We start from the raw sequence: 52,087 nt of genomic DNA on the forward strand, positions 1-52,087 counted from the left end.
TCCACTACTGAAGCCCGAGCTCCTAGAGCCTCTGCTCCATGACAGGAGAAACCGCCGCAGTGAGAAGCCCGCACACTACAAATAGAGAGTGGCCCCTGCTCGCTGTAACTAGAGAAAGTCACGTGCAGCAATTAAGACCCAGCACAGCCAACAATTAACTAAGTATTTTTTAAAAGGGTGAGCTCTGTGTGACCGAAGTGGCACACAGAGGTGTCAATACACTCTACAGATACACTAACATGCCCCTGTCCACCCCCACGGCCCTCTCTTGACCTCATGCAATAAACATCTTTCATTCTTGCCTGCCTAGCATCCATTTCTAACCTGGTCGTTGCACCCTTTGTTGGGCATTAGGAAGCCAAGCTTCCCTCACTTTCAGTCCCTGTAGTTGGGTGAGACTGACTTCCCCTCCCTCCCCATGCCCTCAACTCCAAGGGTTGGCCAAGTCCCAGATTCAGCTAATCAGCTAATCTGTTCCCCCGCCCACTAGAATGACCGGTTCTGGAAGGTTCCCCGGATCCAATTGGTACAAGATCTTCATTTCTTCATTTGGATATCTCCACAGCCATATATTAATATTAGGAAAGGTGATTCCATTCCAAGTTTCCAGCATGGGACGTGATGAGCTTATACCAACCAGCACACACAGTCTACTGAATGTAGATGCTAATTTCAGAGTATGCTTGTGACCTAAGTGGCCCAGCCAGGGTGGATTTCAGGACTCTGGCTTGGAATACAGAAACAGTTATGTCCTTTCAGATGGGAAGTGTATAAGAAGGCCTGGGACTTCCCTGGCAATCCAGTGTTTGGGACTCTGTGCTTCCACTGTGGGGGTCACAGGTTTGATCCTTAGGAGCAGAACTAAGATCCCACAAGCCACGTGGTTTTGCTGATTAAAAAAAAAAGGACCATGATGCTGATGACTGCTGAAGGTCTTCCTAGGGTGCAAAGGTGAACCCATATCAGAAGAAGTCCTCACAGTACACGGCAGAGCAAAAAGACAGATGAAACTAGTCCCTGAGAATGAGGATGTGGGTGAGTTGTGGAATCAACCGAACCTGAAAATCAGCCTCCTTCTGGGATTCCAGTTATAGGAACCAGTCCCTCCCCTTCACTGTTCAAGTCTGGTGAAGGTGGATGTTCTGCTACCTGCAGCTGAACACAATCCTGAGACCCAGTGGTGGTGGTGGTTTAGTCACTTCAGTCGTGTCTGACTCCTTGTGACCCCCTGGACTGTAGCCCACCAGGCTCTTCTGTCTGTGAGATTGCCCAGGCAAAAACACTGGAGTGAGTTGCCATTTCTGTCTCCAGGGGATCTTCCCAACCCAGGGATCAAACCTGCGTCTCCTACATTGCAGGCAGATTCTTTACTGACTGAGCCAGCTGGAAATCACTCAACCGAGACCTGGACTCAGGCATGAAAGAGAACTGTTCGTTCTTGAAACAGTAAAGTCCCAGGGTGGAGACACCCTGAACAAGTGGAGACTTCACACCTGTCATCTCGTTTGACCATCATATTTCATCCTGGTAACTATTACCAGGATCCCCACTGAATACATTAAAAAAAAAAAGACTCAAGTAAAAGCACTAACTTAAAGCAGTGGCTTTTTAGTGGGAGCAGCTTTGCCCCCGAGGGAACATTTAATGACTCGAGACTTTTCAGTTGCCACAACTGGGGGCAGGGGGAGGTATGCACTGGCATCTAGTGGGCAGAGGCCAGGAATGCCACGCCACGGCCTACAACGCACACAAGAGTCCGCAACAAAGAGGTCTCTGGGCCAAAATGTCAGTAGGGCTGAGGCTGAGAAATCCTGCTTGATTGACCGAGGGCCACCTAGGTGCTAGACTCAGAATCAAATCTCAGGGGCTGCACCAAAGGCAGCCCGGCCAGCTGCGGGCACGCAGGGCAGCCCAGCCCCGGAGCCTGTCAGGTTCGCCACAGGGAAGACCCGGGAGGTCGAGGGGCCTGAAAGCCAGAGGCGAGTGGAGCCCAGCCACTTCCGAGGGCGCCGTGAGCTTGTTCCGGCGTCAGCCTCGGTCAGATGTGTTCCGAGGCGAGCCCCTTACAGATTCATGCATAATTTCTTGGCCCTGGTGCCTGTGCTTCAGGGAACCTGGGGAGGTCTGTGGCTCCATGCCCAGGGTCCCAACTCCATTTCTACCTGTTTGTCTGGCATTTGCTGTACAAAATTGGAAATTAATAATTCATTTCACAGGATGAATAATTCAACAGAGGGGACAAAGGGTTGCTGGCCAGGGTTGGCATCATAGAAACAGACTGTATTGCCTTCAAAAGAGAGCAGAAAAAGGAGATTCTACAGCCAAGCTGGTGTCTGGACCCAAGTGACTCTGAGGCTAGACAACTGAAATGAGCTCTCCTTGGGGGTGTGTAGAAGTGATGAGGACAATGGGGCTCCCAGAAGGGAATTTGGAATCCTACTCTTCTCCCACCATCACTTCCAGCCTCTTAAACCTTTATGGTTCATTACAGCCCAGCTTCATTGGCACCTATTCCAGGAAGCCTTCCATGATTCCCTCAACCAACTGAAGCAAAATTGCATTTCTCTCTGATCCCATGTGTTAGTTACTTACCCCTCTACTAACCTCTACTAACCTCTACTAACTTCACAGCCTCACACTAAGCCGTCTTTCTGCTGCCAGAGATTCTAGAGCTGTGGAATGGGTTTTCTAGTGTGAAGGGAAAAAGAGGTTCAACAGAGAGCTAGTGTGACTGACTCTTAGCATTTCAGGATTATGTTCATTTGAGGTTCAGATAAAACCTGGCAGCCCTTCTACTGAAAAGAAAAACTCCCCAATATATCCACAGACATTTCAGGGGATGCAGAGGTCCTCGAGCCACTTTACTGACTCAGGTTTAGAATTCCTGCCTCACGAGGAGCCTTCCCTGAAGGAGGGGCTACAATTGTCCAGAGTGTGGAACATAACGGAGTCCCCGAGGCTTGCAGTGTCTTGAAATGGCCATTTCCCATGTGCCAAGGTATTTGAAGAGAGTGAATAATCAACAAGCTATTAAATGCTTGCGTGTGACACTGGGCAAGTCATTGCCCATCTCTGGGCCACAGTTTGTTTACTTGGAATTAGAAGAGTCGGTCTAGAGTATCTTGACGCTTTGATTCAATCATTTATCAAACAAATATTTATTACATGCTGTTAGGTGCCAGGTACCTAGCTGAGAACTGGGAATAAGGTTAGCGAACAAACAGATGAGGTTCCTATCTTGTCAAGACACATAGTCTAATGAGGAGACAGCCACTGATTAAATGATCACACACAAAAATAAAAGGTGATGAGTTGTGATCAGTGCTACACAGGGGAAGTGCAGGGAGCTAGGTAGGAGTGTGTATGTCGGGGGAATGATTAGAACTTGGAGAAAGAAGAGATAAAGACTTCCTCTTGATGAGGAGAGCATCGGGGGTAGTTCAGGCTGAGGAAGCAGATGGCCCTGAAGTGTGGGTGGCCGGGGCACTTAAGGAGTTAGATGGTCAGGTGCTCACTTTGGCAGCACACATACTAGAATTGAAACCACACAGAGAAAGTTAGCCTGGCCCCTGTGCAGGGATGACGTGCTAATTCATCAAGTGCTCCATATTTTTTACATATATACACTATTGATGGGCTTCCCAGGTGGTTCAGTGGTAAAGAATCCTCCTGCCATTGCAAGAGACTCAGGAGAGAAGGATTCAATCCCTGGGTTGGGAAGATCCCCCTGGAGGAGGAAATGGCAACCCACTCCCGTATTCTCGTCCCTGGGAAACCCCATGAACAGAGGAGCCTGGCGGGCTGCAGTCCATGGGGTGGCAGACCCTGGAGTGTCAAAAAGTTGGACATGACTGAGCATGCACGCATGTACACTGTTGATACTCTGTATAAAATAGATAACTAATGAGAACCTACTGTATAGCTCAGAGAACTATGCCAAACAATGCTCTGTGCTGACCTAAGTGGGAAAGAAATCCAAAAAAAGAGATGGTATATTATACACACACACACATATATATATATACACATACATATATATATGACTTACTATGCTATACAGTAGAAATTAACACAATATTATAAAGCAACTATATGTCAATAAAAATTTGAGGGAAAAAAAAAAAGAAATTAGAAGCTCAAAATGGCTTCATTCTGGAGTCTGCTGGGGACTCTGCAGCCCAGGGAGAGAACATCCAGGAACATGACAAGGCAAGGTCCCTCTCTTTTCATGATAGCCAAGGCATATCTTCCAGTAACTTCTTTTGATGCTCTACCAGGGAAAGCTAAAGAACTGGCACTATTTCACTGCATTGAAACTTCAGGCTCATTGTTTAAAAACATCAAGTACCAAAAAAAGAAAAAAAAAACATCAAGTACCAAACTTTCCCATCACCAGAGTAACTGAAGGTGTCTTTTGAAAGCCCTTCGTCTCATATCTTACATTAAAAGTATGAGATGCGACCAAATAAAAAATATTTGACTTTATTTATTTATTTTTTGGCCATGCCATGGCATATGTGCCATGAATCAAACCCGTGCTCTCTCAGTGGGAGCATGGAGTCCTAACCACTGGACTGCCAGAGAACTCCCCCAAAACGTTTAATCTTAAAGTGAAGCAAAAACGCCCCGGCCCAGCCCTCGCTGCAATTTAAACTATGTCCCAGCCCTAGAGGAATTATTTCTACCGCCTGGTTCTGTGGCTCCACGGCCCCACACTGATGATTACCGAGAGCAGGGATGTGCCAATTGCCACTCTGATGGGTGGTCTGGGAGCAGTGTCGCCGAGCTGCACGGGGCAGACAGAGCTACCCTTTCATCTCCCTGGGTGGAGCTTTAGGCTGGAGCCAGCATGGAAGCTTCAGTTCGGGGACCCCGTCTGCCCCCCGCCAGCTGCTGGACATCTCTGGGCAAATATCATCCCCTTTCTGAGCCTCAATTTCCTTATCCGCCAAAGGAGAGATCGGGACTACATGTTTGATAAGGTTCTTTTCTTTGACTTGGGGGTTCTCTGCCCTCTTCTTTCTAAAAGGCATGAACCCGGACATTTTCAAAATCTTTCCAACAACTATTCATAGGCCAGTGACAGAAGGCGAGATAACTACCACTATCTGTAAATTATAATGAGTGGATAATTAGCTGCCTTCAAATTAAGCCTCCTTTCTTGGAAACCAGGAGGCTTAGTTTTTTAAGTTGTTTATCATTATCGTTCTTTAATGCTGTTTTCTTACCACTACCCAAAGGGAAAGGGAAGAATGACAAGCAGATGTTTTGTTATTAGGGGCCCTGGGGGATGATCTGATACTTCCACTGCAGTGATCATTCTCCAGATTCCTCTTGAGTCAGCAGAAGCTTTGATGAACTCGACAGAGGGCAGGGGGATCGAACAGACACGGCCTATCGAGAGAAAGCCTGGCTTAACAGAAAGCTGCTGGGGACAGCAGTTCCTGGCCAGTGACAGTGTGGATTATGAAATTCGTATTTTTATGTAACACTTTGCAAAGAGATTTCATTGCTGTTGTTTCATTTTCTCATGAGGATTCTTTGCCACTGCATGAGTTCAAACCACTATCATCTTCCACACATGTCTCTCTCATTGCACAGTCTCCCTAGCTGTTGCACGTTGCCTGTAAAAACGGCCATCAAAAATCCATAGAAAGTAGATTAGTGGTTGCCTGTGGTGGTGCAGTGGTAAAGAAACAGCCTGCCAATGCAGGAGACTTGGGTTCGATCCCTGAGTGGGGAAGATTCCACAGGAGAAAGAAATGGCAACCCATACCAGTATTCTCGCCTGGGAAATCCCATTGACACGGGAGCCTGGCAGGCTAGAGTCCGTAGGGTCACAAAGAGTTGCACATGACTTAGCAACTAAACAACAGTGGATGGAGAGGAAGTCTAGTTCTTCTCGCCCTTGAATCAAAGCTGGCCTTGTAACTTGCTTTGACCAATGCAATGTGGAAGAAGTGATGTTGTATCAGACCCTATATATGACTGAAGTCATGGTATGTGACTTCTAAGGCTAGACCACAGAGGCATAGGTGCTTCTGCTTTGATCTCTTGGATTACTCCTTCTGAAGGAAGCCAGGTACCACGTTGCAGGGATGTTCAAGCAGCCCTGTGGAGAGCAACCGTGGCCTCTTGCCAATAGTTGGTACCAACTCGCCAGCCATATGAGTGGCTCACCTACCTGGAAGTGGATTCTCCAGCTCTGATCAAGGCTTCAGGGGAGCGCGGTCCCAGCTGACATCTAATTGCATCTTCATGAGAGACCCTGAGCCAGATTCACCCAGCTGAGTCACTTTGGAATCCTTAACCGCAGAAACCATGTCAGATAATAAATACTTATTACTGCTCTAAGCCACTGAATTTTGGGGCAATTCGTTGCACAACAGTAGATAACTAATACAGTGGTTTACCCTTCAAATCTGGGTAAAGAGTCACTCCTACTCCATGTAGACTGAACTGGGAAGGATGGTTCTCTGAGTGAAATGGAATAGGACTCTATGGTCCTTCTCCACTATCCTCATCATGCCTTTTGTCTGTGGGAAAACTTTAGCCAAAGAATGTTCAATGGGAGATGAGAAGGAAAACTATCAAAGGAGACCAAATAATGATAGTTTAGTCAGTAAGCATAGTCAAGGACCTCTAATTACTTCTCAAGGGCTATAGATAATACGCCGAGTCTCATCCTAGGAGCTGTCTTACAGATGCATGATGACTAGACTGCAGCCAACAATAAACTGCCACAGTTCTGAGAACTGGCCTCAAGGAAATGGGAACAAACTGACCACGGAACTGCAGATTAACTGTACCTCAGATAATCAAGATGACACTAGTCAGACCACTGATGACCAAATTCAGGATGACTGTCAGAGCTGACTGTACTGTTTCTGCATGTAACCCCCTTCCTTTGTTTGTAAAGGCCCTTGTCCCCTGGTTGTCAGTGGGGGAGTCAGCCTTTGGACAGGAAGCTGTCTCCTCCCCACCCTGCTGCCTCATTGTTGTTGTTTTAGTCGCTAAGTGGTGTCTGACTCTTCTGCAACCCCATGGACTGAAGCCCACCAGGCTCCTCTGTCTGGGATTTCCCAGGCAAGAATACTGGAGTGGGCTGCCATTTCCCTCTCCAGGGGATCCTCCGCACCCAGGGATCAGATCCATGTCTCCTGCACTGGCAGGTGGATTCTTTACTGCGGAGCCACCAGGCAAGCCCACCCACTCCGCCCCAATGCTGGCATCCAAAATAAAGCAAATGTTAGTTTGCTTTATTTTCCTTTCCACCAACCTGGCCTATCTATCGGCTTTTGGGCAGCAAGCAGCCAGACCCCACTTTTGGTAACACGAGGAGTGGTCAAGCTGTTGTTAGTGGGGAAACAGAGGAAATGAATATTGTGCAGGCGAGGCAACAGCTCACCTGAACAATGGTCCTCTGCAAACACAAGCTGGTTGGAGGGTTGAAGCACAAAGGCAATACTGATTCATTTTAGGTGACTCAGAGCACTGGGACCGGGTGGGACTCAGACCCAGATAGTCCAGTGCTGATTTTCTAGCTCCAACTACTGACAGTATTTCTCTGTATTTATTCCTAGACTTGACTGATTCTGAGCACCACAGACACTTGCCTCCATTGCCAACCCAAATAAATGCCATTAAATTAAGTTAGTTGTGGTTGTGTTTCTTTTAATATAGAAAACAGAGCCCCCCCCCCCCCAATTCCATACTTGTGTGTAACTGATACATGGTTTGAGACTTCTCCTGTTAACGTGGCTTTTTAATTCTATTTCATTTGGACATATGACAGCTCAGACAAGGATGTCTCATTTGGAAGCTCACCTTTCTCATTAATCTCTTCTAGAACATGAGAGAAAACAAAGATGAAATAAATATAAGGGTTAACATTCCAATGGAAGGGCTTCCCTGGTGGTCTACTGGTTAAGAATCTTCTTGTTGGTGCAGGAGACACGGGTTTGATTCCTGGTCTGGGAAGATTCCACAAACCACGGAGCAATGAAGCTCATGCACCATAGCTCCTGAGCCTGTGCACCCTAAAGCCCTTGCTCTCCAACAAGAGAAACCAACCACGATGAGAAGCCTGAGCACCGCAACGAAGAGTAGCCCTCGTGTGCTGCAACAAGGACCCAGAACAGCCAAAAACAAACAAATAAATTTTTTAAAGCCACTCCATTGAATACGGAGCCTCCTTCCTTCCTCTCTCTCTTCCTCATTTTCTTCCTTCCTTCCTTCCTCTCCACTAACATTTCTTGAGCACCTACTAAGTGCTTGGTATTGTCTGTACTATCTCATTTAGCCTGCAAATGATGAAGTGGCTATCAATGATCCCCTTTGGACAGATGAGGACATTGAGACGTGTTCAGAGAAGTCAGGTGTCTTGTTGGAACTTATTGTCTTTTTATAAGTCATGCTGTGCTGTGCTCAGTTGTGTCTGACTCTGAGGCCCCATGGATGGTAGCCGCCAGGCTCCTCTGTCCTCGGGATTCTCCAGGCAAGAATACTGGAGTGGGTTGCCATGCCCTCCTCCAGGGGATCTTCCCTACCCAGGTCTCCCACATCGCAGGCGGATTCTTTGCTGACTGAGCCACGAGGGAAGCCCAAGAATACTGGGGTGGGTAGTCTATCCCTTCTCCAGAGGATCTTCTCCACCTAGGAATCGAACCTGGGTCTCCCGCATTGCAGGCAGATTCTTTACCAGCTGAGCTACCAGGGAAGCCCGTAGTCAAGTTAGTTAGCTTTTAAACTTCAGTGACGTTAATACCATTGGAAATAATGAAACCAATCCGTACATTTCTGCCAGAAGTTCTATTTTAAGCTTTATCTGTACCAAAGACTGCCACGTGTGTTCTTACAATCAACCACCAAGATACAAATTAAATTTCCTGTGTGATGCCATCAAATGGGTGTGATGCCAGAGGGGGAAAAAATAGAGTGACCAGGACGTTTTTTTCTGTCCCTTCTAGATCACTGGATGACAAGTTTACCTGAAAAAATTGAGTCATTAAAAGAACACATCCCCTGTCCTGACACAGTTTATAGCATTTAGCTGCAGAATTCCTCCTGGACTTGAGGAACCCAGGTAGCACACTTGCTTTTTCCAAGAGGTGGAGCCACAGCTGCTCTCCGCCCACCTCCCACCATCTCTGCTAAAGCAGCAAGGGTGCTAGCAGCGGAGAGAAAGTGTGGGCACAGCCACTTCTGTGCCTACAGGGGGCGGAGTCTTGGGTTGGGGGCGTGGCCCGCGCCCGGCTTCTCGGCGGCAGTTGGCTCCGGGGACGGGGTCGGGCCGGGGCTTCCTGTCTGCGCCTGCGGAATAGCTGTTTGACCCCGGAAGTGCCTGCGCTCTAGGAGCTGTCACCGTGGACCGCGGCGGCGGCGGCGGCGGCGGCTGCGGCGGTACATCGCCGGCATCGGAGCCACCAAGGTGAGTGCGTGGCTGATCCCTGCGGATGTGGGGCATCGGACCTGGGAGGGGCTGCAGCCGTGCTTCACACGGCCTCGGGCCTCCCGCCTCGATGGCAGGGCCAAGGCTTAGGCTGCCCCAGGGGCCATGAGTCGCCCCGTTCCTCCTACCTTTCCACCCCGACCCCAGAGTCAGGCCGCCAGAGCTTAGTCTTAGGGTTCGAGGATCGGCCCCAGAGTGACCTTGGCCTTGGGCGAGACGCGGTCCTCCTACCCTCACCTCGAGCTTCAGTTTCCTCAGGGTTCATTCATTCGTTCAACAAATGTTATGTCCAGCGCCTCCTACGTGGGCACAGATCTAGGCACTGGGGATATAAACAGAGAAACAGAGGAAGTTCCCGCCCTCATAGAGCTTACAGTCTAGTGGGCGGAGACAGTCGACGACAAAGAAATGCACTAGGTAATTAAAGATATGACTGCAACCGGAGGAGTGAATACTTTACATAGGGCAATCTGGTACGATCCCTGAGGAGGGTAATATTGAAGCAAGACCAGAAGGGTTAAGACAGAGAAACTGAGACAGGAGTAGCCATGGGGATGTTCCCAGGCCTTCTTGCACTTACTACAAGCTCCCCTTCAAAAGAAAGCCCTTTCCTAAATTTTTAACTTCTGCTGCCCTGCTTGACACTGAGGATCCACTGTGGGGTGGGGCACAGATATCATCATGATCATTGACCTTGCCATTTTTAGAGTCCAGTTATTGCCTAGTTAATTTCTACTCATACTGTAGATGAAAACTCAAATATTCCTTGACATCCTCTTTCTGTCGAGTCAGTTCTCTGTTAAATGCTGTTATAGCCTCACGGGCCTTGCCTGCAAAGCATACTCAAAGTATTGAATTTCCTTATTCGTGTGGCTGTTTGGTTCATATCTGTCTTGTTAACCATCAAGACCATAAACTCTGTGAAGGGCAGAATTGGGTCTGTTATTTGCCCGCCTTAGGATTCTCCAGGCTTCAGTGCCTGGTACATAGTAGGTACTCAAGAACTATTTGAAGGGACAAGTAAGGTTATTAACAGTTTTAGCTCTCCAGTGGTTCATAAAAGGTCTCTCTTGCCACCAGGTTATTACCTTCTCATTATGATTATGTCTCTCCTCTCCTTACATGACTCCTCACTGTCTTCAGATGAAAAGCCAAAATCTTTAGCACAGCATTTGAGGCTCATTTTAAAGTGGCTCCATCTTCTCTATCCAACCTCTCCTCTCCACTTCTTGTGTTTTCAGCCACACCAAATGTCTCCCTCATCCTTCAAAGCCACAGGCTCTGAGCCTTTGCTCATGCTTGCTCTTTGCTTAGACTGTCCTTCCTGTCCATCTTTTTCTCCTATCCTTCAACAGCCAGGTTGTAGGTCATGTTTTCTGTGACATTCTTCCTTTCTCTGTTGTGCTCATTTTGGAAATTTCCATTTAAAGCTCTAACTACATGGATTAATAGGCATTTACATGCCCAGGTCCCAGAAGGTATTCGGTAAGTATTTGCTGAGTAATTGAGGAAGCCCAAAGTGCTTGGCTTACGATTGGGACTTGAATAATAATAACTAAACTTGACTGGAGGCCTCGTTGGTGGCTCAGTGGTAAAGAACCCGCCTGCCAGTGCAGAAGACATGGGTTCGAACCCTGGATTGGGAAGATCCCCTGGAGAAGGAAATGGCAACCCACTCCAGTATTCTTGCCTGGGAAATCCCACGGACAGAGGAGCCTGGCAGGCTACAGTCCATGGGGTCACAAAAGAGTCAGACATGATTTAGAGATTAAACAACAACAAACTTTCAGTTCAGTTCAGTTCAGTCGCTCGATCGCGTCTGACTCTTTGCGACCCCATGAATCGCAGCATGCCGGGCCTCCCTGTCCATCACCAACCTCCGGAGTTTACTCAGACTCATGTCCATCGAGTCTGTGATGCCATCCAGCCATCTCATCCTCTGTCATCCCCTTTTCCTCCTGCCCCCAATCCCTCCCAGCATCAGGGTCAGACATGACTTAGCGATTAAACAACAACAAATGTTACTGAGTGCTTATTATGTGCCAAGTACTGTGCTGACCACTTAATATTGGTTACTTCTCACAATATTGGTTACTTCTCATGTCAACCCTGGGAGATTATGAGATTATGTACTGTTCTCATCCCAATTTTACAGATGAGGAGATCAGAGCTTAAAGAAGTTAGGGAACTGTTCACATCTCAACATGGGTAGGATGGAGCCAAGATTTGAACCCAGGCTGTGGCACTATAAACTTCTCTTTTGACCATCATACCAGCCTGAGTCTAAACTGCCCTTATAGGCTCCGGCCTGTAGGAGTGGATTTCTTCTAAAAGCAGGTTTCTTTCTGTACCTGTCTAGACCTGGACTCTGGGAAGTAGAATTTTAAGGGTGGAGAGCCACCTCCTCCTTATGACTCTTTCCCCATCCTAGGTCCCTGCACTGGACACTCCCACTACCGTCTTTGGAAGGTGAGGATGGAAAGGACTGGGCCTGGGCTTCATTTAGACTTCTGCACTAGATCACTGATGTTTCCAGGTCCTCCCAGCGTCTCTCAGAGGTTAGGAAAGAAGTATTTTTAGCATACTCAGTGCCAGAGACCCAGGTACCAAGGCACAAGAGCTGGGCTTCAGTTTCAACTTGGCGACTCAGGTATTTGCCTGAGCACATCAGGGCCCCTCTGTGGACATCTGAGCATAATAATCCTTGTCGTTCTTAACTGGGTTATTGTAAAAGGCTAGTAAGATAGTAGCTCAATTAGAAATCGTGTATTGACTCAGTGGACATGAGTTTGAGCAAACTCTGGCAGATAGTGAAGGACAGGGAAGCCTGGTGTGCTGCAGCCGATGGGGTCACAAAGAGTCAGACACAATTGAGCAACTGAACAGCAACAACAAATATACAGGCAGATGGTGTTATCTGCATTTTGCAGAGGTGAAAAATGGAAGCTCAGTCACGGGGCCCATGCGTTTGATCCACTATCCACTGAGTTCCTAGTGCTAGAATGGGCCTCAGGGACTAGGCAGACTAGACTAGGGACTAGTTCCTTCCCTTTGCATCCCATGTGAAGATGGGTATCTTCACAGTCTTTAAAGCAGTCCCTGAACCAAGGTTCCTTGTGCACCAAGCTACTTCCCACCGCCTTACCTTCGTTCCTGCTGTTTCCTCCACCTGGGACACCCTTCTTCCCAGTTTCCACTATCAAGACTCAGCTCAGGTTCTCCTTTAGGCACTCCTCTAGAAATGCTTTCTCTACAACCACAACTCCCTGCCCCCAACTCAACTGCCCTAGACTCAACACAGCAAATGGTTAAGAGCCAGCCTGCTTCACCACGCACTAACTCTGAGACCTAAGGGAATTTTTTTATCTTCTCTGAGCCTCTGTTTCCTCATTAGTAAAGTGTTAGTTGTTTAATCATGTCTGACTCTTTGCAATCCCATGGAGTGTAACCCGCCAGGCTCCTTTGTCCATGGGATTCTCCAGGCAAGAATACTGGAATGGGCTGCCATTTGCTTCTCCAGGAGATCTTCTCAACCCAGGGACTGAACCAGGTTCTCCTGCACTGCAGGCAGATTCTCTACCGTCTGAGCCATTAGGGAAGCTCATTGGGAAAATGAAGGCAATGAGATTATAGCACCAACCCTGGACTTGTTTCAAGCATTAATACAGGTGAAGCCAGTTAAGGTATCTAAAGTGAGTTCATGCTGAGAAAATCGCTCAGAAGAGCACCAGCACCTGAGAGGCGTGTTTCTGCTGCTATCATTATCGTCATTATTATTGGATCGGAAGCTCCCACAGAGCAGAGACCAGGCCTTATCAGTCTGTCTTTGTAACACCAGGGCCTGGCCTGATATCTGAGAGCCGGGACCGCAGTGACTCATGGCTGACCGTGTCCTTCAGCACCTCAGGGAGGGCTCAGGAGGTGACGGTTTCCTCATCCTACCCTTCATACATCTTCATGTTGTCATTGAGATGTGTCAGCCTTTTGTGGCATGTCTTAAGAGGCCTGAGTCACTTCTGTCCCATGGTTCAGCCAATATGCACGTCCCTCCTGTGGATCAGGCCAAGCGGCACTGAGAAATGAGTGTTGGACTGGAAGACAGGAGATGTGGGGTCTGCCACTCACTGGCTCTGAGGGCATTTTGGGCCTCTCTAGAGAGGAGGTCACTCTGGCAGGTTTCCGTGAATTCTGTGTGAAAACCTTCTGGTCTTTCTATTTATCCACATCCTTCTTCCCCGAAGCCTAGAAAGTTTGTAAAATCTTAACACCCTCTGCAAGGGAGGAAATTCCCATGGCTTCAACCCCCCCAAATCTGGTTAAAATGGTAAGAAAAGTGTCATCGTATTCAGTTGTTCATCAAATATTTCATGAAACCACCTCTGTACCAGGCCTGTGCTGGTCACAGGAAAGGTAGCAAGAGAAGGAGAACCCAGGCACCGGCCTCCCAGAGCTCACAGGCCAAGGAGGGCACAGAGCTGGAGCCGTGAGAAAGATGATCTAGTTACTTTTAACCAGAACTTCACGAATTGGGTGGGAATTGGAGAAGGAAATGGCAACCCACTCCAGTATTGTCGCCTGGAGAATCCTATAGACAGAGGAGCGTGGTGGGCTACAGTCCATGGGGTCACAAGAGTGGGACATGACTTAGTGACCCATCTGCCAACATATCAGGTGTCACCTGGGGAGTGTTTTCCTCCTCAGCTGAGAACTGCCGCTTTAGGCAAAAAGTCACTGGTCTAGGTGAGTAGTTATGGGAACCAGGCCTTTGAGGCCCACCAGGAGCCCCCTGAGGCCAGAGGTTGAAGCTTCTCTCCTGGCTCTGGGGTGAGCCCCAGAGCAGGCCCCTGCCCCCCGGAGCCTCTGCATCTGCTCTCTTCTTCCCGTCCATATTCCTTTCAGGAGGGTCACGCAGCACAATGCCCGCTCTGCCCCTGGACCAACTCCAGATCACCCACAAGGACTTGAAGACAGGAAAGCTGAGGACTACGCCTGCGCTGGTGAGCCGGTGCCTTGAGGCCATTCAGCCCAATATTACTGAACTTGCAATCTCAGAAGTAAAAAAGTAAATTCCTTCTTTATCAGCTCTATGAATGACCTGAGGACCACAGTCTATGTTTCAGGAGCCAGGATGCTGTTAGGTCTTTCCAGGCCCCGGTGCAGGAGTTTTCTTTCCCAACAGTAGCTTGAGTTTGAGTGGTATTTTCCATGTCACCACCTCATACCTTCCCTGCAAAGCATTTCATTTTGAATAAAAGTCTAATGGCAGTTCTGACTCAACCCGAGCTGGCCAGGCAGCGGGGCTGGCCCAAAGCCGGATCTGGGGATTGGACCCTGCAGGAGGCGCTCAGATTTCAGATGGGCCTTTTGCAGAGCTGTCCCAGCTATGGTCTACTTGGCAGTGGGGGGCGGGAGTGAGGACACTAATAATGTCAGAGGTCAGGTCTGAACGGGCTAAGAAGTACTACGTGCCCACCCGGCAGGGCTGGTGAGATGGAGAATGGAAGTGAGCATGCCGATGACCAGCTGTGGGGGAGATTAGAGCCGTGGAGAGGTGCCAGGCTGCTGGAGGAGACAGACACGGGGACCGGAGTCCCCATTCCCACTTGCTGTTTTCCCAAGAACATTAGCTTACTTGAACAAGGTGGGAGGAAGTATTTTCTGGGTGTGTGAGTAAAGTCGTGGGAAACAAGAGCTTGGTGTTTTATTTCCTGCTTTCTGGATGGCTTCCTATTGCTTCCTGACTACTCTCTAATAATAGTGCTTAATATTTATAGAGCACTCACTCCGGGCCAAACCTTTCACCTGGATTATCTCATGGAAGCCGAACCACAAGCCCTCCGAGTAGGCATTTTGGTTGTCCCCATTTTACAGATGAGGAAACTCCGAGTTCAAGGTCACAAAACTAGAACACTAAGGGAGTCAGAACGGGACCCCAGCTAAGCTGTCCCTGGAGTCTATACTTTCTTCACCTTCCTGCTATATAGCCTCTTGTTTCTTTTTTGTAACTTTTTTAAAAAATTGAGGTAGCATTGATATCCAACATTATGTGTTTCAGGTGTATGACATAGTGATTCACAACCTTAAAGGTTATATTCCACTTACAATTATTACAAAATGTTAGCCATGTTCCCTGAATATATCCTCGTATTCATAACTCTTTTAGGTAAGGAGGATATTGATTAGAAAATCAGGAACTGTTCTGTACAGTACGTTAGCCATTCACCACATGTGGCTATGGAGTTCTTGAAATTGTGGGTGACTCAACCAAGGGACTGGATTTTTAATTTAGTTTTAGTTCGTTTAAGTTAAAATAGTCCCATGTGGTGAGAATCTGCTGTCTCGGCCAGCACGGGACAGGTGTGGAGCGCTTCCGTCTCTGCCGAGGTTCTGTTGGACGGCGCCCGGTGGAGGCTGGTTCCTTGGGCCCTTCCCCGTGCCCTGGACACCAGGCTGTTAGGCTGCGGGTCCTCTGGGAGCAGGGACTGGTCCCTTCCCCTTCCTCTGGTTGTCCAGTGCCAGGTGCATCGTAGGCTCTCAGGAGACATCCAGTAAATGAGCCAAGGACCCTTGCCACACTATGGGACAGGCCCTGGAGCCACAGAGAGAAAAGACTGCCCTGGTGGGGCCCACGGGTGGAGAGGAAGCAGACTGGGGATTCTCTGCAGCCTGCATGACCAGGGTGTGATGGAAGGAAGTCCATACCGCTGATCGAGACCAGGGAGGGGTGCACGGAGGTCTTGGGGTGGTGGGAGAGCTCACGCCACCTGTAGGAGGGAGATCCTGAACTGCGTGTGGAAGGGTGAATAAGCACCAGCCTGGCAGGGCGACGGGAGAAGGGCGGACCTGGCAGGGGGTCCCGGAGTCCTGAGAGCCTGATTCCTACACCGGCCCCCGGGGTGGAGGCGGCATCTCAGAGTTAAGGAGCCCAGCCTTGTAAAGAAATAAAGTTTGGCACCCAAGTGGTTGAATGGGCTCTTGAGAAAGATAAGGATCATTTAAGGGGAGGATTTGGAGAACAGTACAGAATAGTTTCTTATCAAGATGAACAGGGCACAAGTTTGATGAGCAGGGCATGTTCAAGAACTTCACGAAGCAAATGGGACCTAGGCCAGGCCCGAAGGGTGGGAGATAAAGTGAGAGCCTGCAGCTCCTCGCCCTGGGATCCTCCGTGGCCCCTGATCTTGGGCGTGGCGTCAGAGGTGCTTCAAAGACCTTGTCAGGACCTGGTCCTTCATGACCTCCATGCATTCCTCCGTTCAGCCTGCAAGTGTGTATGGAGGGAGTGCTCGATGCCAGCCTGGCTCTAGGGGCTGGGACTGCTGTGTGAGCAAGACTCAGACCCACTCCAGAGACGAAGGCAGGCCCTTCCTTTCAATCTAACTTTATTGAGATGTCATTGGAGGACAATTAACTGCATATATTTATGGTACACAGTTTGGTTCGTTTTGACATCGGTAAACCCACATGAAACCATTACCACAAGCAAGATAATGAACATTTCTGCCACTCCCGGAAGTGTCCTGGTGCCCCCCAGCCCCCTCGCCACCCAGGCGCTCCCACGGCGCCTCCGCCAGGTTTGAGCTGTCTGACTTCGCTGTGCACCGTCCCCGCTGCAGAGTGGGCTCTGGGAGCACGCAGACCCCCGACTCACGTGCGCCCCACACGTGGCGGAGCAGGCCGCCAGTAGGTGTTCGCAGGATGGACTGCAGGAAGGTTGAGGGGCGCGCGCGTGTGTGTCAGTTGGGCGAGCGGAGGTCGGTGAGAAGCCTGGCCCGAGAAGTGACCTAAGTGAGAGGTGAGGCAGCAACCGGTAGAGGAGGGGAACTTGGAAACCACAGAGATGAATTTAGGCCCTGGAGACTAGTTTTGAACTTGTTTTAATCAGCAGGATTCCTTTTGTATAAATTGTGATTTAAATGGGCGGGGGACCCAGTGGAGGCCCTCAACCCCCCAAGGAGCCCCGTGGAACTCAAAAACTCGGCAGTTTGCAGTCGGGAGGCTTAGTTGGTTCTCAAAGAAACTGAGTCGTCAGCCATGACTTCCTTGTCCCCCCTGGACTGACAGACCTGGAAGTGGGTGGACTGTGGTTGATAACAGCTGAGACGAAAACAGGCGGCCTCCTTCCTGTCACCGCCTCCCCCGGAGAAAGCAGCCCTAGTGTAGTCAGAGGAGAAACCCGAGCTCATCTTTTCTTTATGGGGAACAAAGTAAGGTTTGTTCCCGGCAAGGTAAGGGTTAGGAGAGAGAACTTGTGAGGCTAAGCCGAGACCTGCAATTACTTGATTAGCATCTTTACCAAAAAATTACTGAGGTTTTTCTCTGATTATACAAAGGGAACAGCACAGTGATATGTACAGTACGACATTGTTTGTGTCAGAAAGATGAAAATGGGCCCAAACAAACGCCTCGTGTGGCTGCATTTTAATGTAAACGCTTAGAAAAGGGCAGTGAGGATGCTCACGGGATGGGGAGGGGTTCCCTCTGGTTTGATGCTAGACCGGGGTGGTGGTCCCAGGCGACTTATCTTTCCATACTGTTGTGAGTTTTTTAAAGAAAACACCCTCCTGCCTCACTTGTGTAATTTTGAAAAATACTACATGTTCTTTTTTAAATTGGAAGATATAGTCGAGTCCTAATCCTTTCTACTAGAGATAGCCACTGTTAGCTTTGAGGTTCCCTCCTGCCATCACTTTTTAAAAAAATAAAATCCGTACCAGTGTGTGAATGTGTTAAATATGGCTGCTTTTCTTTTTTAACCCAAAAAATGGTTGTATAAAATAGAGGGGTTTGTGTCTTGCTTTTTCTTCTCTTAATCTTTCCCTGTGTCATTAAACATTCTCCAGAAAACACGGTATTTAACGCTCGCCTGGTGTTCCCTGACTGCGGCCAAGCCTCCCCCTGTCAGAGACACTCGGTTCTTTATGCCTGAGGGTCAGCGGTTGGAACAGCCCGGGGTTGTTGCTGCGGGCTGGCAGAGGGGCCCTAGCTGACTAACCTCTGCCACGTTAACACGTGGTTTTTGGATCCGTAGCACCCCGAGCAGAAGGCAGACCGGTATTTTGTGTTATACAAACCGCCCCCTAAAGACAACATTCCCGCCCTAGTGGAGGAATACCTGGAACGCGCCACCTTCGTAGCCACTGACCTGGACTGGCTCCTGGCCCTGCCGCACGATAAATTCTGGTGCCAGGTAACGTCCTCCCACCATTCCCGCTAAGACCAGGCACATGCCATGCCGTTGGTTGGGTGCTGTTGTTTTTCTCCCCAGGAGATACTTTTTTCTTCCTCTGCTTCTTACACTGGATCCCTAAGAGCAAACTGTGGTTGGAATTACTATGTTCTGTATCACCATCTTAATGATGTTTACACAGACACCTTCCACCATGGCATTTTTAGAAACTCGTGTTTACCCTTGGCTCATTTATGCCTCTTCGGTCCAGTGGGGTTGGCGGGAATGTTTGCCCCAGGCCAGGGCTGATGGGCCATGAGCCCCGAAAGGTCCACAGGCCCTCGGACCCCAGTGATGCAGTGACTGGCTGTTCCCCTGTCTCCTGGCGTAGGTCATCTTCGACGAGACCCTGCAGAAGTGCCTGGACTCCTACCTGCGCTATGTGCCCCGGAAGTTCGACGAGTGGGTGGCCCCGGCCCCCGAGGTCGTTGACATGCAGAGGCGCCTCCACCGCAGCGTTTTTCTCACCTTCCTCCGTATGTCCACGCACAAGGAATCCAAAGTAAGCCCCGGGTCCTGTGACAGGTCGCCCCCGCCACCTGACACCCCCGTGCCAGGCCCGCACCCCTGGGAATGCAGGCTCTGGAAGTGTCGAGTTTCCTCTTTGTCTCCCCTCCGCTTTCATTCCCGCCGTTGGGGAAGCAATCTGTGCCACCTCCCTCACCCTCTGAGCCGCCAGGTCGCCTGCGTTACACCCAGTGTTTCCATCAGTGGGAGCCGAGGGCCCTGTGCCAGGGGGCGCGTGACTGCCTTTCCTTGCGCGTCAGAGGGCGAAGCACCAACTCTGATTTTTTCTAGAGGACCTCGGATGTGCTTTCTTAAAGCCTTTACTCCCCCACCCCGGTTTTATTTTTGTTAATTTTATTTATTTATTTGGCCAAATCATGTGCCATGTGCAGTCAGGTGCTTCTCCGACCAGGGATCGAAACTTTGCTCCCTGCCGTGGAAGTGTGGGGTCTTAACCACTGACTGGACTGCCAGGGAAGTCCTTCCCCCCAACTTTAAAAATACTAATGCTGCCAAAAATATTTTGCAGATAATGAAAGTCGCCCACAAAGTTCCCTTCCCTCAAAATAACCACTGTTAAGGTGCCTGTTCCTTCAGGGAGCTTTTTTCCTTTCAATGTGTTTGTGTTTCTGTGTGTGGTGCCCACATATTTACTTTAAAAATAGTATCTTTTCTGTTTTTTTAGCTTGTTAACATGGAAACTGTTAAATATACACAAAAGTATCATGACTCCCACATACGCATTACCTGGCTTCAACAGTTAGCACCTTGCCGATCTTGTTTTCTCTCCCCACTGAGTTTTCTGTTTTTCTTGAAGCATTTTATTTTACTTTTGTCCTTTTCAAGCTGTGCCCTGTGGCAGGCAGGATCTTAGTTCCCTGACCAGGGATGGACCCTGAGCCCCCTTCCACTAGGAGCGCAGAGTTTCAGCCTCTGGACTACCAGGGAAGTCCAGTCTTGGAGTATTTTAAAGCAGTCGCAGACATCACGGTAGTTTACCTGTAAATAACTTTAGAATGAATCCCCAGCTGATGGTTTCACAGGGAGCTTCCGCTTCATTTTACGTTAGGGTGAGTGACTGTTGCTCCAGGTCAGTCCACGTGGCTTGGGCACATCCCTGGTGTGGACAGAGCTTCTTCTACCAGCCAGGCCCCCACCAGTGGCCCCGACGGTTGTCTCCTGGAGCTTGCTGTTGCCCTGCCACGCGCGTGTCTGGGGAGGTCTCTCATCCTTTCTTTGCTCTTCCTTAGGATCACTTCATTTCGCCCTCTGCTTTTGGAGAAATCCTCTACAACAACTTCCTGTTCGACATCCCAAAGATCCTGGACCTCTGCGTGCTTTTTGGAAAAGGCAACTCCCCGCTGCTGCAAAAGATGATAGGTGGGTAGGATGTGGGGCCCAGGGCCTGGGGGGGGCGCAGGTGGTGCAGAGATGACCCCCACGTGCCCACAGGGGATCGGAGCAGCAGCAGCGGGTGGTGCTTGGAAGTGACTCAGCGGATGTGTGTGTCAGCACAGGAGGGGCGACAGACAGGGGCAGATCTCGGAGCCCCAGTGTCAGGCTGGGTGTCCTGGCCCAAGGAGGGGGCGTTTGCTTCCACAGCGACAGCTAACCTTTTGCCTGAGCGTGTGCCAACAGCCCGCCTGTGTCATCTCAGGCGGTACTCACAGCCACCCTGTGACGCCAGCGGTGTCACCACCCCCATTTACGGTTAAGGAAACTGAGGCTGGATGCTCGGGACTTGCCTGCAGGGCCGTGACTGATGAGTGGCCATGCTGGGGTTGACGTCACGTGGGCCTGAGGCTCACACTCTGCCTCATGGGTGACGAGGCCGCCTCAGAAATGTTGAGATTTGCATAGCTTCTGAGGATAGACAGGGGTAGGGGTCAGAGGGGACTCCCTGGGGTCGTGGAGGGAACGGACATCAGCAGTTGGAGCCCGTCGGACGGCGGGGGTGCTGGCAGGCTCACACAGAAGCTTTGTTGGGAAGCTCCAGAGGGGACGGTGCCCCCGTGGGTTTGCCTTGGAAGAGGAGCTTGTGGCAACTGGCCCAGCTGGTCACCCTGGACACTCCGTCAGCCCTTCTCACCCTGAGACTGTAGGATACGGTCTTCCTAATGCCCAGTTACAGAGCTCAGTCACCCCTTGAAATGGTTTCCTTCCTTCCTTTCCCCTCCAACCCCAATGATAAGGTAATTTAAGTTAATTTAGAAAATTTTGGAAGAGTATAAAGAAGCAGGAAAGCAATTACCAAATTCCTGCCCTTACCGCCCGCCCCCCGCCCCGGAAGAGACGATCATTTGGTGATTATTCCCTTCTAGACTTTTCTCTGCATATTTTTGAAAAATGTATTTAGGGTCTAATGCATATGAAATTTCACATCCAGCTTTTTCACTGGCACAAATGCTGGTTTCTCATTCAGGTCTAATCATTGGCCTGATCATCAGTTAATTTCTTGTATTTTCCCTGGGAAAAGACCCTTAATAATTATACTCTGGAACGAGAGGATGGGGTGAGTGCACAGAAGCAGCACGGTTAGTTAGAGAAACAATGATCAGGCCAGCCTGATTGGAGCAAAGCATTCTGGGAGGGAGCGTGGGGTCAGGGGAAGAAGCTGGGGTCAGATCGGGGAGAGGGGAGGGCTCTGAGCCAGGGACCTGGGGGAGGGTACGTTGCTCGGTGGCCCAACGGGAAGGCCCTGGGGTCCAGCTGCCCAGTCCACAGCTGTAGATGGGCTGTGTCCCTTTGACTCGGGCAGTCAGCCGCTCTAAGCCTGAGTTTTCTCATCTGAAGGAAGGGAAGACTGATGAGGCGTCCGGCCTGTAGGATGGTTGTGGGGAGTGAATATGAGGTGGGGCGCAGCACAGAGCCCGGCACGTTACAGGCACTCGGCACGTGTAAGCTCGTATCGTGACAGGGCCGTGGGAGCCTCTGGGAGCACGGAGCAGGGCGGGGAGCCGTCCGCTGATACGTCCATCTGGCAGCGCGCAGGTGGGGAGGGTGGTGATAGGAGGCCGTGGAGGGGCCCAGGGCTTCAGCGTGGCTGGAACGGGAGAGCCTGGGTGGAAAGGGACACCAAAGAGGAGAGTTGACGGGGCTTCGTGAGGTCGGCTGGAGGGAGGAGTCTTAACCCCCCCCGGAGAGTGAGTAGAGGCAAGGTCAGCGTTGGGTCTGGGGGCTGTCAACCGCTCAGCGGATCCAGGAGAAGAGGCCGTCTGGCCGAAGATGGGCGAGACTGGAGCAAGAGAGCTCCGCCTGCTGCCGGGGTTGCGAATCTCTAGGGTCACCTGACTCCTCTGAGAATCAGATGGAAGCTTGTCTCCAGGAAGACATACCCCCTCATAGATTTTGAGCTGTTTAAGAATGTTCTCACCCCTAGATTAAGAATCTGAAATCGGTTTACGAAGGGAAGCCCTGTCTTTGGCTCACGGAAGCTGGTTCACAGACAAGATGGCAGGATCGGGCATCAGGCGCCCCTTCTTACTGCGTCTGTGTCTGTCTGCCTATCGGTCTGCAGGCCCCGTCTCCACACCCTCCAACACACACGTTAGCTCTCTTCCCAACCCTTGAGCAGAAGACAGGAGACACAGCATGGGGCAGCCTCTGCTTTCTCTGCCACAGAAGCTCTCGAGCAAAGCAGATCAGCTGGAGAAGAGGCTTGACAAAGGGGACGGGGTAGGGGTGGGGTGGAGCACGGGAGCTGGCCGCCTGTCCTTCGGCGGAGGCCCGGGCCTTGCCCTGTCCCCACCTCCCACTTTTTTTTTCCAACCTCAAGGCTGGTGTTGTGAATCAGTGAGTGTAATTGTGAAAGCCGGGCCTTTCAGTTAGGCTGTGAGACCTTGACCCTGCGGAGGACAGCCCTGGTCTCTTTGGCCATACCTCGCATGTACCCTAGGTTTCTGAACTACTTCAGTCTGAGGATGGGTGCCGTCACTTTGACTTTTTAATTATTTCTTTAGGAGATCAAAAGTCAGATCTTCCCTGTCATTGGGATCAGATAAAGGAGAAGAAAGAGGCTCGGAAGAGCCTGAGGGTAGACTGAAATGTGATCTGTTTTGATGCTTATAGAGCATTCCTGTTACTCAGGGCTGAGCATGAGGAGGCTCCTGAGAGAATGCCTTTCCCTGTGCCTGGCACTCCGGGTGTGGTGGGCACCGCCGTGTGGCCCAGGGATTGTGGGAGGAGGCCTGCTCCCAAAAACTGGGTCGGGAGACTCTGCCTGCAGAGGGTGACACCTGCCTGCTGGTGAACTCGGCGCTGGGAGGTCACTGCAGGCAAAGGGAAGGGGCAGTTTCATTCTGTGAGGCTGAGGATGGTGTGAGGGAAGAATTCGAGGGATGGGAGAGGGTGGCAGGAGATGCCAGCAGAAGCCAGATCATGCAGGCCCTTTGTGCCACAGTCAGGAGTTCAAACGACCTTGAGGATGTCGCTAGGAGGGTTCAATGAAGAAGAGCAGAGGCTGTGGGGAGACAGCTCGGTCACTCACTCCCCTCTCATCAGGAGCAGGAGGTGGGCACAGATGGTCAGGGAGAACTTCCTTCACAGGCTGAGGGGTCAGCACCCATCTGGAGTGGGAGATGCCAAGCAAGCTCCTGCTGGTGGCACTTTCTGGAATCCCAGGACCAAGTGGCCTCCAGGAAAGCGTTTAGAGGAAGTCCAGCCACCTAGTGACTCGCTTACTCACCCAGCCCCATCTGGCCTCTGAGCTCATTCATTTTCAAGCCCTCTGGGATGGAGTGAGGGCTGCAGGGTTATGTTGAAGGCAGCCAAGGACAGCCCTGCCCAAGGACGGAGGACACCTAGGACTCAGAGCGTCCTGACAGCCAGCCAGCCTTCAGTGCCAAGACTGCAGTGGGATGAGGAAGCCAGGCCCCTTTCTGAGGCGGTGCCGTTTTGCACGGTCCTGCCCCTCGCAAGCTGTGATCCTCTCCCCCCTCCGTTGGGCGGCCCGAACGCTCGGTTTCTGCCCCAGTGACCGTGCGCTCTGACCACCACACTCACAGCGGCAGTATCTGGGGCACAGTGAACACGCGGGGCTTCCCTGGTGGCTCGGTGGTGAAGAACCCACCTGCAACGCAGGAGACGGGGGTTCTGTCCCTGGATCAGGAAGATCCCCTGGAGAAGGCCGTGGCAACCCACTCCAGTATTCTTGCCTGGGAAATCCCATGGACAGAGGAGCCTGGTGGGCTACAGTCCATGGGATTGCAAACAGTCAGGCATGACTGAGCGACTCAACAGCAACGCACACTCAGGGAGGGCCTTCACTTTCTGGGAATAACTGCTCGTGTGTGGTAAACCTCCCCCCAGGTCCTTGGCCGGCCTCTCACCTTGGAGGATGGCTGTGTATGGCCAGCAGGTTCAAAAGCAGCGGGTGAGAGAATTTCTCCAGAATCAGCCTGGCAGGACTCCTGGACTGTAGCACCCAGGTTTCTTGGGCAAAGAGATCACGTCTCCTAATTTTCCTGGATGACTCACTCCCATTTACAAAGCCAACACTGTCATACAAGGCACGGTGCCCAAGTACGATCACTCCCTGGGGACGGCAGGGTGAGCTGGTTTGACCAGGGCGGGTGGGTCTTTTACGTAATTCGCCAGGGCAGAGGTGCTTAAAAGGTTAAATTGTACTGAGGCAAGGCCCCTCCCTCACCCTGGGGAAGTTTCTAGGCTGGGCCAGAGCTCTGTGCCAGCAGGGCCCGGGGCCAGGACTGCAGTGGTGCAGGCAAGCTCAGGAGAGGGGCGAAAGGTCACAGAACATGCTGGCAGCCATGTGGAACTTGTCTTCCATCCTGTCCACCCCCACCGTCTTTTCCCAATTCCTACCTTTCTCTTCTCTTTTCAGGAAACATCTTTATCCAGCAGCCAAGTTACTATAATGACCTGGATGAAACCATGCCCACCATCCTTCAGGTGCCACCTCTTCGCCCTGCCCTGGGGAGGGTGGGGGGGGGATGGGGGCGGGGCAGACCCCTTCTCCTACCTGGTGATGTTACTCCACTTTCCTGCAAGAGTCTGAGGGAAATCCCCCCACCCCAGACCATCTCTGTGTCCTGCCCCTCACTTCACTCCGAATTTGTCCTTTCTTGAACAGGGCTGAACTCTGAGGGCCATGCAGCGCTCACACAGAAGGGGCTTCCGGTGCATTCTGTGCTGTCTCTCAACAGCCATCTGCCCCTGGGGATACCCCTGCACGTTTCTCAAGTCCGAGCTCTAAAGCCGCATAAAATCATTTTTATGCAATAATGCTTATTGTAGAAACTTTGGAAAATTACAATAAATAAATAAATAGAAGAAGATCAATTTTCCTCTATAATCCCGCCACCAGGACACTGTTCACAGTACCTTCTAGAATTTTACTGCCAGTGTACTTAAATGTGGTGCTCAGTTGCTAAGTCATGTCCCGCTCTTTGCAACACCATGGACTGTAGCCCACCAGCCTCAGACTCTGTCCACGGGATTTCCTAGGCAAGAATACTGGAGTGGTTGCCATTTGCTTCTCCCAACTTAAATGTGGTGCAATCCACAATGAGCTCTGTTTTCCCCCTCATTATTGATTTGTTTTTATTTCAGTACAGTTCCCATAAATCACCTTGCCCAGGGCATCCAAAAATACATGTTGCTGACTGTATCTCCTAAATATCCATCCCCATACACCTGTCCAGCCGACGCCGGTCACATCCACAGGGTTTACATACATTTCGTCATCATCGTCCTCACCACAGTCCTGTAGGAAGGATGACCGCATGATTCCCCTTTGACACAGTTTCCATTCTGAGAAGGTCACTGAGAAGGTCACTGTCTCACCTGGTGTCCCAGGGACACTGGCATATATCCTGAAGATTCCAAGGCAGTGTTGGGGTCACCAGTCGCTCGCTGCAGGACGGGGTCCCCGCTGCCAGTTCAGGAGGATGTGAGAGAGTCGCCTCCTGTGTTCACAGGTCTTCAGCAATATCCTCCAGCACTGTGGTCTGCGTGGGGACGGGGCCAGTGCCACACCCCAGAGGCTCGAAGAGAGGGGCCGGCTCACCCCCAGCGACATGCCTCTCCCGGTGAGCCTGCCCTTCCGCCCGGCTGCCTTCTGGCCAAGAGAAGGCCTGGAGCTTCCCCCGCTGCTCACAGCCCTCACCCCACCCCGCAGGCAGCTCGCCCATCACGCAGGCTTTAGGACACTGCAGCAGGCTTTCTTGCTTCATTTATGGAGTCTCAGAGGGAACAGCATGGAGGTTTAGCCTTTGCTTAGTTCAGCTGGACGGGTTCCTGGGTGCGTTACTCACGGGGCCATTCATCCATGGCACCAGCATGCCCCGAGGGGCCCCCAGCACAGGCTGGGCCCCCAGGCTGGGCCGTGAGGCCCAGTAGTTATAGAAGCAGATGCCTGTGTTTACACCGGAGTTAGGGCAGGGGCGAGGCTGCAGCGGGCGGCCCTCCTGCAGCTCGCGCTGTCGTGGGAAAGCAGGCCTTAGACAAGCGTTCCCGAAAAGAGCGCAGCCAGTGCCGTGGGAGCAGGGCACGCTGCCCCGTGAACCGCAGAGAGGTTCCCTTATCTGTAAAGTGGAGGTCTGACCGGCGGCCCAGCCTCTTGTTTGAGTTGTTGGGAGAATCAGGGAGCATTGAGGAAGCCCTGCCTGTTCTCAGCACGCTCTCCAGACCCCACGGAGAGTGGGCCCTGGCTGACCTGGCCTCCCTGGGGTGTGTGTTCTGTGCGGGACCTCAGGCGCTGTCTTCACATTCAGGGATGGGTTCTCCTTCGGCTTCAAAGAGAGAAGCATATTAATGCGGAGCAAGAGGTCACCCTAGACCTCCCTGGGCGTGCGTCCGCTGGAGCTGGGGCAGGCGGGCCCAGGGGAACCCTGGGCTCTGTCCGCTTTGCCTCAGACCCTCCGCAGAGCTGTCCCTGGAGGGGAATAATGCGGTGTTTTGCTTCTACCTGACAGGAGTTAAAGGACATCGTCCTCTACCTTTGTGACACCTGCACCACCCTCTGGGCCTTTCTGGACATCTTCCCTCTGGCTTGTCCGACCTTCCAGAAACACGACTTCTGTTACAGGTACAGCGGTTGCAGTCGAGGTTCGGGTTCACACCCACATTCAGCCAATATTTACTCAGAACGTGCCGGGCCCCCTCTTCCAGCGCCCGCCTGCGTGGAGGCTGCATTTGAGACGGACTTTTACTGGGGTCTAAGAGCAGGGGAGGGGAGGGAGAAAAATGCCAGCCACGGGCGGGGCAGTTTCCATTCAGACCCGGTCTGCTGCAGACTCCCCGTCCCCGGGCGGGCACCGCAAGTGCCGGAGGCCGAGGAGGCTCAGGCTGAGGACTCCAGCCTCCAGGCGGGGAGGCGCGCACGCGAGCAGATGTGCGTCCGCTTGGGGCCCGCTGGTGGGGCCCTATCAGAAATGCAGACGAGGGAGCATGGTTCTGTCTGGAGGAATAAGAGACGGTTTCAGGGTGACCCTTAGATGAGACCTTAAGAATGAACAGCGACCCGCCTGGCGCAGAAAGTCTGCCGTGGCCGGAAGGACATTCCGACAGCAGAGTGAAGCCTGCGGTGGCCCGGATCCTGGAGAAAGCCGGGGAGTGCAGTGTGACATGGGGTGGGAGTGGGGGAGTGGGCTTGGCGAGCAGGCGACCACAAGATGCGGCCCCAGGGAAGTCAGACCTGGTGTGCGACGTGTGCTGGTGGGGAATGGGGCCTTTATGGTGGAGGCAGGAGGGAGCCCTGGAGGCTTCTATCCAAAGAAGTCATGGAAAGATCCTGCTGTGATGGAGAAAGACCAAGAGGGGCATACAGGGGAGGGAGAAAGACCCTCTTTGCCCACTTAGCCCTGTGGGCATCCATTCCTTGGGCAATGAGAAAGGGTTGCCGGGATGGGGGCTGGTAACTAGCCAGTTATCTGGCAACAATGGGGAGTGGGGGCTGTCCTGCTCTCAGTGGCCTCCAGCTGTTCTTGCCAGGCATCTCCCCCCACCATTCTGGGAGCTACCCAACTCCATCCCCCCAGCCCTCTGTCCACTGGGTCATCTGCCCAGCTATCCCACAAAACATTTATCTAGCGCAGACATGTGCCAGAGATGGCAGCTGGCACCCTGAGCCCACCGGGTCCCCTCAGCTCTTGAAAATCAGATATGAGGATTGCTCAGCCTCCCGGAGAATGTTAGAAAAAAGCACCGATCCACTCTGTCCCCAGAAGAAAAGGGTGGGGATGGGACTTTTAAAAATGTTGTCACAATTTTTTAAAGGTATTTACCTCATGGTAAATGTGACAAACTGGAAACCTGGGAACTCCCCAGAGGTAGGAAATGAAAATCACTCTGAACAATCAGGCTGTTCTTAGACTTATTTTCATTCACCATGAGCACTTTCCCATTTTGCGAAATGGGGCACAGATGGCCTTGGAAAGGGTCTCTGGAGATGGGAGGGACCTTGCCGGAAGAGCTGAGTTTCCTAAGAGGTACCTGGAAGGCATCACAATGGACTTGAGTTTGAGTAAACTCCAGGAGACGGTGAAGGACAGGCGAGCTTGGCATGTTGCAGTCCATGGGGTCACAAACAGTCAGACTCGACTTAGCGACCGAACAACCACCACCCCTGGAGGCAGGGGCTCAGCTCCACCCACATCAGGGTGAGGAGGAAGAAGGGAAAACATTTTTGACTGCCAGTGACCCTGGCTTTGGCAAGGGACAGCTGCCTCCAACCCACAAATAGCCTGAGGCCGGCTCAGCCTGTTCCAACTGTGCTGGAGGCCAGGAAGGCGTGCTGAGCAGAGGCCTCAGTCCGGGAGGGCTCCAGGCAAGGGGTTACCTCACCAAACACCCTCCAGCTAATCTCTCTGAGTAGCCTTCTCCGCCTTCCTCTCCTTCTGCACTGTAATTTTCTGAACAAATAATATATTCACAGGGTATATAAAACACATATTGAAAAGTCTCCCTCTCCCCCCTTCTCCACTTCTGTTTCTCACACACAACCATTGGGTTAGTTTTTTTGTGGAATTTTCCAAAGATATGCATGTAAATATGCACATATAAGCAAATAAACACATTATCTACCTCCACCCTCTTTTTAATATTTCATACACTGGGCGTCCCAGGTGACTGAGTGGTAAAGTGTCCACCTGCCAATGCAGGAGACTTAGGAGATGTGGGCTGAATCCCTGGGTTAGGAAGATACCCTGAAGGAGGAAACGGCAATCCACTCCAGCATCTTGCCTGAAAAATCCCATGGACAGAGGAGCCTGGCAGGCTACAGTTCCTGCGGTTGCAAAGAGTCGGACATGGCAGCATGCGCACGTACCGGCATATTATGAGTGCTATATGTACTGTAGGCATTTTACTTTTTTTTTTTTTTACTTTTAAATTTAATGCATATCTGTGCATGAACCACCTTCAGTCTTTGGTATCTCTGTGTAGAACTCCATTGTAGGGGACCCCAGACCCCAGAGATGGCATTTTAGGTTTTTTCCAACTGTTTCCTACTACCAAAAAAAAACCCATTGCCATGAAGGCTAACTTTGCACCTAGGTCACTGTCCTTTTACAACGATATCTGAGGAATAAATTCCTAGAAGTAGAATTGCAGGAACAGATGGTACATGCAATTGAAATTTTCACGGATTTCGCCAAATCACCCTCCATAGGGGCTGTTTCAATTTACCCTTTCACCAACAGTGTATCATGGCAACGCCTGACTCTCTGTGAGCCAAACTGTCCTCTGTCTTCTGGGTGCCGCGCTGCGGGCCTCAGAAGCCACGCCCCTTTTGGCCTGCCTCCCCACGTCTAGGGACAGCCCCACACCAGGAAAAAGTTGCCAGGAGCCAGCGATCGACAGACAGATGTTCACAGGGTACATTGCATCTGCTGCTGCAGATTCAGCTCTGTCCTAGGCACGTCAGCTGCTTTTCTGGCTTTGGGAACTTAAAATGTTCAGAGATGGAATTACGCCCCGGAAGAGAGGTAGCTGCATTTTAAGGTGTAAGAACAGCATCTTCTGAGTGCTGTGTGGCGGTTCCAGAGAGGAATGGTCACAGGGGTGAGCTGATGGTCAGGAAGCATGTGGCTCGGATGGAGAGCTGGGTTTTGTGTGTTTTTTTAATTGGAGTATAGTTGATTTACAGTGTTCTGTTAGTTTCAAGTGTATAGCAAAGTGAATCAGATATGTATATATATACACACACACGTATATACACAAGGTGTGTGTGTATATATATATATATCTGTATATATATATATGTATATCTATAGGCTTCCCTGGTGGCTCAGTGGGGAAGAATCTGCCTGCCAATGCAGGAGACGCAAGTGGTTGGGAAGATCCCCTGGAGAAGGAAATGGCAACCCACTGCAGTATTCTTGCCTGGAAAATCCCATGGACAGAGGAGCCTGGCGGGCAATGGGCCATGGGGTTGCAAAGAGTCAGACAACTTAGCAACTGAACAACAACCAAATATATGTGTGTCCATTCTTTTTCAGATTTTTTTAAAAATAATTTTTTTTTTTTTTGGCATGTGGGATCTTAGTTCCCTGACCAGGGATTGAACCTGTGCCCTCTGCGTTGGGAGCACCGAGTTTTAACCACCTGACTACCAGGGAAGTCCCCAGATTCTTTTCCCACATAGGTTGTTACAGAGTATTGGGTAGAGCTCCCTGTGCGGCACAGTAGGTCATTATTAGTTATCTCTTTCACCTGTAACAGGATGTCTAGGTTCATCTCAGTCTCCTAATTTAGGGGATGGAGAGTTTAAGTCTGAGTTGAGGACAGGTGGCTGTGAGGTTACCGAGGTGAGAAGCCAGCTTGGCTGGGCTGTACCAGGTACAGAGGTACCAGACAGAGGAGTTTCACTCTGATATCACAGGAGGTACTGAGCTGCTGGCAGCTTCTGAGCAAGAAGAAGGTCACCTTGTATCTATTCCTCAAAGCTTGGTGCATCCTGGGTGGCCCAATCATTGCTCTGTGAGAACGAGCGCCTCTGGATCTTGGATTCCCATCTGAGCAGGGGGCGAGCTCCAGGTCACTGCCCACCAGGCTCTTTGTAGGACCAGCCACAGTGGAGCAATCCGGGGTGAAGGAGACACGTGTCTTGGGGACAACCTGGCAGGAAGAAATGGGCCCTCCCACTCCCTTGAGCATGCTTTGATTTTTCTAAGGAAGTGTGAGATTTCTGAACTAATCCAGCCTTTTACCCCATGTGTGTCTTTGCAGGCTAGCTTCCTTTTACGAAATAGCCATTCCCGAACTGGAGTCTGCAATTAAGAAGAGGAGGCTTGAAGACAGCAAGTGAGGCAGGGACAAAACTGAGGGGTGTTGTGGGAGAGCCCCAGCTCACCTGTGCTGGGCGTCGGCACCCCCTTCTCTACGCCAAGGGCCAAGGGCCGGGGACGAGAGGCCCCGCAAATTTGGCTGGCGCTTCCCTCCCTACCTAGCAGCCTCCTGGCAGCAAGGAAGCTTTTCCCCTTCAGCTGTTGCTCCAGACTCATAACCTGCTGGTTCCTGAGCCACCGTTTGAGCTGACATGTGGCCCTGGAACCAGCCAGCCTCTCAGAGCCTGTTGCCCTTTGCCAGCTGCTGTCAGCAGCCAACTGTGAGGCTTTCTTAGCCCCTGGGGGGTGGAGGGCTGGGTAGGGGGCACCTGCAAAGGCTTTGAAGAAACTCCCCTGGTGCCTTTCTGCCTCCCAGATCTACTTTTTTTCTCTCTGGCCTCCAAGGCTGCTAGGTGACCTGTGGCAGAGGCTCTCCCATTCCAGGAAGAAGCTACTGGAGATTCTCCACATCCTCCTGAATCAGACCTGCCTCCTCCCAGTCCTGGAAAGCAGGTGGGCGCTCGGGATCCCCTGCCCGCCCAGGCGGAAGAGCCCCTTACCCAAGCCCAGCTGTGGCGCTGCCCTCACTGCACGGGGCTCCCTCCCCTGCCCCAGGGTTGCAGAGCAAAGATGGGAAACCGGGAAGAATGAGGGAGGCCACAGAGGGGTGGGACGGGCCGCCTAGGAGCCGAACCTGTCTGCAGGGAGTGAGCGCATCCTCTTCTCTGTGTCCTGTTCCAGCTGTGACAATGTCCAGGGCTTCATCGAAGACTTCCTTCAGATCTTCAGCTCCTTGCTGCAGGAGAAGAGGTGAGCTGGGAGCAGCAGCAGGAGCGGGCCCAGCCCTCCCACCAGCCCCAGGAGAGACCTTCCAAAACAGAGCCCCTGCCCTGGGGTCAGTACAATCTAAGCTTTTGGCCTTTGTGGTTGGGCGGCAGACACGGGGATTGGCAAACCAGCCTGGTGTCTCCCCCCACCCTCAAAGTCCGGCCCCGCCCCACCACCCTCTGACTCCCGCCCCGCTCCAGGTTCCTGCGGGACTACGATGCGCTCTTCCCCGTGGCCGATGACGTCAGCCTTCTGCAGCAGGCCTCATCCGCCCTGTATCCTTCCACCGCGGTCCCCGGGGTGGGCCTGGCCCTGGGTCCTGGGTCCTGGGTCCTGGGTCCTGGGCCCTGGGCCCTGGGCCCTGACCGGGTTGGACCTGGAGGAGTGGAGGGACCGTTTAGCCCCAGAACATGTGGGAGCCAGCTTTTCCTGACACCCTGTTTTGGGAGGAGAAGACTGCTCTGATCCTCGGGGTACACAGCCCTGCTTTCCCTGGTCTTTGCTGAGCATCTGGGCCTGTGTGACCAAGAGGGACTCAACCCTGCCCTCGGGGACCTCATGCAGGATGGGAGACGGATAAGCAAACAGGCTTATATATACATAAGGCTTATATAAATAGTGTCACTCAGAGGCAGGGGAGGCGAGGGGAGAAGGGGGTGTCACACGGAAGTGAAACCCAAGTTGAGAGCAGCACAAGGACTGGGAGACGGCCATGCCCTGAACTAAGTGTCCCCGGGGCTCAGCAGGCCTGCCTGTTGAGCCGGCGGACGTGGCGTGCAGCCTACAGGGCGCTGGGCGGGGGTCTGGTGGGGCCGGTTTGGCCCTGGCAGGTGAGCCCTGGGGTGACCCTCGCTGAGGCGTTTGGGGTCACCCCTGCAGGTGGGGGAGACCTGGAAGGATGGGAAGCGGAGGTTGCCCTTGTCAGCCTCAGACTTTGGGTGCTGGGCGCATGGGTTAGAAGCAGCTGTAAGGGAGGGATGTGCCTGGTGGCCCAGTGGTTAAGACTTCATGGTCCCAGTGCAGGGGGCCCAGGTTCGATTGCTGGTCAGGGAGCTAGATCCCACACACTGTAACTAAGGATCAAAGATCCCGAGCGCTGCAACTAAGACCTGGCACAGCCTAACTAATTATTTTTTTTTTTTTTTGAAGAAAGTAGAGTGAGAGTCTAGAGCAACCACCCAGCGTCTGGCTTGGCAGCACTGGGGTTTTGGAGGGGACAAGGGGCCGCGAGGAATGGGCCTGAGGGCCGTTTGGGTGGCTGGGGTAGGTTGCTGAGTCCAGCCTCAGGGACACCCTGTGGGCCCCCAGCCTGTGCAGAAAGCCCACAGCCGGTTGGACAGGACCCCGGGTGGTAGTACCCCCGCCGGGCCCTCCTCCTGGGGGGTCCGTGCAGGGTGGGAGCTGCAGGCTCAGCCAGATGCCTTGTCCCAGGACCCTCGGCTGCCAGACCCTGGCCCTCTCTTACCCAGAGCGGCTCTCTGCTGAGCGGCAGGTACTGGGTTTTGAGGCTGGTGCGGCCGTGGGCTGGCCCGTTTCCCCAGGCAGCCCGCGGTGCGCGGGGTGCAGCCCAGACGGCCCCTGGCCTCAGCCACGCAGTGAGGGGTGGAGAGAGGGCAGTGGTCCCGAGAGAGACCCCTTAACCTGTCCTCCCAGGGACGAGACACGGACCGCCTACATCCTCCAGGCGGTCGAGAGTGCCTGGGAAGGGGTGGACCGGAGGAAAGCCACCGACGCCAGAGACCCGCCCGCGGCTGAGAACCCTAACGGGGTGGGGGAGGCGGCGGAGGCGGTCAGCGGGCCCTCCGCACTGCCCCAGGAGGAGGAGGTGTGTGACGGGACTGGCCGGGGCAGCGGGGGACCTCCCTTCTGTGTTCCCTTGAGGAAAAGGGTTTTTTTTGGGGTTGACAGCTTCTGAGCTGCCGGCCTGCTCCACACTGCCCTTAGAGGGTTCTGAGCCGAGGGTGAGCTGGGCAGCCTGTGAGGTAGGCAAGGCGGCAGGGCCTCAGTTCCCCCCACAAGGTGAAGCACTGGCGCTTTTTCCACATGAAATCTCCGCCGGCGCTCATCTCTAAACAGAGGGGAAGCCACTGAGCTGGTGCTGTCGCTCCGGACGTCGCCAAACCCAGCATCACCACCTCTGTGGTCCTACTGATTGGCCGCTGGCCGGGGGCTCGCCCCTGCGTGTCAGGAGGCAGCGTGGACTTGGGGATTAAGACGACACAGTCTCTGGGGTCAGGCCACTCAGGGGCGTATCCTGATTCTGCCACCTGCCAGCTCTGAGCCCTTAGGCACGTCCCTCCCGTGAGCCCTGGTTCCTCCCCTGTAAGGAGGGGATGGCAGGGGCCCCGTCTCCACGTGGGCGCTCAGAGCTGCTGCGAGGCGTGAGTGACCGGCCCCCGGGCCCCGCTGCCAGACGCTGCTGTCCTTCTGTTAGGCCCCAGGCCCCGTGTCCACTGTCCCAGTGCCTTGGAGAATGGTGGTCCCCTCCCCACCACCTTTTCCCCATTTGGCTTCTTACCTCAGACATGGAGGACTTTTATTACTGTTTTTTTGATTTGTGAATTTCCTTAATTGAAAAGCTGAAAAAATTAACCCATTCCGAGCCAAAGGGGCGCTTCTCCACATCAGCCAGCTCCAGCGGTTGCTGTTCCCCTCCGACCTCAGTCGTCAACCTGTCAGAGGGGGAAAGGGGCTGATTCCCAGCAGCCACGGCCGCTTGTGGACAGCCTGGCCCACACCAGGCTCTGTGCTCTGCACTTTTTGTGTGTCATCTCTTTGAACCATTTGAAAACAACCCCATGAAGTAGGAGTAGTCTGGGGGCTTCATGAGGAGGAAACAGGTTCAGAGAGGTTAAGTGCCCTGTGCAAGGCCACACAGCCGGAAGCAACAGCTCAGCTGGTCAGCCGTAGCTCCCCCTTTCAGAGAGGAGGAAATGGAGGCTCGGAGAGACTTACGAGACTTGGCTAAGGCCCCTCAGCCAGGAGGGGCAGGGCTGGGACTCAGACCAGGTCGCCGACTCCGAGACCAGTGCCGTTTGGGACCTGTCCCCGGCCCAGCCCACGAGTCCCCTCGGTCTCTTCCGCAGTGCCTGGGGGCGGCTGCAGCCCCGGGCCCCACCGTGTGCGGCGTGGAGCTGGACTCGCTCATCTCCCAAGTGAAGGACCTGCTGCCGGACCTCGGCGAGGGCTTCATCCTGGCCTGCCTGGAGCACTACAGCTACGACCCCGAGCGGGTGATCAACAACATCCTGGAAGGGCGGCTGGCCCCCACCCTCGACCAGCTGGACCGCGGCCTGGACAGGTGGGAGCGGGGGTGGGAGGGAGCCCACGGCGCCCAGACTGCCCCGGGCTCCGTCGGGGCCCTTCCCATCTCCTCTGCCTCCCCCTCCTCCTCCTCCTGTGTCCCGCACTCGGCACTTCCCCAGGGTGGCGGTTCCCAACCTCGGAAGCTGAGGTCCTCTTTGGGGAAACCGAAACCCCAGGCCCCCAGAGGTGCTCACATGCAGAGAGGGCACCGCCGGGCCTCCCTGCTCCGCCTCCTGGGAAGCCGGGGTGTGGGGGGCCACCGAGGGGTTGCGGCCCTCTGAGCTCTGATGTTGCCACCTGCCTGGTCACTGAGGGAGCGCAGCCAAGCTTCCTTCATACCCACCCTTCTTTCCTTTGTTTTTTGTGGCCTTTTTGACCACAGTGCACAGCTTGTGGGATCTTAGTTCCCTGAGCAGGGATTGCACCGGGGCCCTCGGCAGCGGGAGTGTGGAGCCCTAACCCTTGGACTATCAGGGAATCCCCCACACCCACCCTTCCTGAGTTGGGCCGACTCCTTCCATGGAGCCCCCGGGGGCAACAGGAATGAGTGTAAACGGGTTTTCTTCCATGAATGATTGTTGTTTGTTGAATGAATGAGTGAATAACTTCCAGAATGAGGCTAGCTCTGCCTTTGAACCAACTCCTCAGCCTCTATGTGCCCATTTTACAGGGAAAGGGACTGAGGCAAAAAAAAAAAAAAACCAGCTCGAGTGACCTTTGACTGTCTGTCTCGCAGGGCTGTTGGGAACACAACCTGTGTGAGTGGCATGTGTGCAGGGTGGCAGGTTTTTAGCCTGTGTCCCAGGTGTGGCTATTGCTGGGGAGTAGAGGCTCTGATGGACTGATCGTGGGAGGGGCAACATCCGCCTGAAATGGATTTCTATGTCACCCCCCCAGACAGGTGAAGCCAGACCCGACGCCCCTGGTGACGTCCCGTCACAACGTCTTCCAGAATGACGAGTTTGACGTGTTCAGCAGGGACTCGGTGGACCTGAGCCGGGTGCACAAGGGCAGGAGGTGAGTCCGGTGGGCCGCGGGGTCCCAGAGACCCCAACTCTGCAAGTGCAGAGAGGACAAGGGACACCCAGGGCCATCATCTTGATGGAAGTGGTCACGGAGCTTCCGCTTGGGGCTCCCCCATACCCCAGGTCAGCATGCTCCCAGCAGCTGGGCTCCGGGCCTCTAACAGTCTGACTTCAGGCTCCAACCCCATGCGCAGAGTTAGTGAGTCCTCCTTGACAGCAAAAGGCCAGCAGGGCCAAAGCGGCCCCTCTCCCCTTCTCCCATCTTCGGAGGAGTCCCCGGGTGGGAGAGCTGGGCAGTGCTCCTCAGCAGTGCTCCCTGACCGGCGCCTCTCTGCCCGGGGACACAACGGCAGAACGAAGGCCTCTGGCCAAGTGAATATATTCCATCTGAAGGCCTTCCTACTTATTTTTGGTCTGTGTCCTTCGTACTTTGGGGGCATTGAAAAGTCTATTCATGATTTATTCATTTATTCAACAAATATTTGCCTGGTGCTTCTGGGCCCTGGATTTATGAGGTGCTGGGGACATGGTGGGGGATGGAAGCGACACGGCCCCTGCCCACGTGACGTGTGCACTGATCGGCTTGGCAAACAAGCCCTGTGAACTCACAGATGAAACAGATTCTCCAAGGTGGAGGCACACAGACTCCCAGGCCTCTAGTCGGGGCTTCAGTCCAGGCAGAAAGGCTTCTCGGCATCAATGCCATGGGGCGGACGGTGGAAGGATGAGGGAGGGTCTGTTGTGCAGAGCGGGCAGGAGCAGCTTTCCAGGCGGACCAAGCAGCAGGGGCGGTGGCCCTGAGGCCATGGGGAACATGGCAAGGGTCCCCTTCACCGGTACAGTGTATGTTCTGGAAAGACCCCCTGGCTTTCGATTGGGGACCCCTTGGAGGGATTGAGAGTCAGCAGCCACACGGCGTGGTGGCAGGATCAGACGCTGACAGCCCGGTGTCAGCCCCCCAACGTGAATGGAGCGTTTCATGGAATCTACAAAGCTGAGGGCCGCTGGGTCCAGCGCGCCTTCTCCCTCATCACGTAGATGGAGGCAGTGAGGGGCAGAGAGGGGAGAGGGCCCTGCCCGACTCTTGGGACAGGAGCCCCAGTGCTAGAAGCACAAGCTGTTCCCTGCTCCCGGGACCGTCCAGCGCTGGTAGAGTGGCTGGCTGAGGGCTTGGGGACCCGGCACAGGGCAACTCTAAAGCCATCTGGCTGGCTGGACAGGAAGCTATTGCAAACTGCTTAGTCACACACGTTGCGACATCCCCAGGTCCTGGGCTGGCGATGTGGTCCCGTCTCAGTGCCCGCCCTCCAGGCCCTGCTGCAGGAGAGGGTCACACGGCGAGGACGGTCCCCCTGCTCCGAGGGGCGCCTGGCCGCCCGGCTCAGAAACTGAACCCGTGCTGGGTAGCCCAGGGGTTGGGGCTTACAAAGAGTCAGGGGCTCTGTTCATATGCGCATTATTTATTTATCCACTCAGCAAATATTTATCAAGTGATTGACTATGGCCAGATCCCGTGCTCGACACACTGGCAAGGGGAATGGGGCACTCAGGCCTCTGCCTCCCACAGCACAGAGATGTTGGGAACGACTTAGACCATCAATCAAGATGCGACAGAGTGGGGAGATGCTGGGACGGGCATGAAGGGGTCACCCGTCCTGATGTGGGCAGGGCAGGGCACTTAGGGCCTGGGCCCTGTCTTCACAGAACACAAGAGAAATCAAGCAGCACAAGGCAGATCACCCTCAAGTTAAAATGTATGTGCGTCGTTAAACCAGATACTTGAGCCCTAAATGGCTCAAGAAATGAGGAACTCTGTCCCCTTGTGGGACGGGTGGGCGCAGGGTAGGGCAGTTGAGGCGTGGTTGACCTGTGGTGCAACCACATCTTCAAGGTTGCATCTTCCTTTCTCATGGCCCCTGGGTGGCCGCAGCGTGACGTCCAGAAATGACCTGGCCACCAGTAAGTCAGGGCCAAGTCTTTCTGCATCTCTCTTAGAGACCAGGAGACCTTTCCCAGTGGCCCCCAAGTCCCCTCATGTCTCACTGGGGAGCTGGGCTTCAGGGCTCCTGGGGAAGGGGGGAGGGGAAGGACCTGAGCAAAATGAGGGGCTGCTAGGAGTAGGGGTGAGGTGAGGGGCTTGTTAAGTCGGCGCCAAGCACACGTGCTACAGGTGTATCACAGCTCGGGAAGGAGGCAGTGAGGGTAACGCTGCGTCCCCTTACTCCTTCAGACTGGACAATCGTGCCCCAGAAGAAAAGGCATTCTCTTTCAGATTAGTTCTGTTGCCAAAAATGCTCGCGCACCCTGTGTGCCTCATTGGAGACTCACAGAGCGCGTTAGCCCATAAAGGCTCTGACGAGTCCTGTAGTCAAAGAGACTGGATTCCCTTTGTGAAGCTCAGCAGGTGCCAGGTCCGCTTCTGGGCATCCTCTGATTTCTTCCTTGCATCATCCCTGGAGGCAGGATCAAGTCTTAGCAAGGATAAGAGGCTGGCCTGTGATCACACCGCTCAGGAAACAGCTGAGCAGACTTGAGTCAGGAGGCCTATATTCTGGCCCTGGCTATGCTGGTGGAAGCTGTGTGACCTTGGGAGGGTTGCTTGGCCTCTCTGGATCCCCTGATTCCTCACCTGGAAGAGGAGGGCTTTACTGCCTCTGCAGGCCCTGTAGAAGTTCAAAGGAGAGTGTCACCCCTCCAAGGGCCAGTTTGAGGGCTAATCCTGAAGGACAGGCTGGAGGAGGTCAGGAGGAAAAAGGTGATCGAGCTTCAGGGGAGCCCGCATGTACCTGGGCTTGAGGGAGGCAGAGGAGTCACCCTGCTCCAGACAGGCTCTGGAGCTCCCGCGGCTTGGCTGACCTTCTGGCCCTCACTTGTGTCTTCTCCTGGCTGCTTTTGCCCCTTTCTTTCTTTCCTTCTCTAGCTTCATATGAGGTCATGGGGTCAGAGCCTTCCTGGACGAGGTACCCTATCCTTACTTATGTCCTCTCCTAGGACCCAGGTGAGGCAGGAGCACTTTGCCAGGTTCCTCTGCAGTCCTGCCGGGGAGCCACATAACCAGAGGCCATGCAGCGTGAAAGAACCTCCCTCTGCCCACACTGGGGACGGGGTGGACTAGGGGCCGTGGGATGGGGCAGAGAGGATGTGACTGCACTCATCCATCCTTGGTCCCCTGGCCCAGTGTGGGACCCGGTACTTGGCAGGACCTCAGGAAGCCTCTGTTGATTGAATGGGTGCGCTTTTACCAGGGGCTCCACCCAAGTGAGCTTGGCCCCTTCACTTCCTCTCTGCCTCTCTCCTCTCCACCCCTCAGCTTGGCAGAGAGAGCGCCTGCTAAGGGCCGAGGCCACGGTCACAGGCTCCCCCTCCTGGCATGAGCTGACAGATTCCTGTGGCCCGAGATGGTTCCCTGGTCCAGACCAAACATCTCCACATCACGGAGCTTCCAAGGCTCCTCTCTAGCGCCTCCCCCCACCCCCCCACTCAGCCCCCTGCACCCCCATTCATTTCTACTTTCCTTGTGTTTCCAGGACATGGAAACACACTTCTAGCACACTTCTGCTCTTTGCCACTAGACTGAGTTCCATGAGGGCAAATCCAGATCTTATTCTTTAAATCTCTCCCCAGCCCAGCTCATAGTAAGCCCTTATTAAAACCTGTACAAGGGGTACTTCCCTGGTAGTCCAGTGGCTAAGACTCTGTGCAGGGGGCCTAGGTTCAATCCGTGGTCAGAGAACTAGATACCATATGTTGCAACTAAGACCCAGCACAACCAAATAAAAACAAACAAAAAACTAAAAAAAAAAGTTGAAGGAAGCAGGTCCTAACCCGCCACGCTGGGGGCCCCAGTTCTGATCTGCACCAAGCTCCCAGGCCAGACACAGCCCGCCAGACTCAGGCGCCTGGCTCTCCGCACACTAAAAGCCGGTTAACAGAAGATTTTTATGGACGCTACGGGCTTTGTGCCTCTTCTTTTTTTTGCCCCCTACCCCTGATACATTCCAGAGGCCCGATTTCACAGCTAAGCTGGATTTTCTTGCCTGGCATCTCATATTGATTTTCCCCTGCAGGGCTAGAAACTACATTCCACAGGCCTGTGTGTCTGACAAGCCAGGTTCTTCTACAGATTTGCAAAGCCTCGAGTCCAGAGGCCCAAGTCCCCACTGCGGCTCTGCCGCAGCTCACTGTCCCCAAACACGTCCCTCCCCACCCCCGGCTGGGCTCCCCTGTGACAGGGCCGGAGTTAAACTTCCAGGCTTTTCCTGCCGTGCCGTCTGACATGGGAGATTGCACCACAGGCCAGACGGGGTCCCTGGGCTGAAAAACAGGGGTGAGAGGGAGTGGCGGGGGCTCCCCTGAGCTGACTACGAAAGCCACCCACGGGCTTCCTGTTTCTTCAGTTTTTGTTCATTTGAAATGATTCGGGTGACCCCAAGCCCCTCCTCAGAATAACCCGGGGTCGGGGGCGGGGGGCGCCCTACAGGCCCTCTGTCTGTATTTACGTGCATGGATATGGACGTCCCCCCAGGAGGAGGGGACAGGTCTGGTCTGCCCTCTGCTTTTTACACAGATGAGATCACGCTCTGTGTTTCTCTGCACTTGCTTTTTTCCCCTGGAGGATGTCTGAGAATTCTGTCTCCATCAGCACAAATTGTCGCTCTTGAGAACTGCCGCCCAGCGTCCTGTGGGCCCTGGTCCTTGGGCCATGATGGACATGAGTTGCTCTCTATTTTCACTGTTACACACAGTGCTGAAAAGAAAATCCCCAATCAGACCTCTCTGCGCGGGGGCCAACGTTTCTCCGGGGTGGACGCCTCGAAGGGGAGTCTTCCGGCTGAAAGAGGGGGACACGTGTTACACTCTAATAGCTGCTCCTTGGCGGGGGACGGGGGGGGGGGCCTCGAAAGTGGCTTGACCTGGTGAGCCCCACGCCCCCCGCCGGTGCTTGATCTGTTTGCGGTGGCCAGAGGCGGAGAAGTGAGTGGTGGTCTGTCTGGACCCTCGGGCTGCGGCCCCCTCCCGCTGCCCTCGAAGCCTGATGGTTTTCCTTCGTGTCTCCCCGCTGTTCCCTCTCGACATCAGGAAAGAGGAGAGCGCGCGGAGCCTGCTGAACGACAAGCGGGAGGTGCTGGCGCAGCGGCAGCGCTATGAGCAGTACAGCGTGGTGGTGGAGGAGGTGGGCGGGGCGGGCAAGGGGAGGGGCGGAGGGGGCGGGGCGGGCAAGGGGAGGGGCGGAGGGGGCGGGGCGGGCAAGGGGAGCGGGGCGGGGGGGGCGGGGCGGGCAAGGGGAGCGGGGCGGGGGGGCGGGGCGGGCAAGGGGAGGGGGCGGGGGGGCGGGCAAGGGGAGGGGCGCGGAGGGGGGGAGGGGAGGGGGGCGGAGGCGGGCAAGGGGAGGGGGCGGGGCGGGCAAGGGGAGGGGGCGGGGCGGGGCGGGGCGGGGGAGCGGGGCGGGCCGGGGGGAGCGGGGCGGGCAAGGGGAGCGGGGCGGGGGGGCGGGGCGGGCAAGGGGAGCGGGGCGGGGGGGCGGGGCGGGCAAGGGGAGCGGGGCGGGGGGGCGGGGCGGGCAAGGGGAGCGGGGCGGGGGGGCGGGGCGGGCAAGGGGAGCGGGGCGGGGGGGCGGGGCGGGCAAGGGGAGCGGGGGGGGCGGGGCCGGGCCCGGCCGGGGGAAGTGGGTAGGCGTCCCGGGCCGCCAGCCGCGCAGCAGGGGGAGGTGGGCCAGCCCGGCCCCGCGGACCCACGCTTCGGCCGTCGCAGGTGCCACTGCAGCCGGGCGAGGGCGCGCCCTACGGCGGGGACGACTACGAGGATGAGTACGACGACACGTACGATGGCAACCAGGTGGGCGCCAACGATGCGGACTCGGATGACGAGCTCATCAGCCGCAGGTGAGGCTGTTGACGCGGGCGGCCCTCCCCCAGCATCTGGCTTACCCAGATCTCGTGAACAAGCCAGTGACCAAACCAGGGCCTGAACCCCAGCCTCCCACTGCTGGTCCAGTGCTCCCTCCACCCCTAGCCATCCCCCTGGCCGGTTGGTCCAGCCCACCCTGAGTGAGGAGCCATCAGCTGGGTCTCATGCAGGAGTTTTCCATTTTTCTTCTTAACTACAGAAAACTCCCCAGTGGGATCTTAGGGAGGTCCCCCAATTCCCCCAGTAAAGGCAGAGCCGCCCTGACTAGAGAGGACTGGAGACCACCCCTGCCCCCAGGACCCAGCTCAGCCTCCCCGAAGCCCCCGCCTCAGACCTTGGTGCCCGCACAGAGTCCGGGGCGGGAGCAAAGCTGGCTTCAAAGGCGCTTTGGTTTCCAGTCCTGGCGGGCCCTCTCAGCAGGACCCCCCTCCTCCCCTGGAGGCTCCGCTCTCCAGGTTTAATCTAGTCCTTGATCTCTCTTTCTCTCTCCACCCTCAGGCCCTTCACCATCCCTCAGGTGCTGAGAACCAGAGTGCCTGTCGAAGGGCAGGAGGACGAGGAGGAAGAGGAGCAGGAGGCTGCAGTCGAAGCCCCCAAGGTACCTGGTTGGCAACTGGCAGGTGGAGGGGAGGGTACAGTTCTGAGGGGTGAATCAGGGGCGCAGCCCGGCTTCCCAGAGCCTGGCCCTGAGGCATCTTCAGCATCACTGCCCAGGAAGGGGGTCCCTTTGAGCCCAGGATGTCTGCTTGAAGAGCTGCTGGCTTAGAAACCTCCTCCGAGGCCCCTCAAGGGCCCAGGGGAAGGATCAGAAGCCGGGCCTTTGAGCTGCTGGGTTCATTAGGCCCAGGAGCCTGGGGGCCAGCCTCCATGCCCAGGTTGGCAATTCTCGACATCAGAGAAGCGTTAAGAGCCCAGGGTCATCTGTGATGATGAGTTTGAACATTTTCTATTTTTTTAGCCACTAAACTTTTTCTACTAGTGAAATCTTAACTAATGCCTCATAAAAAACAGATGAGAGCAACGCTGCTCAGGGTGAGCAGGGCTGCAACCTGGGAGGCCTGGATCCCGCCCCCCACCCCACCAACATCCTCCCCCCAGGGTGACAGGTTCAGTTGTGTCCGGGGCCAGGCCACAGGCGTCAGCGAGTGGCAGGCCCTGATGGACACTGAGGCTGGGGGCAGCAGGCAGCCCTGCCCAGGGGCTCCTCAGCACAGTGGAGGCCTGGACCTTCCAGAGCTTTCCCTCCTTCCAGGCAAGGGGTTAGCCCAGGTTTTTATGTCAAAATCCTGCCGTTTTCCACAGGTTACTAACTCCGCTTGTGTTGGGTTTTTGACACAGCCCAGGCCCCCACAGTCCGTCTGTGGTCCTTGGGTCCCAGTCTCCCCCAGCCTTGGCGCCGGCAGGGGGATGCGCCAGTTTCTGCGCGGCTCTCCTGGGTTCCAGGCTCCCCGTGGTCTCTAGAGGCTGCCCTCCTGGCCTCCCCCGTTGCTCCCCCTTGTCATCATCCGGCTCCAGCTGTGACCAGCCGTCAGCCACCTCTGCTGCGAATGGAAACAGGGGTCAGAGGAGGGGGCTTCCGGTGGAGACCTTGGAGCAGAACAACCAGCCGGGTTCTGGGGCATCGCCCTGCCGCGCCGGGGCTGCCCCCCGACTCCTGGCATGGGGGTATCCCCAAGATGGGGCCAGACACAGCCCAGCTTCGGGAAAGGGGGCAGCTCGTTATCTTTCTCCCTTCTCCTCCACAGCCCGACCACTTTCTGCAGGACCCTGCGGTGCTGCGGGAGAAAGCGGAAGCCAGACGCATGGCCTTCCTGGCCAGGAAGGGGTGAGCGTTTAAGGCGCTGTGTCGGTGAGCGGGGGAAGCCCCAGCCCACCACCCAGGAAGCCCACACACGCCCCCTAGTGCTTTACCTGTGTTAAGATAGTTCTGGCAACAGTTCGAGGAAGTAGCTAGTCTTGTCATTGTCCTTATTTTATAGACAAGGAAACTGAGGCCCAGACGTGTTAAGTAATCTGCCAGAGGTCACTCAGCCAGCGGGTGACAGACTCCATTTCTCCTCCGACCTGAAGCTGGCATGGAGGGGTCCTGGCCCAAGCTTGGTGTCCCCGCCTGGGGACCTCGGAGGAAAGCAGCAGGCCCTTCCCCTTCCCGTCAGGGCCTTCTCCTCCGGCTGATGGATTCTTCTGGGGATGGGTTGTTCCTGCCTCAGGTACCGGCATGACAGCTCCACGGCGGTGGCCGGCAGCCCCCGGGGCCACGGGCAGAGCCGAGAGACCATGCAGGAACGCAGGAAGAAGGAAGCCAGCAAGGCCACCCGAGCCAACCACAACCGGAGGACCATGGCCGACCGCAAGAGAAGCAAAGGCATGATTCCATCGTGAGAGTCTCCTCTCTCACGCCCGGGGCCTCCTCGCCTGGTAGCCCCCTGCCGGGGCCCCAAGTTCAAGTCTACCCCTCGACAGCCTCAGCTTCGCAGCCCCTGAGAAGGCCGCCTCGTTCGTCATCCACCAGCCAGCCGTGAGCGCCTTCCTGCAGAACACACCGTGCCTTAGCCCGCGGCCAAAGAACTGCGAGGCCAGCAAGCAGGCGGAGGGACGGGCACAGAGCCCCAGGGCCAGCCTCCCAAGCCTCGTGCAGCCGGACACCACCTCCCTTTCTCCCAGACAGCAGGAAGCTTGTATATTCACAAACGGAAAACAAAAAAGGCCCTCGAATAAAATTTTTGACCCTTTCAAGAAATGATCCGAGCCTGGCGTATGACTGCCTCCCCTCCCCGCCCCCAGCCCCCACTCAGCCCTGCAGTCCTAGTCCAGCGATGCCACCGTCAGGAGAGGAAGAGGGCAGGACGATGCTCTGTCCACCAGCCTCTTGTGCTTGCCTCTCACTTTAAGCCCTCCTCATCTTGCTCCGCCTCGCTGTGTGGCCCGGAGACCGTCACCTCCGTCTCTGAGCCTCCGCTCCCTGCCTGTAGAAGGAGGGGCCAGTGTGAGGCCCTGCTGTCCAGCCCTCACCGTGACCTCGTGCAGCCCCCACGACCGCCACCCTAGGGGGTGGGTAGGTACAGTTTCCAGTCCCGTAGTGCGGGGGAGGGCAGCCAGACGCTGAGACCTGAAGGTGGCTGCCCAGGCCACAGCCGGGAGGGGGGCAACCAGGGATTGGACATGCATTCTGACCCGTGGCCTTTACGGGCCCTTGGTCCCATGAGGGGTGTCTTCTCCATCTCACAGCTGCCAAGGACGGCTGGCCAGGGCCACGCCAGAGCCAGAGCTCAGTGGCTCTTGGTCACACATACATTCCATTAAATCCTCTGAAATCAGGGGTCACAGACAGGAAGAGACAAGTGATAATGCCACTGCCGAGCCCTGTTGAATTGAAGCAAGTGGGCTTCAGGCCGTGTTTCTCAAAAGCCCCCTCACAGTCAGGGCCGACCAGCTGCCAGCGTGGCCGCAGCTGCCAGACATCCCAATTCCTGGGCTGCCAGAATGTGGCTGATTGGTGACGGATCAGCGGCAGGGCTTTTGCTGGCTTGAGCACCCCCACTCGGCCTGCCTGGAGTCCATCAGCGGAAGCCAGGGCCCCTGCCCAGCTGGACCTTGACAAATCACCCCAGATGCTGCACGTGGTTGGGATGAGCGTCTGAAGCAGCGAGGCAGACAGGCACTTGACGCACTGGTTTTGTTGGGTCAGCCCACACAAGTGGAAATCAATAGCAATTCCTCTGCCGCGCCAGCTCTCTCCGCGTGTTTGAGACGCAGAGCAGATACGGGGGTGGGGATGTGCTCCCCTCGAAATGTCAAGTTAGCTGAGATCAGGTCCGGGGTCAGCCGTCCTGACAGGCAGCGGGAAGACTCTGTTTCCTCCTGGAGGCATTTCCCAGGGACCCAGCTCAGGGTCAGGCCCAATTTTTTTTTTTTTTCTCTCTCTCTCTCTGAACTGCTCAAGCCCATCTCTTGGGCCTGGAGTGAAGTGAGGTGGGGCGGGGGGCTCCCCGGCTGTACCTGCCTCACTGTTTACACAGACCGTCACACCTGCACGTGATCATCTGCTCCTCCCGACTACCTGGACTGCCCGGCTTCACGTTAGCATCCTGCTGTGCAGGACATGAGAAGACAGAGATCACTTTTTGAAATTTTCCAGAACCAAGTTCCAGGTCCAACTTTGTCTCCCTGGAGGCATCACCTCATGGTGATTTTCCATTTCAGACCACGAGGGCCCCCTTTCGGGGTGCTTTGAAAGAAAACTGCTCAGGGGTCACCCAGAATAGTGCTGGCAGGCATACCCCTTCACCTCTCGGGGCCTCAGTTTTCCTGTCTATAAAGTGGGTACGTTGGACCAGATGAATGGTTTCCATTCAATGCCAATTACATCCTCCAAGGAGGCCCCAGGGTGTGAGATGGGCAGCATTATGGATGAAATGGTGTCTGGAACCCTGCCCACCTGCCCACCAGCCCCACCACCCCCATGACTGCTCCTAAGCAGGAATCTTGTAAGTGCCTTCTGTGTACCCCAGCAGAGAACTCCACCATCACAGCCATCTCCCAGGAAGCTTTTAAGATCTTGTGCTTCTCAGAGGACTGAAGACCGGAGTGTTTTTGTTTTTAGTCCACAAGTGGCAATGATGGTGGACATGTTAGTTTGAACAAATACACCTATGCCTCTGTGAGGTGGGTGGGCAGAGCCTGTGCATAAAAGGGGGGGCTCAGGAGTTCAAGTAACTTGCCCAGAGCCCATGGCAAGACAACAGCAGAGCTTGAATGCACATCCTATTTGAGCGGCCCCCTGAGACGTCCAGGCACAAGCTGGAAGAGTTAAATGCTTGGCAAGAACCCACCTGTCCTGCCCACACCAGAAGCTTGGGTTAAATAACACAGGGAGATAACAAACAAAAGTTAAGCCTGCCAAAAAGGCAGGAGGCTGTTTCGTAGCCCTTAAACATGATGTCAGTGAACACTTAGCAGCAACATGAGAAACCAAAAACTCAAGAGTTCTTTTTTTTTTAAGAATAAATTTAAGGGACTTGCCTGGCAGTCCAGTGGTTAAGACTCTATGTTTCCTGTGCAGGGGGTGGGTGTTTAATCCCTTGTCGGGAACTAAGAGCCCACGTGCCAAGCAACATGGCCAAGTAAAATTAAAAAAAAAAAAAAAAATTGAAAGCAGAGTACATGATAATACACTGTGATTGTGAAAATGTTAGAAAAAAGGGTTGGATTTTTTTCCATTTTTCCAAGTCTGGAAGGGAATGTACCTAATGAGAAATGATGACAAGAGCATGGCTGGTGGTGGTGGTGAAACCACAATTATTCAATTCTTCGTTATTAGAATAAAAAGCACTCACTGCGCACTTCCCTGGTGGCTCAGATGGTAAAGCGTCTGTCTACAATGCGGGAGACCTGGGTTTGATCCCTGGGTCAGGAAGATTTCCTGGAAAAGGAAATGGCAACCCACTCCAGTACTCTTGCCTAGAAAATCCCATGGACGGAGGAGCCTGGTGCAGGCTACTGTCCATGGGGTCGCAAAGAGTCGGATACGACCGAGCGGCTTCACTCACTGTGTACTTACCTCGGCCAGACTTTCCGCTTGGCTCATGTTTGCTTAATCCTCACCCACTGGGTACAGATGAGTGGGTAGGTGGCCCGCCTGAGGTCACACGTTTAGCAAGTGACCAATAGAGGCTTTGGTCTCAGAAGCGTCCCCTAAAGCCGACTCTTAACCCTGAAGTCTCCTGCCATCCCCCTTCCTCCCACCCTTGCATCCTTGTTACTACGTTTCTTACAAAGAAAAAAAAAAAAGTCAAACAGCTGCAGAACAAGAGGACAGGAAACGCCATTTCATCAGGCCAAGATGACAGGACTCCGATCGATTGCAAATGTGTTGGACCATTTGCCTTTGCGACCCCAGAGCTCAGTCTTTCTGTTCCGTTTTTTCACTTTCTATTTTTCTGTTTTAAATTCATGTATCCTTTCAGCCTTGCCGTTCAGTCTACTGAATGGTCATTGTTTTTGCCCTGAGACTCTCTCCAGGGGAAATCAGGGAAAGGCTGGAGGCTAAGATGGGGATGCAGAGGCTGGGGGGCGTGGAGGCCCAGGAGGGGGCCAAGAGGCAGGAAGGTCACGGATGGGGTGACAGTGGGAGGGGACGGGGCGAGGGGAGGGGTCAGGGAATGCTGGGTCAGGCTGCAGCCTCGAGGTCACGCAGATTGAGGCAGTGGAGCTCGTTGCCCAGCTTTGCCAGGAAGTGATGGGGAAGTAGCCAGTTGGAAGCATGGGACATGAGGAAGAGGAGGCAGGAGAGAGGGCGCATCTAAAAGGCACCTCAGGGACCTTCGTCATGGTCCTGTGGCTAAGATTCCTTGCTCCCAATGCAGGGGGCCTGGGTTCGATCCCCGGTTGGGGAATCTAGATCCCATATACCGCAACTAAGAGCTGACATTCTACAACTAAAGATCCACGTACAGCAACTAAGACCTGCACAGCCAAAGAAATATATATTAAAAATAAAAAAAAATAATTTAAAAAGGAACTTGACATCAAAGAGAAGGAAGCGAGGGCTCAGAGGTGAGGAAGGAGGATTAGCACTTGGAGCGTGTTTATGGGATCTTTAGAAGGAGCCAGGGCGGCTAGTCCTCAGGGAGGGTAAGGGTGGAGACAGGGCCCCCCTGGGGCTCTCAGAGCAGCCCAGTAGAACCAGGGGCAACCAGGCACCAACTCTTATCTAGATCTCCGTGCTGGGACAGCGGGCAGGGGCCTTGGCTGTGGTCAGAAGCTCTTGCAATTCCACTGGCTGAACCAAGGTAAAAAATTCAGTCTAAAGTTTACCATCTCCAGCCCTACGTGTGTGTGTGTGTGTGAGAGAGAGAGAGAGAGAGAGAGAGAGAGAGAGAGAGAGAGATGGGGGCTGGGGACATCTTAAAATGAGCGTTAAATTCCAACTTCACATCATAAGAGAAATTCTCTTCCAACAATCGATAATCATCAAGAGAATTTTACATGGACTGGCAGAACTCAGGGAGCCTTAAAGGGCACAGAGTCCAGAGTTTTTCAACCTATTTAAAACCCCCAACTTGCCCCAATATCAGGCCCCTGGGATTTCAGATTCCAGATCCTCCCCTGGGGATAGGGGAGGTGTGCCCTGTTTAAGAATTCACTAGGCTTCCGTGTGTCTCTCCCAGCCCTGGAGGTGGTATGGAGCTTTCTTTTACTCTGAATTGTAAAAAAAAATGGGTTCTTAATTCTAGCTCTCCAAAGATGAAATTGTGGCAGAATATGATTTTTCTGGCTACATGAATCCACCCTCTGCCACCTGACATGTCCCTTAAGTGCTCTGTCATCCCAAGGGGTACTTGTGGTTTTCTCCTCTTAAAATGGTTTTCATAGAAGAGCCTGGCAGAAAAAGAGCCTCCAGTGGGACGAGCACCCATCATTCCTGCGCACTTAGGAATTTTATTTACGGAGATCACACACAGGCGCCCACCCTGTCTCCCATCTGGTTTACTCAGCGTTCCTTCACATAGACACACCAGGCCTCATTTGTCCATCCTTTTTTTATTGTTAATTTGCTCATACAGGTGGCCCAGGTGATGAAAAAAGGCACTGGATGTAGAGGCAGGAGGCTGGGGCCCAGGCCCTAGCCTTCAATAAGCTGTGTGACCTTAGGTCAGTCACTCTCTGGGCTTCTATTTCTTTTTGTGCAGAATGGGGATGATCCTCCTCCAAGCCCTCTTGTCTCGTGGGGGCCAGTAACTGGGGGGGTCAGATGGGATCACTATTGGGGAACACTCAGAGCAGTGAACCTCGTTTAGTCGAGAGAGAAAAAAACTGCAGTGGGCAGCCCTTCACTCTGCCATCAACAGTTCAAGAGCTGCCAGCATCTGCATTTTTGCCGACAGTTCCCAGCAGAAGGACAGAAAATTGGAGGAAGGCTTTTGCCTTTGTGGGCAAGTTCTGTCATGAAACAGCCTCCCCCAGGCCCCTGCCTCTAGGAAGCCGGGGAACCATGGAGCTGAGACCCTTTCGGTGGAGAGTCTGGTTAGAGGAGTGGAAGGCCCTGCCGGCTCCTGTGCCCGGCTCACCGGGTCCACGTGACGATGGGCAGAGCCCTGCCCCCAGGTCCCAGGAGAGGCGCGACAGTGAGGACCAGCTGGGTGACCTGCTAAAGGGAACGCACCTGCTTGTCACACCTGGAAAACCAGGCTCCCCCTCTCAGGAGGGGTCTGCACACAAAAGCACTGGTTCCTCCCCGGAGTCGTAAACTCAGAGCAACAGCAAGGGCCAGGCCAGAACGTTCCACCGGGGATCAGGGGCCTCTGAATGGCCAGCAGCCTATATTGCTTTTGCCATTCAGAGAAGGAGCCAGGCTCTGGGGTCAGGACCCAGCTGGCCTCAGCCACTCCCGGACCCTGTGCCTCTGAGCAAGGTGGACTTTCCTCTCTAAGCCAGAGCTGTCTTGTCTGTAGATCGGAGATGTTGGCAGGATGGCTGGCCCAAGCTGTGTGAAGTCCGGCCTGCTGTGGGGTGGCCAGCGACCTAGCAGAGCCCTGCTCACAGGGCCCCAGGCGAGGGGTGGTGGGTGCCTCCCACTAGTGCTCCAGGGCAGTCCTCCCAGAAGTCCTCCCAGGGCTCAGGATGCTCTGGACACACAGGAACCAGAAGGAGAGGAGACCGGCTCAAGCCAGCCTGTAGGTGTGCGCTAGGTGCCCGGGGAGCCCAGAGGGGGCGCCCCGCTCAGCCTTTTTGGACGTTTAACTACCTCACTGAATCCTTGAAACAAAGCCAGGTGGTACGCGTGATTAGAAGCTTCATTTAGCAAGGTAGTCACTTGCTCATTCATGGCTGAGTCAGGATTCAAACCCAGATACGACAGCCCTCAAAGTCCATAGTTGCAGCCCCTTGGTTTTCCCGCCTCAGTATAGCTTGGTGCTTGAGCCGGCAGCCACAGTACTCCACACATGATTGGCTCCGCATGAAAAAAAGGGTGTATCACCTCCCTCATTCTACACTCCATACCTCTGTTGATACAACCCCCCTAATCAAGTCATTCCATTGACAGAGGGGCAGGAGAAAGGAAAGGAGAGTAGCAAGCCAGACAGGACATATTTTCCCAATTTCTACTCTGCCATAGTCTCCTAGCAGAAGGGAAGGATACCCATTGGAGGTTGCAGTTTGAAGGATGGGTTTCATTAGGAAAGCTTAGTGAACCAAAGAGATAAGGCTTCTCACGGAATTGCAGCCATAGGGCGGGAAGTGGCTTCTCTGTTGGAAGGCCTACACAGGAGGGAGACAGAAGTCTGCTGAGTTGTCAGGAAGGAAGGAAGATGGACGGAAGCAGAGAGGACACTGTTACATGGTGAAAGGTGTGGGGAGGAGATAAGGTCTGTCTGAGGAAGGCACGAGGCAGCTGGGGTATACAACAGTGTTGAAGACGCCAGGAACAAGATAAGGGGGACAGAAGGGGACTGGAGAAAGTGATTCGGCCTCCCAGGGATGCAAAAGAGGTAGCTCCTTTTAAAGCAGCTGAGACAACAGCGCTGTACGGGGAGGGGGTCCCTTGGAT

General features: G+C 54.1%; 1 protein-coding gene and 1 non-coding gene across 5 annotated transcripts; both read left to right on the forward strand.

Annotated features, from left to right (window-relative positions):
• The first annotated feature begins 3,507 nt into the window (after positions 1-3,507).
• On the forward strand, positions 3,508-3,614 carry LOC136146174 (U6 spliceosomal RNA). Its single transcript, XR_010658912.1, has one exon. It is a non-coding gene; the product is annotated as a U6 spliceosomal RNA (small nuclear RNA).
• Positions 3,615-9,330: 5,716 nt separating this feature from the next.
• ASCC2 (activating signal cointegrator 1 complex subunit 2) lies at positions 9,331-45,280 on the forward strand. 4 transcript variants are annotated; one of them, XM_065903953.1, is made up of 20 exons: positions 9,331-9,430; positions 14,351-14,448; positions 18,483-18,641; positions 19,012-19,182; positions 20,438-20,567; positions 25,027-25,094; positions 26,123-26,233; positions 27,119-27,231; positions 31,374-31,448; positions 31,877-31,984; positions 32,213-32,281; positions 32,500-32,574; positions 33,953-34,124; positions 35,386-35,600; positions 36,503-36,622; positions 41,710-41,803; positions 42,382-42,512; positions 43,036-43,135; positions 44,283-44,362; positions 44,748-45,280. In XM_065903953.1, exons 2-20 carry the CDS (start codon positions 14,368-14,370, stop codon positions 44,917-44,919), a joined length of 2,244 nt encoding a protein of 747 aa, XP_065760025.1. In that variant the 5' UTR covers positions 9,331-9,430; positions 14,351-14,367; the 3' UTR covers positions 44,920-45,280. The 4 variants fall into 4 exon arrangements, with proteins under 4 accessions (XP_065760025.1, XP_065760026.1, XP_065760027.1 ...); XM_065903954.1 differs by lacking the exon at positions 26,123-26,233; XM_065903955.1 differs by lacking the exon at positions 18,483-18,641.
• Positions 45,281-52,087: the final 6,807 nt, after the last annotated feature.

The sequence above is a fragment of the Muntiacus reevesi genome, chromosome 13 (genome assembly GCF_963930625.1).
Source record: "Muntiacus reevesi chromosome 13, mMunRee1.1, whole genome shotgun sequence".
In the NCBI taxonomy this organism is placed as follows: domain Eukaryota; kingdom Metazoa; phylum Chordata; class Mammalia; order Artiodactyla; family Cervidae; genus Muntiacus; species Muntiacus reevesi.

Excerpts from the sequence above, each read along its gene's own strand:
- ASCC2 (XM_065903953.1), top strand. The coding sequence starts at position 14,368 with ATGCCCGCTCTGCCCCTGGACCAACTCCAGATCACCCACAAGGACTTG. Across the intron at positions 14,449-18,482 it reads TGAGGACTACGCCTGCGCTG|CACCCCGAGCAGAAGGCAGA; the intron begins GTGAGCCGGTGC and ends TTGGATCCGTAG. Across the intron at positions 27,232-31,373 it reads AAACACGACTTCTGTTACAG|GCTAGCTTCCTTTTACGAAA; the intron begins GTACAGCGGTTG and ends GTGTCTTTGCAG.